Source organism: Ostrinia furnacalis, unplaced genomic scaffold, assembly GCF_004193835.3.
Source record: "Ostrinia furnacalis isolate ACB-3 unplaced genomic scaffold, ASM419383v2 OfSCF0710, whole genome shotgun sequence".
Lineage (NCBI taxonomy): Eukaryota > Metazoa > Arthropoda > Insecta > Lepidoptera > Crambidae > Ostrinia > Ostrinia furnacalis.
Window position 1 is genome coordinate 3,037,931 of NW_021130949.1, and position 72,089 is coordinate 3,110,019.

A 72,089-nucleotide genomic window follows, 5' to 3' on the forward strand; every position below is an offset into this window, starting at 1 on the left:
TACGACACGTAGGTGTACATATTTGACGTAACTTTACTTCTCAGTAATAATTAAAATATAATCAGTCCTTTATATTCCAACTTCTAAATAGTTAAAAATGTAAAGGTTTCCACAAATATTTACATGAACATAGTCAGGGAGAGGAAGTTTACCATATTTCTCAATATTCACGTGCCTTTTCCATCCACCGACAGGTATTTAACCCCGAAACTGTTATGGCAAAAGTCTACAGGGAAAAGCTCAATTTTTTATCGCTAGGTGGACTGACCTCTCGCTATATTGAGTTTCAAATTTGCACTAGTTTTTTATTTGTTCCCTGAGCTCATCTCATACCTGGCGTTCTTGCTTCCTGCATTTTTCATCCTGCATTAATTAATAACTGGAGAGCGGATAAAATATCATGTAAAGACATTTTTTAATTCCAATGCATCGATCTTTTCGAATGAGGGAATGATAGATAGATTAAAATAGGCCCACTTTAAAGAAAACAGATGAATAACGAATAGGTTACTTTATTTTTAGGTTCATACTAGCTGACCCGGCGAACTTCGTACCGCCTTAGCGTAGAGATTTTCTTAATATTTTTTTCCGTAAGAACCATCCTTGGACTTCCACAAACATTAAAAAAAAAGAATTATCGAAATCGGTTCAGCCGTTCACACGTGATGCCGTGACAACGCGAAACGGGTTTCATTTTTATATACTTATTATATAGATGAAGCAAACTACGAGTGTAATAAAAAAGACACACAGAGACAGGATAGCAAAACAAAACACTGACGGAATGACAATGATCAATGACGCGCAAGCCCTGTCGTCGTGCACATGATGTGCAAATGGTTAGGCTTCTTTTATTTTTTCTTAGACATTTACGCACTAATACCTACGCCAACATCTATTGCGTCAACTTTATTGTTTTGTTGATTGTTTTATTCTTAAAGAAGTAATGTTTTCCCTTTTAATTTTAATGATCCTATTTTATTATAATATTTACTTACTTTATTATAGACATTATCCTTCTTTTGTTTCAGTTAGTTAAAGCAGTGTCAATGTCAAAAGTTATAATTCATTCCTTTAATCCTTCGCCGCTCCTCAAAAACTCGTACAGCCAACATGATTAGTCTATTAAAATGTCGTGAAACAATCGAACTTTTTGGCTTCCCAATCGAGGTGTAGCGGAAGCTCCTTGCCCACCCTCAGGACTCGGCAAACCCGACAATCCCCGAGCGCGCTCCGAACGGAAACGCCGCGATCGCGAAGAACCGAACACAACAGTTGAGAACGAAAGATCGCACCATCACTACGTCTCGTTCATGCGAAAAGTTATTCTCTTCGTCACACTTTATTGTGACTGCAAGTGGAGTGAAACTTTAACTTAAAAAAGTTACATTGAGAACATTCAAAGCGTATTGTGTTCATAATTGTCGGATACCACCTCAATTACGTTCCGGTTTTGTTTGTTTGACAGCGTCGCCGATGCACTAATTGCTGTTTGTGGAGGTAAGCAAAGTTTATTTTAATGCACACTGTATTTGGATTCCATTGAAGTGCACGTCTTTTGTTTTTATTTTAAGCTGAGTATAAACTTCATCATCAATTTGTTTTTTTTTTTTTCTTGAAATGTTTACCTATAAATTCGAAGTAGCTTGAATTTTGTTGCGTTAAAAATATTCTTATCTTATTGATAATACTGAACAAGATCTCTAGAGTTTGTCCACGACAATTTCTTAACACGTTCGCCGACTGAGAATCGAGAGCCGTCATTCATTCCTTTTATCATTGTCGAACAGGCAATAAAAAGGCTACCTTTTGCGTGTTTATGTCTATCGCTCGGCTCATCCGACAAACCGGTTCCCGGCCAGATGATAGTTGTTATTTTTTACTTTTTTCCGAGCCAGTATCTGGGACCGTCACCGAGATATGACAGCAGGATCTAGCACCATCAAGATGGAGATAAAAGCATATTGACGATTGGTGTCTTTTAAGTTTTTATGTTGTCGTTGAAAATGTTAAAACGAAATGGGATATCGAGTAACCCACAGACAGTAACCCATTTTGTATGGATACAAGCAATATTTATTTATTCTACAATGAACAGGGCAGCACATCAGAATATTTACAATATTTACTGCAAAATAGCATTTATTGTAACTAGTAACATTCTACAGTTAAAACTATAATGTGCTGGTTGTCTGATCATTATTATTATTTTCGATAAATTCTTGTCAGGAATTAAAGATTCAAATAATGTCTAGATAGCCTTCTTAGTTTCATTGTTTTATGTTCACCATTTTGCCATTTAAACTTCCATGAAATCACAAGTTTTTAGATTGTTTCACGAAAAAATCATCATCTAACCAGGAACAGACTTGGTAACTCGAATCCAAAAGCATGCAAAATTGATCACGCATCTTAACACGTGATTAGACTAATTTATTCATTGAACGGATTATACACTATTACCGCATCACAGATTTTCATGCTCACGTGAGAATCGACTATTGAATTGATACAATATGATAAAGAAATGGGTTAATGAACCCGACATTTTCCATATTATTCAATGTTTCTCTTATGCGCACATTCATATTATAATTTCTTCATTCTGGTTTAAAAAGTAAAAGAAAATAACATAAAACTTATCTTTATATTAATATGTTAGTGTATTAGTAGTGTTTTATAAAATAACTAGCGGCCGCCCGCGACTTCGTACGCGTGAATCCCGTTTTTCCCGCTAATTCCCGTTCCCGTGGGAATTTCGGGAATTCCTTTCTTAGTGCACCTCTACGGTACCTAAGCTACGTCCCTTCCAAATTTCAAGTGCCTACGTTTAGCCGTTTAGGCTGTGCGTTGATCTGTCAGTCAGTCAGTCAGTTTCTTTCTTCTTCTTCTTTTATATATTTAGATAATGATTCATCCGATCCAATTATCCATTTGCATGTAACACGTAATACACTTCAACTCTTCTAATCTGAACAAGATTAATGACACGAAACTTGCATACTAAAATCGTCCATATTAATCTGATTCTACGAACCGTCGTCTCTATGAATTCATTACCGTCCTCCAGCGATCGGCTCTTTCAAATTAATTAAAATGCTGTCGTCCCGCCGATTGCCTTCCTCAGATAGGAAATTATGAAGCATCACCTCCCAGACAATATTGATAGACTCGGGCCGTTTATAGCCTACCCATAAATAAAGCCTGATCATTTCCGTACACCTTAACTTTATTGAAATGAAACTGCAATCTTCCAAATCCGTCCAACTATTCGTATCAAGGCTGTGTTTTGACGCCATTACTATTGAAATTTATTTAGCCATAATACCCGCTTTGGTAAAGTCAGTTTGAAAACTCGCGTTTTAGATGGTTTGATGGCATAATCAGAGGCCATAAAATTAAACGATGACAATCCTATGAAATATGTTATATGAATTCCTTTGCTCGAATTCTCGATATTTGTTTAAGCTAATAAGTATAGCTACTTATGTTTGTCACAATATTTACGCTACAAGTCGATGACCAATTACGTCCTGTGTAAACATAGATGGTGGTATATCTTTGAGCTGTCGTCTAGTGATAATAATATCATATCCTGTTGACCATTAGGCTTGTCCTGAAGAAATAAACAACAAATTACGTGATATCTCCAGCGCAGGAGTAGATAAGACAGTGCAATGTCCTGAAGATGCGCGCCTTCCTGAGATGTTACTTAGAGCATGCATGTGGGCACTTGATAAGAAATGAACTTTATGAACGAAAATTCACACTTGAGAAAATACCAACGATCGCTATGGTAAAGGTTTCTAAAGGATATTTTTGAGAGAGTGAGTAAATGATTTAGTTGAAGATAAATAATCACGATTGCAAGAAACCATTTGGTATAATAAGAAACATTATTTTCAGACAACTGAAATGGAATAGAAAACTTAACGTTTTATGGAAAACAAAGTCCGATCAATAATTAATTAAAGTAGCAGAGCATGAAATAAAAAAGACAATTGCACGCTAGCTTCAAAGCTCAATAATAAAGGGAAATAAAAGGTACAACAAATTGTATCCAAGCAACCTGCCGCCGGCTCCCCTCGCTTAGCTTGCAAACGAAATGTAAACTGCTTTGTCAGAATCAACAGTAAAAACCGTAGTCTGATTTGTAAATTTGCTTTACTGTACAAGCAATAAAAGCCAATGACCATATTTTTCGCTTCTGTTCTGCTACTTAATTGATTCAAATCTTAACGCATGTTAAATTAATTTGATAGTGAAACCATCCAATTATATTACCCACCAATTATATGAGAAACTAGCGGCCGCCCGCGACTTCGTACGCGTGGATCCCGTTTTACCCCCCTCATCTATATTACGCGGTTTAGATTTTTTCATACAAATGTTTTTTCCCGTTAACTCCCGTTCCCGTGGGAATTTTGCAANAACTCGAAATTCGTTTGATTGTGGTATACCCAAGAACAGGTGTTGATAGCACTAGCAACAATGTACCTACTCAAGAAAATCAATATTAGTTATTTTAGAACTGTATTTGGAACTAGATCACGTCCAACGCCTTAAAAATAGTAAGCCTGACCTAAAGACGTATTTTAAACGGAATCGGAATCGGTTCAAAATTTTGGTTCATTTGTGTTAGGGTTGATTGTCATTCCTTCGTTTCAAACAACATAGACTATCGCACGTGTATTCTTACGTTTGTCACTTTAAACACGGTAATACTATCATACAGTATTGTAACTTCATATAAACGGACGAAACGCGAGCTTTTCTTCGAAATTCAAATCTCGGTATGCGCTCGACATGCAAAAGTCGGGGGTGTCGCGAATGTGCCACAGTAATAAACTGAAGATGTGTTGTTTTGTAAACAGTAAGTGTTGTTTTTATAAAAAATAATTACAAGTACCTAATTATACAGTGTGTTAGGTAAATGGGCTTATAAGCCGACACTAGCCCATATTAACATTATTTAGTCAGTGATATCATATTTTTTTTTAATTTTCATACAAAATAAAATTTATAAAATCAGATTTGTATGAAAATTAAAATGATTAAAATGCTGATATAAAATTTCTGACTTCACCATACCATTTATATGCACACGTTAACATGGGCTAGTGTCTGCTTATAAACCCATTTACCCAACACTGTAAATCAAGCATTTTGTACGCCTCGGTCGAGGAGCATACATTTTACGGTCGCAAATTTATAAGATTTGTTACTAAATCTTGACACAATTTTTTTTTAGTTAATAGGTACATCTACTAATGACAAGACAACATGCATTTTATCCTACTTCATTCACAAAGTATTTTGTTTGTCAAAATAAAATAAAAAATTACAATCACAAATACACTCACAAAACTAGATAGAAATTCTAAGTAGGCAGATGTAGTGAAAATAGGGTCTGCAGGTGGGCAGCCCTATCGCATGTTGTCATAGGGTGACGTACCGCTCGGCTGTTGACATTTATTTCAAAAATATGGCCGAGTTGGAATACTGTATAGATAGTATTACCGTGCTTTAAACTACGATTACAAAAAATTACTTAATTGAAATCGATTCAAAATCTCGGAAACTGAATCAAAATCGAAACTACTTTCTTATCCGACCGTACCTGTGTCGGAAGTATTTAGACCAGAGGGAACGGCAACAGTACGGATACCTGCCGATGTGGGGGTGGCCAGTTATATAAATAATGCGCTAATTTCAACGGCCGAGCCATTTGCTAACCGGGTTGCAGTCAGAATCGAATTAGACAATAAATATACTCTGGACAGCAGTAATAAAGTTCAGATTGCAATCATTTCATTTGCAAGCCAGGTCGGTGGTTAGGACAGGAAAGGCATTTCAAACGTGTTCCCGAAATAATTTTTGTTTGTCAAGTGGCTGATTCTGATTACTCATACGATTCACTATACGGCTAAAATTATAACTGAAGATAATTTCTTCTTTCTTTTTGGTCCATTTAAGAATAAAGAAAGAGCATAATGGATTTTATCAGTATGAAGAAAATTTCACGGCATGAAAATCCATAAATACTTAGATGAATTAGTAACTTCTCTGTATCTGTATTTAACTTAGCCAACATTTTGTTAATATCAAAATTTAACCCAAGAGATTTTAATTAATCTTATCGAATTCAAACTTTGACACCGTGTATTTTTGCTTATTGATCAGATTTAGAAAACGATTTCCCGCGGTGTGATTCTTCGCTATTAACATAGAAACGTGCTCGTAGTGTCTCCAAAGTACGAGTAAGTGGAACGTACAATACTGTAGGTAGTTGGCATACGGCAGGCGTGACATTCGACAAGACCGGAATCCTGTCATGTCAAATTTATGCCGGTTGCAACACTGCCCCTTCGGCAGAACTGAATACGGAATAAGTTTGGTAATAAAATATGCTCTTTCTTTCTTTCAGCTGCTATTGTTGTATTTTTTGCATGTTATTATGTTCTTTGAAGGCTCTTTTGACTATTAAGGGTATAATTTCGATTTTCCTTTTTGCTGTGTAGTTGCTTTTTTAATTGAGTAGGTAAGTATCCCAAGTTCTTCAGCAATTTTATGTTGAATATCTACTAGTAGTTACACTAAGATTAAAATACTACGCCTAGCTACGATATGCCTTTTTTGTCTGTGATAAAAAAGCGCCTAGTCGTTGGTAGAAATTCCAATCTTTTAAGTCTAATGTAGTGAGCATTAATGTTTAAAATCAAAATATTATAACCACAAGTGTCAGCAGGTAAATCTGATTAAACTGTTGATAGACATGTTAAAGCTCAACTAATAAAACCCCGTCATTCATCACTGTTGTCACTATTTGGAAAAGTCTGTAGGCAATTACCGAGGATAGTAAAGGATAACGGGTTTTAACACTAAATTTTGCTACTATCAACTTAGAGTTTATATTCCCTTGTGACATCCCGAGGAGTTAAGGAGCAGTGAACTTTGTAAGTGTTCTCTTCAACACACCTGAGGTTAGACAAACCATTAGTTCCGACCGTTTATACTTCCAACTCGTAGACACATCACTATTGTCTAACACATTTTTTCCATTTCGGTTATGGTCTCACTTTTCAACCTTATTCCATTACATTAATTTCCTTATTCGTCCCACGATCAAGACGTTTCAAAATTCTGAAATCAAAAGTACTGAATGTAGAAATACTTAGACTAAAACAATATTAATGTAAGAGTGCTTTTAATAATGATAGTGTAAATGAAACATGTATTGGTTAAAGTGGACGCAAAATTGAGTTGTACGAAGTCAAAACAAACCTTTTTACATCACTCATTTACCACATCAACAAAAACCATCGGTGACGTAACTTTAATTATGGGAAGAAAAAATATCATAACTAAGTTTTTTAAGACTAGCATGGAAATCACGTTTAGAATTTTCGGCGAGTCATTGAAGCAATAACATGAAGATTGCATGGTAATTGGTTTTCGATCATGAGAGTGTAGCAGGTATGTACCTATAATAGGTATCAATTTGTTCGTCGCTCCTCGTCGATTGATTTTCGTAATAACCTAGGAGCCAAAGTAAACAGTGAATCGTGTACTAAATCTGAAAATGAAATCTTAATAGGTAACTATCAAATTCTCTATTTCAATGAATCACAAAAACAAATCAGAACATGTTCAAAAATAAATTTACGACTTTTCGGTTATTGCCAATGACTTTTTTCGATTTAAGTTTAAAATGAAATTATTACATCAAAAGCCAATTTTACTTTTATGAATCACTCAACAAGAACCTATCAATAGTGTTTGCTACTAATTTGATCGCAAGAAGTAAAAATATAACTTTAAAATGTTATATTTTGAACACCATTGTTTTCTATTTTTACTCTTACAATTTTGGTTATTTTAAGACAGCGGCCACATAATGGTCTCCTGTCATAAAGCCGTTACGGTGACTGTGACGGGTTGGTAATTAACGAATTAGTTCCACTATTTCATTAATTGCCTGGGATTTTTCTGTTGGATGATGTCTCTTTGAGGTTCTAAAGATATTCATTTCATTACGGATAGTTTTTTTTGACGAAGTATAATAAGTGACTATTACTTACTCAAACACTTTCTGGAGTGTTTGTATAGTTTTATTTACTGCATCATATTGCTGTATTATCATTATCCTTTACCGTCCGTAATTTTTTACCTTATTATTGGACTGTCCCGTTAAGGGATTATTTATTTCTCTTAGTTTTCCTTTGACATCAATTCGATCCTGAAGTACTGTTTGATGAAACATATAAGTTTTATAAAGCTTAATAGTTTTAGCGAACTGCTTCAGTGGACGTCGTTTGACGAAAATAACGAAAGAACCTGCTTCAAAAACCACTATAGTAGGTAGCACACTTGTCTTCTACACGTTTAGCAATTTGTGGTTTTTGTAAAGACCGACGCAGTTGTTGCGCTGAAGGTATTGTCAGTTAGATTAAGGGCGGGCAATAAAAACCGATGGCTTTTATTAACTAGCTTTTGTTACTACGACTAAAGTATTCTTATGTTTTGCCTACGCAATAGGGACAGAATCTTACAATAATTGATTTCTTATAAAACCTAGTTTGCTTTACTTATTATGACAATAGCTTTTCCCGCGATTTCACTCTTATCTACTGCTACTGTCTGTACATATTGTGTTTTTGAAATATTGTCAAATTATAGATTATTCACCTCAAATTCCAGTTTTAAATATCAAAACGACGTTTCTACATTTTAAGAGGTCATTCATCTTGCTCATGCAAACCTAAAATTAGAAGATGTGAATGAGCCAACCGCCACGTGCTAATGAACTAAAGCATTCCTCTTACCAGAAAAATACGATTACCTTCATAAATGTGAAACTTAATAGTTACCTAATAGGTATCTCAAAGACGTCTTAACGATCAAGAAGATCCTATTCTAAGAGAAGTGGGCCTAACTGATGGAAATTATGATGTTTGGTTTGTTTTGGACAATGGGAAGTAATGAGTATCTATAATTAAAACGGTGTCAGTTGTTGAACTGTTGTGATGATAATCGTGAAACCATTTTAAAAACAAGAATTTTGTGTCTAAAATCTCTGGCAACACTCCATTCATTTGTTTTTAGAAGAGAAATAGTTCATTTGCCTTCTTCGGGAAACCACACACAGCTACGATATTAAGATCTTCCAATGTTGATAAAATGACGCCTAAATCTAAGAAGAAACCGCCTAAGAAGTCGCCTTCTCAGCCTTTGTTTCAACGCTAACCCAATTACAAATTCAAGATTTTAGTCGCCGAAAGCACAGTTAATTAAAAAGCGGCTCTTCAGTTAGAGCTTTACATCTGTCAAGAAACCTAACGTACTTTAGGAACCCATTACTCTTCAGGTAGAGCCTGACCACTAAGAAACCTCAGGTACATAACCAACAAATTACTGTACCTATAGTCTAGCTCTGACACGTTGATGGTAGGGTTCAACAGAAGTCAGAGCTTCGTAGGTCGCGACAAATCACCGTCATTAGTCCCTGGCTAAGCATCATTAAGCTCTCGGGAACGAGGCTCTACATAGCTCCATACTCGTTGAGCACTGGCAGCAGACACTCCAACGTATAATAGCTAAACTTGTGGTAATTGCTCGAGTTGCATCGCCATTATTCCCGTAAAAAATGTGACATTGACGTGACCATGCTGTAATGGCACGCGGTTTTTGGAAATGTCAAATGCGTTGCAGCACGTGATGAAACTGCGCACGCACTATATAGTAAATTTATACTGATTTAGAACGGACTCAAATTGAAATACAAGTTCTCCAGACATAACATTTTGAAACACTCAAAGTGAGCTGTTATTTTAACGACTCAGACACAAATCAAGCAACTTGAATTATTTCAGAACATGGGAACAGTTGCTGTATTAATTGCGGCAAACAATAACATTCTTTGATCCAAATACGAAGTGATATTTTAATATAATGCTCGTATCACACTAATGTCTAAGGCAGACCTTGATGGGTCGAGGACCACGTTACTATTAGGTATTGTTTAAATTAATACGTACAGCGACATCAGATTAAACATTTTTGTTGAAAAATAGAACTTATTACAACAGATGCTATAGTGTTTAGTTTAATGTGCCGCAGTTAGTACACACATACCACCTGCAATGTTATTAGATTAAGGTAGGTCCTCCTAATAAGGTCCTACGTGTTTTTAAAACTCACTTATTGATGTAAATTTATGGGAATACATATTTTATTATTTCTCATTTTATTATTGTGTGAGCTTTAATATGCAGCTTTCAGGCTTATTTATTTGAATTTTTTTAGGTACGAGTATTTATAGTTTATTGAATTTTGCTAATCTAAGTGCATTAGGTACTCGATTTGAGGTAACTTACTAAACAATGTTACTTACACGTAGAAAAATAATGTCAAACTTTAATAAATTACAAAATTCCCAAAAGTTATTAACCAAATAAACCTAATGGAGGTTTTAACGTAAAGGTCACATTGAAAAACTTCACCTAATCGTATGAATAAAATATTAGATTACCTTTCACGGATTAGATCCTGCGTCACAAACTTTTTTACAAAACACATACTAAGGTAATTATTTACCTTCTAAATAAGCTACTGCGTATACATTTTAAAAGGGAATTTATGTCCCAAATATACGAAGGTTTCTTTTGTTACCAAAAGTCGAAGAAAGTAAGACATTTTGTTTAATATTTTACCTTTTAGATGACGGTTTTGCGAATGAATAATTTAACAATATCTGCTATCGTCTGACAATTTTGCTATTTAAATTAGCAATGATAATAATAAAAGAAATTAGAATAACTTATTAAAAATAAGTAAATCATTTATTACTTAATACAAATTTTATTGTTCAAGGCTCACCAGTGAGTTGCATGGCATCCAACGTGTTAACTTGGTACGACGTCGTTTGTAGACAAATGCATGGTCTGAAATCCATCTAAATAATATTCACTCTGAATATAATTATTATTAATGTTAATGTTTTTAATTTAAGTCCTAGTACAGGCTGCCAGCAGGTCATCTTACCCCGTAATTTTTAATTTTTGAATCAAGCCCTAAATCGTTGGAGCCATATTTGAGTCTTTTGAAACATAAAAAGACCATAGCCGCAATGCCTGTAGACAATGTAACATTGATTTTAATACCACAAAGTAGTCCATACATAATATGCTAGTAAACGAAGTTTTACCGAAATCCAATAAACGTTTCATCGTCTAACTAAAGATACTTTGTACCAATTGTATCTACGGGTCGCACAAAGCAGGTCAGCTTAAACCTAACAACTTTGAATCCTAGTCATCGTTAAAACCTAACATGATCAGGCTGCCTTAAATTAATTACGCTAGATTATTCAAGCTAGTCTCAGGCCAGTCTAGCGTTTAGAAAGCTAGGGCGGAAGGGAGGTGTGGCCGAGGGGACAGGTAATGCGATTTAACTCTGCACCTTCCGCAGAAGCAGGGTGACCTGCAACTTGATAAAGCATTTTAATGTCAACAGGTTAGCAGAGTTAGAAAGGTTAGTTACATTAATAATGAACGAATAGACGCTTTTTGAACTATTTAAACATTCAACCGGTTGAGGTATGAAATAAGTTAGTAGTTTGTGATCAAAAGGGATACAGTAAGTCACCCAAACTTAAGCCCTATACTGTAATGATCGAATATTTTAGTGTATATTGGTGTTTTAGATAGAACCTGCTACCCATTCAGCCCTACAAGCTCTTTTGGGTATTGGTAATAAAAATTCGTAAATGAAGAGGATAATATAATAAATCTTATTCTTCATGCTTTTGGCTCACAATAAAGTTTTAATGATGCTTAAAATAATGTTTGAAACCAAACTCGTTCGGGCGATAACACGGGCAGAAATAAATATACCTAACTACTGAGATAGCAAAAAATCATGGAGTCTGGCAAAAAAATTTCAAACCTGTGTGATGAATTTTCTTTACTTCTGCTATCTGGTATTAAATACATTAACATGTTTAGTGAATACGAACATACCCGCGTATTTTTACATGCAACCACCTATTAATATAAAGTGGTCTATTTTGCAGCATTCTGGTATAACCTGATACATCAATGTTTAAAATATAAAACTAGTTTTACTATCCTTGCAAGTTACTTTTAGTAAATCATTACTCAGAGCTGTCCCACGTAGGCAATTAAAAAATAAATTATTCCTATTATCTTACCAATTACCGGCAAATAAACAGAGCTTGTGATATGGTTACTAAATAACAGTTAATAAAGTTAAAATTTAGTTAATAACTTCACTACTTTATTTAAAAATGTTCATGCTTAAGTTGGGTTGCACCATCTTACTTTAACTTTGATAAACATTCAAATTCTGTCAAACTCTATACAAAAAGCGCTTGTTATCGTTATAGTTCCGGTCAAAGTTAGGTGGTGCAACTCAGCCCCACTAACATTTGTCTCCCGCAGGACAACTATGAAGATGTAGTAACGTAAACATGTAGGTAGTTGATGTGCTGAACCACCAGCCAACCAACCAATTGTTGTACCAGTTAAAGTCTTGGTACCACTTTACTGAAAACTGTTGTCATGAGTACTGACTTCNGTGACTTCTTTTATATTGTTTACGTTTATCACATAACTTTCTAGCTTTTTTATATTGCCTGTTATATCTTTAGTTACGAGTAGAACTCCAAAGACTTTGAAAGTTAAAGCTTGTGTAATAATTTACATTTACCATTTTAGAATACATCCGTCTACGGCTTTTTTTTAACAACTTCACAATAATTTCGTAGAGTGAACATTTTAGTTTTGAACTGGAATGTCTTTATTTGCTGTGTCATCCCATAAGAGGCGAGGTCGAATTACTAACAACAATATGAGTTACCATGAAAACGTGAGGTAATGTACATACCTTGAGCTTTATAACTTAAATTGTGTGTACTTCGTACTACTTCCTAGCGTTAAGTAGTTGCTTGCTTTTTTATTGTGAGTAGCTGGACTCGTTTAAATAAAACTGGGACCACCATAATGCTGGTTTTCATTTTCCATAAGTAGACACTACGAGACGTGTGCCTTATAAACAAAAGTATCACACTTAATATCTTGACGCCATCGTTACTATCAGGTCTTGTCTCCACTGCAGAAGAATACCTAGTCCCCTCTAATTTATTACAAGCAAATAAAGGATGGTTCGTTGATTTGGTAAATGTCGTGGGAACAGCGCAGAATCAGTCGTTAAGGTAATCATTGGTCCCGAGTCTTTTGTCCAGCTGTGGACGTCTTATGGTTGAATCAAACGAAGGGATTATTTTTAGGAGAAAAACAAGGTACCTTCAAAACATTGTGTGATTGCAACCTTCATGACTCCTTAGGTCACCGCGTCGTGCTTCAACACTCCTTGTGAGCTCTCTGTGACTAAAAAAGTAAAGAAACGGCAAACATCACAAAGTGCGACGTCTACATTCTGATTAGCGACGTGATGTCACATTGTCCGATTGTTTACAATCACTTCTTACGGATTCTACAAACAAAGCCCACGAAACGCTTACGTCGTGAGTATTACGAATTTACGAGGCACAAGTCATCGTTAAAATTAAATAATGCTAATGCTGAATTGGCTGCAAACGTAGCAACAATTTATTTTACTTTTGAAATAAATCGCAGAAATATATTTACATTAACACAAAACCTATTTATTTTTGAGATTTATGTTACTCTCCCATCCGAAGCGTGAAAATACTTGCCAAACCAAATAGCAATTTCCATTTCGGAGGATCAACGAAACCCTATGATGAGCATCCACAATTTCACCTGAATATTACAATCTCATTCTGGAATCGAATTTGTTCACGTGCGAGAAATCCCGCCTGACACCGATCTTAGAAGTTCACTTAGAGCGTTAAGCCTTCGATGGAATTTGAATACTGATTGCATTGCTGAGGGTGTGATGGTGATTTGTTGTTTCGGGTAGGAAAAGCAGTAATGGATGATGAAATACTCGATGTAACAGCGGCGAGTGCCGAAGTAATATTCGTCGGTGGTGACCACGAAGCGTCGCAATAACTTTAGTTCAGTGCCGCGTTCTCGAAGTGGCGAACGTATCGACGCTCTTCCGAATAGTCTCCTATCATTAAAAGGCGTTTGATAAGTTAACACTCGCGTAAATATTGGTCTAAAGTGGATGTTTATATTGATCGTGCACTTAGTAAGTTAAGTGTAGTGTCTTCGATATTTAAGGATAAAACTTGGAAGCCTGAAAACCTTCTTTGAACTTTGAAGGTACGTCTCGGTCAACTTTGATCTACTTTTTTCGTTCTAAGATTCTACCAAATAAAAGATCTGAAGCAATAGAATTTGTGTACAAAGAAAGAAAGAAAGAAACATCTTAAAACATTAGGTATTCGTAGTGAAGCAATGTCTGCTATGGAGAAACAGGTTTGGCCTCTCCTTAAGTTTTGTTATGCATTATTACTTGCTTTATCAAATTGATGGTAATATAACGCATAATTAATTATCAAATTAAACTGGTTATACTCAATAGTATTCTACTACCTACTTACCATTCAAATTTTTTGTCACATTAGTGAGTATAATAATTAGTGTTTGGTTTCACAACAGTAATTTCTGTTAACAATCCAATAAAATTTCTTCTTGCAAAGAATCATAAGTTTTACAAGGTCTTGAGATTTATTACTAACACAACGTTAACGCCTTGATAAATTCAAATATATTCAATAAATTTTGACTATATTTTAAGAATTACATAGTCGTAAATCTTATTGACAAGTGCCGTTCTTTTAATAATATCTGATGATGACGACACCATAAAACCTCGATGTCCCATCGAACCTGATGACAGTGAATCACTATGAGATCATTGCAATCTAAGTAGGTACGGTGTGTTAACCTAAACACTGTGTCATCTTTGGTAAAGTTGAAGACTATTAAAAAGCTATCGGTTTTTTACCCATTAATTTGTTTTTCTTTTATATCTGGACCACCGAGTATTGTACATTTGTTGATAAAAAAATCATACGTTTGGATACTTCAACTGAATAATTTCCCAATCGAAATTGTCATTTCTTGCAAATATGAAACGGTATACAATTTATCTTCCTTAAATGTCTCTTCAAATGCTTTTCTATCACAAAAACGGGAAATTATCCAAATGGAAGCTGTAACCGAAAAGATGTCTCAAAGATGAATGATGGATTGAAGAAGAAATTCTTATCCTCCAATACTGAAGTTATTTTGTGTTTTGGGGGATTTTTATATACCTTGGTACCTACAAGAAAGCCTTTTAATCTTATTTATAGTTTAGATGAAACATTACAAAGAAGAACAACATCAAAACACGTACGATAATTGCAAAGCTATAGAAGTCACGGGCAAAAGTTGTCTAAAAAATATAAAAGACCTTTAAAGGTCGACTCCGAACGCATCAGCATATTCCTTGCTATGAGTCATGATGTTGCTGTAGTAGCAATGGTTAACATAAATCAAAACAAAGGTACCGGAGATAAATTGCCATTCTCATTTCAAGTTACTGCTCGAAATTGCTTTACACTGTATGAACTATGTTGGAATGTTAACTTACATTCCATCAAATTACAACTTGTCATATTACAAGCTCTTGTTTATAGTGCAGTGCATGTATGTAATGGTATGTATGAGTCAAATCTTGCAAGATGAATTAGACCCAATTCCTGACAACCTATTGAGCTGAAATCTTTCATAATGTACCTAATTTGGATTACCGACATAATAATACACAATGATAATGATGTCATAGAGCTGGTCAGATGATGGAGCCGGGAGGTGGCCTTAAAAAAATAATTTTAATATCAATTTACATTTGGACAATTTGGAATACTTGACAATCGTCCGTTTTTTAATCACAAATACGACTTACTGCCACCTGTGAAAGGCTATCTTCGCCCAAGGGAGTTTGGCAATGCATCGTTGACCTTTCAGAAACCTGTACCAGACTTTTGAAGGCCCCGTGTTGTAACGCAAAGAAAGGCTCAACAGGATTTTATTGTTTCATTTCAGTGGAAGAGAATTTCCAATTCAAACTTCATTTTACAAAAATAAGACAATTAATTAGTATCTGACTAGAACTGAACTAACGGGAGACTAGACTTTTTGCTGCCTAAGTCTTAAATATAATAAATTTAATAAGGCAAAATATCTTGATAATGATCTTGACCTTGCGCCTCTTGGAGCATGACCGTCAAGCATCATGATAAATGATTAACAACATGTTATATTGTGTCTATATCAACACAGTGCTGCTACAAGTATTATTTTTCTCTAATACGTCACGTATCATGAACTCCAATTTTTTGGTCGAGTGACTAATCACTTTAGATTTCGAAACAAATCGACTCCAAATTTAGATTCTCATTGTAATCTAGCATCGTTTATACTATCAAACGCAAAGTTTACTATACTAAAAGCATACTTATCGTAACCCACTAAATCATCATTAAATTGCTCTCGGAATATCAGAAGTTCAGTGAACGGAGAAATTTATAATCGTATGTTATTTACTTCCAAGATCAAAGGAGAACCATTGTGTGTTATTACTAGTTTTTTATCTCGTTCCCTTCATTCTGTTGATGCTTCCCTATAAGTGGTTTTAGAAACAAATAAAAGAGAGCAAAATACGTGAGAAAGTAAATGCGTTACAAATGAATCATCTTCTTTGTAATCGAACGTCGTTACAGTAATTACCTCCGGTTATGTGCAAGGCGATTTCTAAGATAACGTCGCAACACTGCCTTTATCGTGTCTCCTACTGTTTTCATAAATCTTAATGGTTTATCGAGAATTCTCAGGGACGAGACGGTTTTATTGAACAACGCTAATTAGAATAGATTTACGACTGGTATCTACTTTCGAATTAAAAGAAATATCTTTAAATCTAAGTACTATTTCTTGTATTAAAGTAAACGAAACACTAGCTCTCTACAGATGTTTTCTAAAGCAACATTGAAAATTGGTCCCAGAGGAATAAAGCATTGTCTCTTTCTACAAAATAATAATAATCTATTTTGAAGAAAAAAAATAGGTAGAACCATCAAGATAATGCTTGACAGTAAGTTTAGGAAGTTGATACTGCATCATTTGACAGCATATAAAACATGAATACCCAAACATTGCACACAGATTAGCTAATACGAGTACTTAAATGTAATCTGACAGTCGACTTTCACTGAAAGCAATATGTCACGACGAATGCGGGAATCGCCACCATATCGAATCGCACAGATCACGGAGATCATTGCACTAGAAAGTAAAACGGATTTCCAAGTATTATTTTAAACACTTTTCCTATTGTTCTCGATAATAGTGTTTGGTACGTTAATAATAATTTATAGTATTATTTACTACTATAAAGGACAAACTCGTTTCATTCTTTTTTTCGGTTGCAAATCAAGGAGTAACTATGCAATGAATTAATACAAAAGCTATATTTTTTGGTTCGGATTCCACTCGAGGCAGTCTTCCTAATTTTATGATTTTTCAATTTCAAGTCAAGGAACCTGGCTGCACAAGAGTTGCAGAGGTGGGAAATAGTTCCTTCTAAATGATATTTCAGTGCTTAGGTTAATATTTATAAAATTTAGTTCCTCGCATGAAATGCATGTAATATTGTGATATTTATTTTTAATACACCCAAGAATCAATTAAATAAGTGTAACGGTAGATCGTCAATGGTCACGCCCACACGTCCAATAAAATGATTAAGTAAAATAGTGTAAATTATTCACATACTTTCATCATGACATAATCATTGTTGTTTACCGAGAAATGGTATTGTAATTGATACCAATTTAGTAGGTTAGGTGTCAGGTTTAATCTATGTCAGCTATTTAAGACTTTATGACCATAACGGTAAACAATAAATTATATTTTTATTCATAACTAGCTGACCCGGCGAACTTTGTTCCGCCTTAATGGCAATAAATAAGCAGACTTTTTTTTAATTTCGAACGGGATAAAAAGTATCCTATGTCCTTCTCCTGGCTCTAAACTACCTCCCTGACAATTTTCAGCTAAATCGGTTCAGCCGTTCTTGAGTTATAAGCGAAGTAACTAACACGACTTTCTTTTATATATATAGATGTGTTATTGTTTTAGGTAGTGATGCGAAAATAATGCTTGCTTTGTGATCGATAGAGATATAAAGAATAGTTTCGTTTTAATCAACTATGTTATAGTGTCGCATTGTCTTAAGTCGTTTTGTAATTTTAATTAATACCATGATTGAAACGTTAATTACTCATTGATCCACTTTATTATTACGTCTTAATCAGTTACTCAATCTGCTGACCGCATAACTAAATTCTTAAGTAGGACGATTAAACATTTGATCAACAATACAGTATTTCTGAGTCATCTTTAATGAACAAAATTCTTCTTTAAAAAGGCGACATGCTTGATTTAATTATAACATCACTTCCACTTACCTTTAAAAATGTCTTTAGTTGTAATAGAAATAAATGATTGTAAGGCTTGTATACTGATACGATTGCAATTTTTGAAACAATAACTAAAATAAAAGCATCTCTCCTATTTGTCGTCGTCATTGTTAGTTACAATGTGTTACAACTTTGTAACATTCTAAAAGTGACTGTTCTGTTATACCCTATACCAATCTTTTACAGCACATTTCGGTTTGACATCAGTTACAATCGAAAGCACATCAGTCTACACGTTTTCGTTGCCAAATTACTATTACAAACAGTGTCAACTTGATGTGCTACCTACCTATACCTTAAGGTTTATCTTTAATAGCTAGGTATTTCATTGTCATCCATGTAACTAGTATGGGTGCAGTGAACTTTGCTCGTGTTCATTCATCCCTCATTAGGTCCGAGCGGAACGGGATTATTTGAACTCCCACCTACTGTTTACACTGTCAACCTGTGTCAACACTTGTATTGGTTCAGTTTTGTTCCTCAATCCTCATACACTGTAATATGCTCTTGTATGGAAATTTAAAAAATGTAGGCATGAGTTTATAAGGAGTGATTAAAGTGAATTGGTTGAACCCAAAACATTTAAGCCCATGAAACATTTTCAAATAATTTGAATTAAAAACAATAATAAATAAACGGATAAAAAATAAGGACTAATCTGAATAATTGGACATTTGAGGGATGCATAAATCTATTTATGCTTTCCCTCGGGAATAAACTATTTTCGAACGCTTAGAACGCCCGAAGTTACGAAGACTAGTCAGTGGTTCGTAAGTGCGTATAACAATCACCATAAACATTGGCTAATTAAGTAACAAAGACATTACTTGACTACCTAAAAAGTTTTGTAACTCAGCCGGTACCTATGCAAATTGAAGCACATGATTACTTATACAATACATATTACTACGCAAGCTAAAAGCTAAAGTAGCTAAAGTCGTTAGGCGCTATTATTTACCTCATCCTTTCAAATTCCTCTTTTGTTTCATTATTTATTTGCGCCTTTTTGCCGTTCAGAATTCAAAGCAAAGTTCTCTTCTCTGACAGAGTTAAAACGAATATAATTAGGCGTACGTCTAAAGTCTTTTAAATCTTTTATCTTGTAAATGCCTTATTTGCCGTCAAGTTTCACAATCAGTGAGACAAAGCCACTTTTGAATATTTCATGTTTTTGTTCTAAACGGTATCCTCACCTCAGTGTTGTGTCCTAAGTATAAAGAATATAAATATTCATTCGGAAAAGCACTAACACCTGAGCAACTGTTCATAATGCTGAATTACATATCATTTGCATGAACGGATTCATCATTTCTATGTGTTGCATGCGTGTTCTCTATTACCATATTAGGCGTGAAATTACAATACTTGCCTACTTACTAAGGGTAATAATATAAATTCATAGAAAATATAGTGCGGCTCCGGTTGCAACGGATCGAAACGAAGTTTTTTCATTTTATGCATTTATTTCCTAAGTCACCGATAAGCACGCGATGTCAATATAACAATATTGAACCGAAACTTAAGAGAAACTAACTTTGAAACTTTATGTAACTTAAGAATTTTTGAATACGTAGAAGTAGAAGCTAGAAGATGAAATGAGTTTCACGATTTTATTTGTCGTCACGTCACAATCAAATTATGGTAGTCAAGTTATTTCTAAAACCTAGTCCTCTAAAAACTCTAAATGAATGAATAACGTCACTAGTAGGTACCTACGTCTAACATGCATCGATCAGTCTTGCATTGTTCATATTATTGAAGATTTAATGAGTAAACATGTGAAACCCGTTTCATAGCTGTAAGCGTATAAAAGCTTTCATCGAGCTATGTATGTATATTGCATCATCGCGACACAGATTCCTGTCCAGACGCCTCGTTTCTGCCCATACAAGATCCTAATTTATCATACAACTGTCCAAATAAGTACTACCAGCTGTTCAAATTATTCTACAAGCAAAGTTTTCATTTACTTCAACCAAAGGACAAAATCACAAAGTTAATAACGACCAAAATGGATGAAGTGTTTTCTTTTTCTTAAAACGGGCCTATAATATCAAAGACAGGAAATATTAAGCTTAATTACCTACCAGAAAATTGTGAAGATTTACGTCTAATTGATGTCTTTGACCTTTTGTTTATTTCTGTTTGAACTCGCTTTGAGAGGATGTAGTCCAGTCAATGAATGCCTTAACGACGGTGTAGAGAGAAATCCGTGGAACACAATTTCTGACCTCGGGACTTTATTTAGCCTAGTTAGGAGGTGAACATAGCAAAAGTCCCCGCCCTTAGCCCTTGAGCCAGCGGGGAGAGGGGGGGTTTAAAGGTACCACTTTTCGGTTTTTCGCTTAATCCTCGGAAACTATGCGTCCTAGTGACATGACTACTATGAACCAAAAAAAGCTTATTCAATTTGCTACAGGCGAGACCGTCAAGTTTTTCTATATCTTGTATAATTTTTGCGGCATCTGCTCTAGAAGGTCTGTAAAATTGGAAATTTTATTTTTGTCTTACATGTTCCTATCAGGAGAAAATCGACTAAATCAACATTGAGCAAACACTATAGACATGCGGGAGCATGTTAAGCCTAGTTCCAGGGAGGGGACTGCACCGTGCGTATATTTAGACGAACCAATTGGAGCCACTTTTGACTCTTCATCATTCAAAAACTACTGTGCATTAACACTTCAAATTTGGCTCATGTATTGAGACTTGCAAAATGTACATCAGCTTCAAATTTCATAAATATACCTCAAACGGTTATTTAGGTATTGACGTTCAAAAATCGACATTTCGAACACTAAAATCTATCTATCACCTGTGAAATGTTAAAATTTACTGTTTTTTTATTTGTTCCTTTGTATTTACATAACTAACTTTCTGGATGCCAAATTTGAACCTTCTAGGTCATCTGGAAGTGGTTAGAATTTGGTCTATAGGTCAGACATTTAGATTTTTGGGCGTCAATACTTAAAGAACCGTTTGAGGCATATTTATGAAATTTGAAGCTGATGTATATCTTGCAAGTCTCAACACATGAGTCAAATTTGAAGTGTTAATGCACAGTAGTTTTTGAGTGATGAGGAGTCAAAAGTGGCTCAAAGTTGTTCGTCTAAATATACGCACGGTGCAGTCCCCTCCCTGGAACTAGACTTAACATGCTCCCGCATGTCTAGAATGATTGCTCAATGTTGATTTAATCGATTTTCTCCTGATAGGAACATGTAAGACAAAAATAAAATTTCCAATATTGCAGACCTTCTAGAGCAGATGCCGCGAAAACTATACAATTTATAGAAAAACTTGACTATCTCATCTGTAGAAAATTGAATATGCTTTTTTTGGTTCATAGTAGTCATGTCACTAGGACGCATAGTTTTCGAGGATTAAGCGAAAAACCGAAAAGTGGCACCTTTAAACCCCCCTCACCCCGCCGGCTCAAGGGCCAAAGGCGGGGACTTTTGCTATGTTCACCCACCTCCTAACTAGTCTAAATAAAGTCCTGAAGTCAGAAATTGTGTTCTACAGTTTTCCATCTATAATGCTTTATTGACTGGACTAATGATAGGATTCGTCGTGAGAATTTCAAAAATAAAAGAGTCATATTTTGTCAATAATTGTCTGTCGTAAATATTCCCAAAAATTTTTTTATGATTTCTGACTTATTTTAGACCTAATGTGACATCGGTCATAAAGTTACATTTCTATTACAATCGATCGAACTATCTATTTTGTACTCTTATCTACCCCACGAAAGAAAAATAAGCTAGGGCAGAGTTTATAATTTGTTAAATATCCCTATAGGTATTCGCTCAACACACAGATTATATGAGAAGTTGATTTAATATTTCGACTGATCATGCTACGTAACGAGAGGTTATTGACACCTCGATACAAGTTTTGGGAATGGAATGAGCCTACTACAATGGGCCATCAAATATAATTAAGTTTGGCACCTAATCTTTTCGTCAGTGATTACGCGACAAGGGACTTGTACCTTTTAGAGTAAAGTGGATTTCCGAGTCATAGTAACGGAAGTCTTACTATCAGATATTACGTAATTAAAATAATGGAATGGTTTATGTTTTGTGTACAAAAGTTTTGCGTTTTTTTAACAGATTTAACAATAATTCGTAGTCTAATTCCGAAGTTTATAGATCATGTAAATGGCATGAGAGTACCAAAATCAAACAAACCGCAAAGAATTTTAATTGATAACATTAAATATCAATTTGGCAAATAGAAAACAGTTTTTGAGGTTAAATACGTAGGCCAGTATAAACCGTTAGCACAAAACCGCGTGTTCTAAAGTCTCTTGTCATTCAATGGCGGAGTGCAGTTCATTGAGGTTAAGGCACAATATGCCTCCATATTCCCTCTATAGGAACACTCGCAAAGGCAAGAAAGAACCTTGTTCCGGAGCGTGAAAGCGTCAGCGGGGTAAAGGGACCAGCTACAGAACAGTGATGTGTGTAGTATCGAGTGACGGAGATATGCAAGTATCGAGTGACAAATACTTTCCAGATTAAATTACCAAGAAATAAGCCGTTTTGTAGAAATCTAAATTTCCTCTTATGTAGGTAATTACAGCTTATCAGACTTTTCATTTTTGGTACAAAATAGGACCCATTACAACTGTATCATACCTCAATATTGAGTTGAGCTTGACATGCTTTCGTCGGTACCTACTTGATATACATAATTCTAGATTGTTCCCTAAGCAAAACACACACCATTCAGGGTTCAAAATAAACAGGTAGGTAATTAAGTTACTAGTTGGAAGCGTGACATAATAGCCTATTTGGACTCGCTTTAAACACACAGATGCCGTGGATAGAGGTAACTATAATAGAGGTAACTTAACACGTGTAACTGATATAAATATCGCGTGATTCGCGACAACCCTGAACCTCCAGCCACAAAACACCCGTGTGTCGGTAGATGCTATTGAAAATATCCGCCCTTATAAAGTGGTTGAGAATTCCTTGAAAAGCTTAAAGCAGCATTGCACCTTTTATTTATTCGGCTTCTCGATATTATATTGGACGAGGATTTAAGAAATGTTTACTCTTTCATGTCGAATAATACGTTTGAGTTAAATGCATTCAATATAGCTTACGTAACGATAATAATGATAGTGTATGTAATAAAGATTTTTTAAAAGGAGGATCACATTTCGATTTGTTTAAGAACCAAAATATTATGTATATTAATGCCACATGATGAATCAGAAATATGACTCACATAAATGTTAATAAGCAATTAATGATCCTCATATTTAATGTATATTTTTGTGTTTTTGCAGGTAATGCCGGCTTTGATAATCCCACACATTTAATGAGAAATCCACGTGAGTTAATTTTTTTATGTAATAAGTAAACGTTATAAATATCAGTTAAGGTAAACTCAATCACAGATTTTCCGGCCGGTTTGCTTTTTGTATGTCTCTGCTAATTTTAAATCGCAGTTAATTTAATGCTTAAGTAACCCTTTTCAAAACTAAGCAGCAGTTTCCGATGAAATAGCAGATAACCCTTGACTCATGCATTTGCCTGTACATCAGTAATAAATGGGTATTTAAGTTACCCATACAACTGTCTCCAGGAATTCGCAATTTATGTCTGAAGTTTAAGCCACGGAATAACTAATTGTGCGACTGTGCATAATATTAAATATTAAATGACTTTGCCACAATCTTTTTTTTTTAAATTAGCCCCATAGAAACATACTAATCATCCTAATAAAAATTACACGCGTATTGACCACTACTTGAAAGTGACGTTGAGTATAGAAATGTAATTTTAAATGTGTTGAAAACTTGATAACTTTTTATTAGTTTTTTTTTTTAATATCTGATCATCTTAATGAAATATTGTTTTTAATGCATCATTTATCTATTAACAGCGATCTAGGTCAGAATACTTATATCGGAGGAATCTACTATAACTATAAAAGTTAACAATGGCTCTGCTATCGAACTTACCACATGCCCCATCGGGCACTCGAAAGTCACGAAAAGTGGTTATTGGATAGATAACATTGTATTATTTAGGTTGTAATTATTTACGGACATTGCGCTATTTCGTTACTAACTGATTGTTGAACAACTTTGACTACTCTGGCTTACAATGTTGAACAACAATAGCACTGGTTTTCCTCAAGCCGTTTTAAAAAAAAATTAATAGTCTTAAAGCTTAACCAACGCATTTTTAGAGTAATCTTTCCAAAAAAATTACTCACTTTGTTTTAAAATTAGATATTTTGAGGTATTCTAAGTTCTCTTCAATATCAACAATGAGTCAACCTCTATTATCTATTCAGGCACATAATTATTTTTAATGTGAAGTGTCACAATAAATCTCGTAACAAAACGAAATTTCATTTCTGATGGGCCTATCAAACTTATCAGTAGGTCAGTAGTAAAACGAGTTAACATAAAATGTCACAGTTCAAGGTATTTGTTTATTCTTGAAATTATACGCCCCTTATTCGTTTTGGATGTAAATTTTACGGTCCATGATATTTTGTTCGTACGAATACTATGCGTGCCACATAGGGAAACGTACCTAAGCCGTTTCTAACTGCTTGAAAAGAAATAAAGCTCCGATCCACTACTAACAGTAGCAAAAGTACGAGAATTTCGCTTTTAATTCCTTTTGTGAGAAATGTCAGCCCGCGCAAGACTTAGTCAATATTATCACTTAAATCAATCAGTTGTTGAAATACATACCTAATACATAGTTAGTTGTAAGGCTTTTTGCGAGACAATCATATCAATCGATCGGAAATCTAACAGCTTGATTCTGTTTGATTCTGTTACAGTGCCAAGAAAGTTGAAAGTTACCTCACGTGTGCCATAATAACATATAATATCAGTCTGGAAATAATGTGATCGTGAATGAAAACGATTTTCACGAAGTCGTGGACTCAGCTAGGATACTTGTGATAGCGTCTTGGATAGTCAGGGACACAGCCAATAAAGCTTGTGGAGGCCAGAAGCGACAAGAATATAATGGCGCAGTTACACTATGTGAGAAATTATCGAACAGAAGTGCGAGCACGCACACCGAAGAATGGGCGACGCACTGCAAAACTAACTGAAATGCTTGTTTACACTATGTCTCGATCAATTTCCCGCATAGTGTAACTGCGCCATAACTCTCTATCGCCTCTCTCCCACTATATCGCCATCTTAAGCCCGTATCGTAAACCTAGTCCACAATGCGTCACGGCTAATCTTGGCCAAGTCGACGACACTCGACCTCACCTGACTCACGATTCCGCAAACGAACCCACAGGCGGCACGTCAAGTTCAACACTGCTGCTTCTTATTGTACTTGTTATAAGTCCTATTTTGGAACAGAAATGAATAATCTGTGCTGACTGTACGGCAATTAGACGATTAGGTTTAATCACGTATGATCCAGCTAATCCTATTGATTTTGCAATTAATTTGAACACGATTCCGTGTTATTTCTTTATTACTGCGAAATCGGATACGAGGATGTTTGATATAAATATTAGGATTAAAGCTTTTATTTGACTTCTTATACTTATTTAATTTTAATTGGGGTTTTAATAGCCTTTGGGTAATTTTTACATTGAACTACAGGGCTAAAGTTATGAACTGAATATCTAATGATGGAGAAAAATATATACTTTCGATTAAGTCTCATGGTAAGCATGTTTTAATATAGGTACCTACTCGTAAAAGTTACTGCGAGGCTCATTTTAGCTCGTGGAACCATAATTGGTCGCATGAGACCGCGGTAACAATTAATTTCTATTGTGTCTCGATTCGCTGATAAGGGTTAATAAAACCAAATGGACGTATTATGAAAGCTTCTATGAGACTATGTTAATAAAACCAAATGATGCCAAATAAAAACCATTTCAGGCAATATTTTAACCCGTGGCTTATCTACGTAAACTTCACGCCCATCGCGAGGCATAATAACTCGGTTGCTTTTAAAATAAGACTGAATGGACTTTTTCAACCGACTCTGCCTCGTTTTTTAATAAAAGCCAAATTTAGGTCAGACATGTAATAAGTCCGTCGACGGGATATTGAGAATATTTAATTTTGCACCTTTTATTGAAAACTAGCTTTTGTCAGCGGCTTTGTCCGTTTATATTCCGGGCTGATACAGAAACACTAACTTCTTTATTGCAATACGATAGCATAATATAATAATCCTGCTATCTATCTGAATTGATATGGGCGTAAGAAAAGTAGGTAGGTAAGAATTACCTACTTCTCCACATAGATTCACATTAATTGGAATATTTTATAAAAAAAAAGTGTTGTCCTTGCACAGTGCCTACCAAAGAAAGGAGGTCGAGAAATGACAAAGTTTATCAGTGAAATATCGGTTATCAGTCCAAATAATTCAGTTACTGAAATTCCATAGATAATCGATATATCTATGGAATTTCGAGTCGATCACTCACAATCTCCTATCTTTAGTGAGGGGGCAACTATTTATCGTTACTTATTTTGTCGATACAATATAGTTTACCAATGGTGTAGGAGATAATATTAAAAATATGTCAAGGTTTATTGCCTGATTAACTATTGACCTACTGAGATACGATGGTTAACCCATAAATCGTAAATTTCTCTTTGCACAGTGATAATAAAATCACGCCCGATATTTTAGCAATGTCAATATTTACTTGAGATCGATATTAATGGCGTGATAAAATCGATGTAGGTAGTAGGGTTAACGCAAACTAGTTTTTTTTTTCATTTTTGCGAAATAAATTTTGTCTAGTGATACATCGTGACTTAGGACATGACTTATTAAGTCAACAAAACCCCATTTTAAAACAGCGTACTGCAAAATATGAATGCTTGCAAATGTTCACAACAATCATAACTCAATTAATAGAAAACACTCAACAGGTAATGATTTGAAATATACATATACTAGGTATACAGGCTCTAAGGTTATTTATTCTAAAACTTTGTTTAATTTCAATATTTAGACCAAGTCCGTATTACCCTTCTTAGAACTCGATTCGATATCAATAATAAATTCAACAGTCTGCAGTGTATTTGATTTCTAAATATTAAAACTTACCCAATCCCAGGCTTGAGTTTGAACTTAAGTTAATTTACATAACACAGGTTTAATACTATAATGTCTTGAAGGACGAAGACTGTTGTGACAAAATACTCAATACCTTCTAGGCATTGTACCCGGATTAGCTGTTAAACCACGTAATTTGAGCAATGAAGCCAAACGTCTTAAGGAATTAAGGCAGCCTGTGTAGACTCAATAGCGAGTTAGATTTAGTAAAAAGACATTACCTCACAATAGAAGAAAAGTGTCAGAATAGTGTTGAACGAGTACCAATAAAAGTAGGGAACTAATAATCAATTCGTAGCTAATATAACCATTAAGTATTATCTCATTAAAATTGGAATTAAGTTCACAAATACACGCCTTCACGCATGTAGAGTGCGTCGCGAATTATTCGCATTACATTCATTTTAACAGGCAGCAGGAACAAATGAAAACACTTTAAATCTTAAATTTTTCCAATTATTTATTGCCTAATTATTCGTACCTGTATGCATAAAATACCATGTTACTTCTTACTTACCTATTATGGAATCCTATCAGTTACTAAAAATATGAATGTCTGGGTATATCTTATCCGCGTTGCTAGCAAAAGCAATAAGATATTTATGATGGAACTCCTAACAAGTTGGGACCGACTTTGATTAATGTTTGCGACAGCCATGCCTAAATAACGTCTCGCTAATTTCTGGATCGTGTTCTAGATGGTTATTTAATATAAATACTTTAACCAATAGCTATAGGTACTTAAACAATTCAAAATATGATGCTTAGGTTACACCACCTAACTTTAAAGGTAACTATGACGATAACCGGTGCTTTTTGTATGGAGTTTTCTGACGTTTGTCAAAGTTAAAGTAAGATGGTGCAACCGAGCCTTAGTTTGCCTTCATTTTGATACAATTTAATGCATTAGGGGGCGTCCATAAATTACGTGAGACGTTTAGGGGAGGGAGGGGGTCAAGAAAAATCTCACTAAATCTCATGTAGGGGAGAGGGGGGGTCTCGACAAATATCACGTAATTTTTTTCAGCAAGAAAAAGGGTCAAATTTAAAAAAGTGGGTTATTTTAAATTGAAAAAATAAATATATTTTAAAATGATAATGATAAATTATTATTTTTTTATTCTGAACCGATTAAACAATAAAGAAATTAAAAGAAACGGTTTTTTTAATATTAAATCCCAATCGAAGCTAACCCTTACATTGCAAATATGTATTTTAAGAAATCTCACGTGAGATTGTGGGGAGGGGGAGGGGGTCTGGAAAAATCTCACCAAATCTCACTAAGGGGGGCGGGGGGGTTGAAAAATTGCCAAAATTGTCTCACGTAATTAATGAACGCCCCCTTACGTGTGTGACATGTGGGTCTTTTGTTTTTCCGAGATTAAATCATCATGTTAAATTAAATACAAAACGTAATTAATTTACGTTTTTCCTCGAATACATTTTTTTTACAAATGTTACAATCTTACGTACGTGTTCCAAATATAGCTTGCCCTACCACTACTTACTATCTACTGAACTTGAGAATAAGTGGAATATGAAACTCAATTACCTTTACCAACCTTTTATTTATTACGGAAAGTCAATTTACGAGGTACGTAGGTAATCAGTACAAGCTAGGCAGGTATAACCCATGCACTCTTGTCATTTCAAGACTCATACTAAGTTAATAAATTTTCCGTTCAGGAAGGTACCTACATATTGCTTGTTTGCAAAAAGCGTTGACATTTGTATTTTTGTAGCTTCACCGAGGTCACGTCTCGCTTCCTAAATTTCCCCACCTCCGAGATTGTCACCTGACATTTTGTATCCGTGTTTTGATCTCGTTGGTATTCCGATACATCCCCGCGGCCGCGGCCTCAATACTCAATCACATTACGTTTCCTCAACCATTTCACTAGAAGGTTCGAAATTCGAATCAAATTCTAAATTCGAACGCAGACTTTGAACATTTTTGTTTTATTTTTCCTTTTTTTTTTTGCATGCACGGCTACCGGCCAGTGCGAAAATCTTTGGCGTTGTCATTACCTCTTTATTTTTCTCTAAACATTAAAATCTTCTTTGGTCATAATTATTTTGTGGACATAGAGTAGGTACAAACTTTTTAATTAAAAAACTTTAACATTGGATAGACTTCAGTGGAAAAGTTCCGACTTTTGTTAGCGGTAAGATGATAAAGATTGCTAGTTCAAAAAGGTAACGAAAGTTAAAAAGCAATTGTCGAGGGTAATTATTGTTCTCAGATGAATAATGATCTTTCGCCCAATTTCATATTTTAACAGTATCTTTGTAATTTTTAACACTATTCTTCATTTACGACGTGAATAAACACTGTAAACGTATTATTTTGACTCGATTAATTAAATTAAATATTTTCTTCTCACTTGGCTACATTTATATTACGTGCCTAACATGAACCAAGATAAATATTTTTTATGTAAAACCCCACAGAAGTTAAGTAGCACCGCGCAAAATCTAATCCAACATAATGGATTCCGCGTACGCATAGCATATAATTTGCTAAACAAATAGGATATTATGTAAGAACGCTGTTTGTCTTTGGGTCGGAATTAATCCACTTACGCTCCATTGTAATCGTAAATGGTCGCGACATAATAAATAGCTTTCACATGAATAACGGATCTCATTTACTTAGAACCATTTGTTTTGGTACGACGACAGCACAGCAAGCTATCCATTTTTGTTGTAAAGTCACCCTTATCACAACTGTATAAGATGCCGCAGTGTTGGCAATGCATTGTACAATGCAATATGTATGTCTGTATTTCTTTCGGGGACCGAGGCCCTGATTATGAAAGCACGTACACAGTTTTAAAATAAGAATTAAAATTAAATGCTTCAGTATTAACATAATTATGCACATTTAAAAAAGTTTTAAAAGTAAGTATTTTCTGCAAATAAGGCTTTAACACGTCCAAGAATAATTTTAACCCTACCGCTGCTTTGATAATTGTGATCGGTTTATTTCATCTCCGCTTATTAAGGCAGATGCCATGAATCCAAGATGGAAAACATTAATATTAAGTTAACTGGATAAATTCAAATTTTCTGTTTGTATGAGCTTGGAGCACGTACCGATATCAGCTCCACCCTAGTTGCGCCCTTGAACATAATTTGTATCGTAAGAAAATTCGACGCGACGCATATTATTGTTATAATTTTATCCCACACATATTTTTTTTGAGTTGCCCATGTAGTCCGACCCTGACTTGATCTGACGAAGCATTGTGCCTCCCTGGCCGTTTGGTCACAAGCCAAAATAAGGGATGAGCCTCATGAATAGTAATGTAAGGGGTGATAGTGCGATTGCTTATTTAGATAGTTTCGTCTGAAGAAATACTGAAGCGTGAATGTTTTGCTTCATGAAATAGAAGGTTTTTTGTGGATTCATCTTTATTATAATTGAACCGTCTTTTGTTTTTCTTCGTAAAAATATCACAACTACATAAACTACAATATACAGTTATAACTATACAGTTTTTTTTTTTTTTTTTTTAATCCACAACGAGGAAGTTGTATTTACACAGCTTTCTTGTATACTGCCTTATTAAGAGGCGTTAAATTGTTTCTCCACATGTAACATACCGTATTATACAGCAGCCATAAAAAGATACGCCGCTTCTATTTCGGAGAATCTACAATTTACGAGTTTACTTTTGTCCCTTCAACGCCAGTTTCTGACACCTCTCCGCTAATAAAAAAAATAAAGACCGGTAGACCCACTTCTTCCTTATAAGTGTTTGCAATGACACTGGTGAATGATGCAACTAGAGCCAAAAATAAGACGACAGCTAAACACTATGGCAATTTAATGAATTTCAACCAAAAGTTGTTAAATTGTACTCTGTATTGCTTTGGGTTTTTTCACTTTCAAAATAAACTTTTTGGGTAGATACATGTACTTAAACAAAAACTAAACTTGAAGTAATAAGCATGAAACATATTTCTTAGTGGATGTCACACCAATTCATTATTCTTGATATTCTGCATTTTTGTACTGCACAATTTTAAGATCCAACAAAGAAAAGCAAACTCTGTTTGTAACATGAAAAGCGATTCTTTGTTCTCCTGAATAAAGAGTGAAAATCACGTCTAGTGTTGCGCATGTCGTAACCTCACTCTGAATCTTTAGATAATCAAGCCTACTGAAACCCACGTTCACTGTGTTTTTCTCAGAAGAGATTTTTTAAATCGGACTTGTTACCATTCCGTTATGTAATGTTCGTATGGGAGTATAATTAAGCTGTAAGGCTAAGGTTCACTGCATTAGCTTAGCTGGAATTATTTATCGTTGCCAGTGATAACCGCCATTATAGTGACGAGATTGTGAGAACCACGCAGTTTGTGTTTTTATAGCTTTTATAATATGTGAAGAGATGGATAGCAGGGAGCTACAAACACTAAACTGTACTTATACTCGTAATTACAAAGTAACTGCTGTAATAAATCATGAAACACAACAACACGAAAGAATAAATTCCTACATCGGGGAACTTTTCCTCCATCTTGTAGGTAATAATTTTCCAGACTACAGAAAGCTAAAGCTTCATAAATTATAAACAAAGTGTATATCACATTTTCCTTATCTTAATATCCAAACAAAATAACTATTCCGTTCCCTAATAACACTAATTTATTATTTGTAAACACTTTTAATATTAATGATATAACACACATGTTACTAATTATCTTAAATACATAAATGTATCGTTCGTTCGTTTCAGTCGAATGACGCCCATAATAATGTATAATAAATAAAATAATTTAGAACAATGGAATAATCCAGGTAAAATATACGATATTCTTAGAATATCGTGGTATGTAACTAGATCTTTTATGTGCACTTACCAAGACTTATGTAACGAGAACAGGCCTCATCTACCATATTATTTTCATTATGGGATCGCAAGCTGTTATTACTTCTAAAACAATTATGACTCTACATTCCCACTCTAGCAGAGAGTTGATGGATTCTTGCAAGAGCTATTACGTCATATTAAAAATTATAACTGTTGTAATCTTATTAAAGTAGGATATTAGGACTTTTATGTTTGATATAATGTTAACCAAGAAATCTTTTTTAATCTATGAACAATGTACAATGGATCCGAAGCCGTAAAACATCTTTAAAAAAATTGTCGTGCCAGTGTCCGTGTACGAATGACAGATGAAAAGAAGTAATGAAAAGCGCGCGGAAATTTTAAGGCATGTAAATTCGTGCAAGTTTTCTAAATCTATCACATACCTAACATGATTAACTAACAGTTCAAATATGCCCAATTTTGATAAATGATGTTTTCACAGATACCGTAATAAACCTTGACTATTATTACTTGATGTTATAATAACATTACGTACAGGCCATTGAAAGAATAGTTAAAATAACAGCTGATTCAATAAGATACTCGCTATGACACGTAACAAAACAAACATCATCTTCAGATCATACACGCCACATTTAGTGGATTTACATACAAATGCAAACATTCATGTCGAGTGTACTGGTACAGTCAGAAACATAAACAGTACTCTATGTTCTAACTAGAACATTTCACCAGTGTGAATCCTCGTGCAGTCCTGCTCCAAATCGGTTTTAAATTTAAATTCAGCTACCAACAGCNCATTTCTGATGTGTAAACTAGTTTATGTTCTTAAGGAAGCTAAGTAGTGAAAATACGTAGGTACGTTTCACTTTGTAGAGTATTGTGTGGAATGGTCACTTCACATTCAACGCTAAGAAACATGAAATCGAAGTTATTTCGTCGACTGTACAATATCTTATGGAACGCCCATAACGCGAGTGAAGTCATTGCATTTCATGATTGCATTGCAAATATCAGAAGGACGTGATGACGTCACACAACGTGCTCGTTTTTGAGCAAACTCCGTTTTATACAAGCCCTTATGTTGATGTGAATAGAGTTGACATTGATAGAGAAATGTTGATGTAGAGTAAACTCGACCGCCAACGTCGATGCCCACGCGCATGATGACAGTTAATACTCATAAACTGAAGTGCTTACTACAATGTACTTTAAGAAGCTGTTTGTGATATTCAGAAGATTACAGGAGATTACAAATGAGCTTATTTTGTGTAACATTACGAATCCCCTTGAAACTTTGTTCCTTTATTAAATGATCGAACCTGCGACCTTTAGTAGGTAGGTCGTTGTGATCACACAGCAATTTTAAATAATTTACGCTAACTAAGTGAATACGTGTCCTAATAACCTGAATAATCTGAGGCCTTCGTTTATTTATTGATCATTGTCATTCAGAATTTACTATGCAATACCTATTTCATCGATTCTGATGCTGACAGCGGTGTAAAATTTACTTTATCTACTGAAACTGCAATTTAAATTATATTTTTTTTCCTAAAATACTCTTCGATATGTTAAGCACACTAAATTAATTCCCGTTTGTAACAATTTTCAAGTAGTTATGGTACAACATGCTAAACTATAGTAGGTACCTACATAATAATATGCCAGTCATGAATAGGATAGTAAATATCAAACCATAGATCAAACTCAAAAACAGTTCTTTAAATATTAGGCTGATTTATACTTGTTCAGTGATGATGAAGCGTGTAAATTTTTCGGCCAGTTCTATAAACAAGCGTTCTTTCCAAAATCAAAATACCTTTTCTTATTGCTTTGGGAATAAGAGCTAACACGGCCAACACTTAGCAATAGTACGAAGTGTTCCAAATTCAAAAACTCACTTGATTGGCTCCCTCGTCATTACTTTTCCTATTGCAATATTTAGCAGTCTTTTGTTTACCTACTCAAGCCAAAGATTCGTGGAGTTTGTTTGATTTATTTTCTGTTTTTTGAGTTTGTCGCTCGAACTCGTAAAGTCGGTGTATTGACATCACAGTGTGCACATGAATCATTTACGCCGTCCGTTTCCGATTGCGAGACCGCACTTTACCGTACCTGCATGAATTAAAGAACATGGTATTTGAATTCGTGTCTCCGTTAAATGGGTATACGTGGAAAAGTTCGCCAATCGAATTTAACTTTCTAGGTCTAATTTAGCAACTTCTGATAGATACAAAAATGTTTAGTGTTGTAAATGTCACGGAAGAGGTGAGTGTTCATTTTAGTATAACATTAGCAATTTTTAATTAGGATTTAATTGCTTAATTGAAACAACAATATGAAATAAGTACAATTATGAAGGCCTTATACACAAGGAAGCTAACTCCTAACAACCTGGTGGACAGTTGTTGTATAGGCAAAGAGTGAACAATATTATCAGGAAAACGTATGTTTAAAGGAAAATCGTAATTTTCTCAACTNCCCGCCATTCTGACGTTCACGAAATGCGACTCTTGTTACACAACAAAGTTAGATGGGAAAGTTGGAACAGTGGTTTTATAGAGCAGCATCAATAAAAGTGACTGCCGATGGTTATAACCTATTGTTCTAGCGCTATTAAGGCTATCCGATTTCTTCTCATACTGTTCATGATATGTAATTGCAAATCAATGTTGCATTTTCTTTCCTGATAACAGGAATTTAAGAATATCATTTATGATACCTAACCATCTCATCTCCAAAGTTTTGTTAATTGAATTCTCAGATGCTACACAAATAGTCCAATAAAACTTATTTATTTATGAAAATAGGCCTTTAAAAAGCACTTTTACACGTCCCAGTATTAACCCTACCACTGCTCGGGACAATAAATGGGTTAGTAATGAGAAGAAGCATCTCTATAATCACTTTGTGTACCTTCTTACCACTTTAGGACATTGTAAGCCTCCTGATTTTTCACCTACTCACTATTATCCTTCCAAGTCGGGTGCCTAGCCTATGCAATATTGACGGCCAACAAGGATCAAAAAGTGCAATGACTCATTCATTAAAAATCAATAAGTTGGAGATCTATTGCACAAATCTTAAAATCTTGTGGGACTAATGTACCCACAAGATTTCTGAAGATTTGTGATAGATCTCCAACTTATTATTCAGTGCTATCTGTCTAGTTGTAAATTTTACATTTACGACATACTTGCGAGCTGAATATTGATTTGTTTTATCTAAAATTAAGTAGCCTGTTTTTTTATTGTCAGCCATAAAGATCTTTATCTGAAAAAAAAAAACATTGCCTTTCTCTTGCTAATAAAATGTTTATGTTTGGAAAATATGCCCTATGTTCTTTGATATAAAGAAAGATTATTGGTATGTTATGTACTTTTCCAATTTTCTGTAGACATAAGCGTCAAGACGTTATTAATTCGAACAAGTGAGAGTGCATTGAAAAACTCCAGCTAAGGACATCGTTACCGCAATGAAAACAGATTAGGGTTGTCACCTGTCAATAAATAGGAAGATTTTAATTAGTTATTAGTATGTTCCATTGCCAATGCTAATTATTATGACCAACGTCTTTGCAACTCAGCAGGCAAAACCTGCTGAGCGAAAAGCCGTAGGTTGAAGTTCAAATTGAAGCAGTAGAATTAAAATAAGTATTTTAAATAATTTTAACACTTAACGTAGTTTATTACAGCCAAAACAGCTGTATAAACCAGAAACCAATAAAGCCTTATTTATTTATTTTAGTTTTCAATTTACGTTATGGTACTTAGTTTTAAATTTTCTGTTGAATCAATTGGTACACTACCGGCTAAGTTAGAGTTAGTCATGTTATCTCATTGGAATTGTATGTGCTTATTAATTAAACTCAGATTAAAAATCTAAAATATTTTATTTTCTTAACCCAAGCATATTTTACCTACAAAAGTGTTTAAAGTAGGTACTCACAACCCTGCTTTATTCACATATATTACGCGGGTATATATAGGTTTTCCTTTTTATCGACCGTTTAAAGACGTGTGAAAGCGGCTTGACGTAGACTCACTTCTAATTTGTTTGTGGCTAAGGTCATATTGTAGGCTGTTGTGGAAAATGCTTTAAATAGCATTGTTTTTTATTTTAAATGCCTGTCATTTGACCGCCATGGGAATCACGTCATCTGGAGACCTTTTGGAGACTTATGAATATTCAATACTTATTCAACACCATTCTAGTCTTATCATTGTTTATAATAGCAGTCAGAATTATAAACAGGCTTTATTTATGTAACAATCCTTATAATATTATTTACAAAATGTTATTCTAGGAAATCACTCTTCAGCTCTATAAAGGGATAATAAATAAATACTAAGTACCTATTTTTACTGTAAAACTTTTTTAAAATTGTATTCCACGCAAGCGAGGTCGAATACCAGAGCTAGTCGCAAACGATGTAAAATAATTCAACTCAAACATTTTCATAAACTCAGTCCAAACTTCATGGGACGCTTTGGGAATAATTTTCAGTGAATCTTAATAATTTATTCTTTGCGGTTTTATGTGGCTTTGAAAAGTTTCTAAAGCCGGGCTGACGTAAGCCAGCTAGTAAGTACCTGTCTGAAATAAGTTTTTTGTATAGTTTAATAGCACATCAGACTCAGTTTTGTTGCTTAATAGTACCTACCTTTTTTTTTACGGGGAAAAAATGCGTTGAATCGCATACCTACCTATTCCAACTACAAAAGAAGCCTAAGCTATCATAATGTTTAGATCGACGTGTTTCTTTTGGTAAAAAATATCTCTATAAATGAATCAATAGACATCTATATATGTGGGATTGTGAGATTGTTCAATTGAAAATTATAAGGGTTTTATTCGTTCTCCATTTTATTAAAATCGTCTTACAAAATCGTACATCTTTTTACAGACAGCTAACGTCATCTAAAACCAAATCTGACATCTCACCATAAAGAACATAATTAAAAATAAAAACTAAACCAAACTCCTTAATCCCACACGGCCTTCCTGATTATTCATCTGTCCCAGATGAAATACCTTCGTCTTCGGTGGCAATCCACGTCTTCATAAAATTAGGGTCTTCTGTATTTCCAATTCTCAAATCACCTTTCTCGTATGTTCTAGCTTTCTTTCTTTTCTTGTTATAAACTCTAACACTTCCATCTTGAATTGTCTCTACACATTCTCTCGCCTTTTCTCTTAACTCTCGTCTTGTCTCGTTCATTCTTTCTACGTTTTCCTCTACTATCATCTTAACAAGGTCATCATCTCCTTTATCATTCGGGTCAAATAGTCCTTCTTTTCCTCCCTCGTGATTCTCTCTTATAATTTCGTGACGCATCTTCTCCGGTAGTACAAATAATCCATCTTCATTTCTCTCTTTGGGCAACATGTCATTCTGGTAGGATTCTTTCAGCATCTGAATAGGTTCATCTTCATCTTGTGTCTTCAGTCGTGCAGTCTTTTCGGTAAGTACTAAACAGCTTAGGGCGTCGGCGTGTTTCATTCGTGGTGCAGGTAGTTGTTCAATCTGACAGTCATTACTCTTCTTTATTTCGTCTGTAGGCTTGCAGTCTTCCAACATTTTCTGAATTTTAGTCATGTGTCTAGAGTCGCCTATGTCGTATACTACAACTGTATTATCATCTTTTTCCACTGCTTCAATCTTAATCTTCTCTAACGGTACATCATCTTTTACTACTTTCAGAATAGTCAACGTCTTCTTCTGTTCATTATTGGGACAATCATCACGCTTGTGTCCAAAGTCATTGCATCTAAAGCATTTAATTCCCTTTTCACATGCAGAATATTGATGATCGAAAGCTCCACAGTTATAACATCTTCTCTTAGGATTCTCATCATTTCCCGATCTTCGATTACCATGACTTCCTTGGTAACTTGACGTCGTAGGTGTCGGTTTCGCTAACTTCTTCATAAACTCGCTGTATATCTCTAGTTTCTTCCTGAACTCCTTAATATCCGCGGCGCCATACAGTATAACTTTATTCGTCTCAACGTCTCTAATTCCATCTATAACGTACTCCATCAGAGCAGCATCTTCAACTTTCCCATGTAATGCTATNAAAGCCTACAAATAGTATGAATTCAAAGCAACCTTTCAACACGAACCAATTTTATTACCTACTTTTAGAACACCATGTCTAATGTAAAACTAAAAATACCTACTACTAGTAGTCTAGACCTATGAAAAGGATATACACATTTCCATAAAAAACCTTAAAGGTGTTCTAAAGGAATTAACGAGTTTTAAAACCTTTTTCTATCGTGAAGACTTTTGTGTCAGATCTAAATCCACACGAAGCCGCAGTGAGAAGTTAGTCATTTAATAAATCAGATCCAGTTAACCCACCCAATTAACTCTTCAAAGTTTAATCGGTACATTTAGATCACTCGGATGATCAGTTTAACTNCTCCGCTACAGGTAAAGACAATTTTAATTTTAACTAAAATGCTTATTTTACTTCGAAATCTTTTGTTTTTATTTGAAATCTAACTTGTCTTTATCAAAATTACAAATCTAGAGCCATTTTCAGTTTTGTTGTTAACGAAGCGTTGAATGGCGCGCTCGGAGAGGCTTAGTTCAAACGATCATTGCAAACGTTGCGATAGGGATAGAGACATGCGATTTTTGGTTTTACGAAGGTAATACGATAGAAAATAATACAAAGTAATAAAAACCACCAGTTATAGGGGCATTTTTTGGAGAAATTTATCAAATAACCAAAAAAACACGAATATTTAAGCAGATTTTTTTCAAAAATTATCATTTTTTATTATTTGTTGGCCTTTTAGTATCGCCTGTTATTTAGCATTATTACTGTTTTTATTTTATCAGGATATACCGCTTAGTTTAAAAGTTATTACGTTTTCTTTACAATAAGTAATTGGAAGAAAAAAAATACTATAAATTTTTTTAAAAAAATCTCAAAAAAAATTTGACCTCTTTTTTGTCGATAAAAATAGGTCTAGTTTTATCTATTTTCATATGTACACTTTAACGTGACTCACACTGTATAATAAAATATTAAGTAAATTAAATTATCATATTTAGGCATTTGCCAATTTAGAAAATGTCATAACAAGAAAATTACGATGTAGGTAATTCGTATTGAATTTCCAAATCAATTCCATTTTATTACTTTAATATTGGTATTAATTTAAGTTTTGCCACCAGGATAAAGGTCATTGCTTATTAGGGTCGCAATGAATATTAATTTGATACTTTTCAAGGCTCAACTTTGAAAATGTTTATAACAATTAGGCCACTTAAATCAAGTTTCAAAGTGTCGAAATGGCATGACAACTCCAATAAACACTCTTGAGCAAGTACACCTCTGACCGTATGTAGAAATTGTATTTGCAATGAGCATCGTAAAAGGAGACGTACTTGTTAAGAAACCAGTTAGAGTTAATGACTCGGTGTCCAATCGTTTAGACAGTTAAGCACTAGCAGCTGTGAAATAGCTCAGTATATGGTACCTTAAGTATTTGTTGATGTGAAGGTATATTTTTAAACCATGGGCCAGTTCAGTTGTTACAGAATTGGTCTATCTCGCCTCAAGAGTTCTAGGCCTCAATTTCCAGATAAATGCAAGCTTAAATGTGCTTTAATCAAGTTCTGAAATCCAGCGTAATACCTAATCCAAATTATAAATCATATTCTTAGAAGTCCCAATATTATCATACGTATCTTATACGAGTAGTTTTATTCATATTGTATTGATTACTAGATATTTTTCCTGTTACACAGCATTTTCCTTAGAGACTGTCGATGTCCTTTTCGTTGGGTAAAGTCTTATTATAATCAATGAGAAATATCAATCTGATTTGTTACCGTCTAGTTAGTTACACCTTGCCTGCATAAGATACAATATTTTTCCTTATGTTTATATTGGTTAAATAGAAAATTAACCTTTCGGCAAAATTACCCTAATATTACAAGCTTTTTATTACTTTCTTATTAATCTTATCAGTCAGTAATATGAAAATTACCAAGCTTATTATGTAGTTACTTACCTACATTATAAGCTATTGCGTGATACTAGTTCATACAGTTAAGACTAGCAAGCCCTGCAACTTTGTAACAGAAGAAATTGTTACTAGTTTTCCAGAGTTATCGTTCAAGCAAATCTTCAAAATTCTCGATCATCAGGGATCATGCTACAAGTTGTAGAATCCCTGATCCCTAAGAAACTTATAAGTTGTAGCCTAGAATTGACGTTCTTATCTTACGAAGCAAAATTAAATTTACTTCATGACTGAATAGTAATCGTACATCAATTTGTTTTATTTTAACATTATTTTTCANCTTTAACTTCACAACTAATCTTGAGGTTTCCACCTTGTAATTGTAACTCTGAGAAAGCCAGAGGTCGCAGGTACAAATCCCGCAAAGGGCTAAAGTTTCAGTTACTAGAACTAAAGTTCTTAAACAGATTTTATGTAATCCATCTATTACTAATACCGATGTCTCGAGTCTTAAGCTAAATAACTTAAAAGCTGTGACTATTGAAAAAATAGGTACAGTCGACAGTGCATTAGACTTTTAGACTATACATTTCTGTCACAAAATAAAATGTATCATATTAAGTTGCGTTAGTGTTAAGCTTGATATATGCCGTCATAAATATGTTATATGCACTCGTGTATTAGTGTAAAGAATACAAAATGTAATAATAAAAAATTTCAATAGTAATCCGATTGTTTTTACATAGCCAAAATTATTTGCACGCTTATAAAATGAAGATTACGCTCCTTATGTAAGATTTTCTCGCAAACAATACATAATTGTTTGTAAATAAAGGTTCCATGAAGCGTTACGCGACGAATTATAGAGTCGATTTCGCGAACAATCGAATTCAATCGTCTCGATTGTGTGTGATCTTGAAAAAATTCTAACGAGTTATTTATGTATCAAGGATAAATAACAATATTTTGATTGCTCCGTTGCGTCATTCTTGTTTTTTGCCGATTCTGGAATTGAAAATATTATTTTCGATATAATTTATGCGCCAGACGACATTGAATTTCAGAATCTAAAAGAACATTCTAGATTTTTTTTGAAATTGAGCTTTGAGCCCGCTGTTCTGAAATTTTCCCCAAACCGCTACTAGTACGAGTGCCTTCCGTAAGACGTTAGTCAATCTTGCTGGATTTACCCCCGCTTGACAAGACTGTCTTCATTCCAAAACTCGTCATGGGATCTTCGACATGACACTCCAGCTTGCTATAAAATATCAACTATCACAGGGAAAGGTTACTTTATAATTCTATTCTTTTCTACAAAGAAATTTCGACCACACCTCTTCATTTCCATAGACCGTTTTTTAACAGTTTCCAAAGGTTGAAATAACTTACCTATGTAAAGTAACTAATCCATAACACAATGATCTTATGTAACTAAATGTGTTCTAACACCCTAGACGCTGGCTCAAAATAGAGTAGCCTTCGATTGTTGCAAAAAATCATGAAACGGTTACACAACGGCACAAGCAAGGTTAGACATTGTTACGTGGTCTAAACGAAGCTGGTGTCGATTTTAACGATAGTAATCGATGATCGATGTTTTGACGGTTAAGTGAGCAAATAGAGTCGCATTACTATCAGTTTTTGTTTTGTACATATGTAGTCCAGCCGCACGTTTAAATTAAGATCAAATTTTAATCAACTAGGTATTTATTTAATCTAATTAATTGTGTACCTAGTAGTTATGTTTATGTAGCCATTGATTTAATATCCATTAGATGATGTAGAGTAATATCTGCATATTTTATTTTAATTATAGTATGTTTTTGTAAGTAGGTACTTAAACAACACGAAAATTGCTGTGTTTATTTTCGTAAACGAAATTCACAACTTCGTCAAACACTTCATTTATACACAGATAATATTAAATAAATAAAATGATCATTTTTGGGCATTTGATAATTTAAATAATGTCATAACAAGAAAATTACGATGTAAAATTCGTATTGAATTTCCAACTCAATTCCTTTTTATTGCTTTAACCGTGGTATTAAATTTTAGTTTTGCCACCAGGATAAAAGTCATTGCTTAATAGAGGGTCACAATGAATATTAATTTGATACTTTTTAAGGCTCGACTTTGAAAATGTTTTAAGAATTAGGCCACTTAAATCAAGTTTCAAAGTGTCGAAATGGCATGACAACTCCAATAAACACTCTTGAGCAAGTACACCTCTGACCGTATGTAGAAATTGTATTTGCAATGGGCATCGTAAAAGGAGACGTACTTGTTAAGAAACCAGTTAGAGTTAATGACTCGGTGTCCAATCGTTTAGACAGTTAAGCACTAGCAGCTGTGAAATAGCTCATTATATGGTACCTTAAGTATTTGTTGATGTGAAGGTATATTTTCAAACCATGGGCCAATTCAGTTCTTACAGAATTGGTCTATCTCGCCTCAGAGTTCTAGGCCTCAATTTCCAGATAATCCAACGTTATAATACCTAATCCAAATTATAAATCATATTCTTAGAAGTCCCAATATTATCATACGTACCTATCATATACGAGTAGTTTTATTCATATTGTATTGATTACTAACTTGTTGTCTTTTTCCTGTTAGATACACATTATTTTCCTTAGAGACTGTCGATGTCTTTTTCGTTGGGTAAAGTCTTATTATAATCAATGTATAATATCAATCTGATTTGTTACCTTCTAGTAACACCTGTCTATTTCAAAATTAGCTTGATTTTAATCAGTACTAGTTACGTACTTACTACCTAATGCGTGCTACTAATTCATACAGTACTAGCAAGCCCTGTAACTTTGTAACAGAAGAAGTCGTTACTTTTCCAGACATTTATCAAAATTCACGATCATCAGGGATCATGCTAAATGTAGAATCCCTGATCCCTTATAAACTAAGTTGTAGCCTAGAATTGACGTTCTTATCTTACGAAGCAAAATTAAATTTACTTCATGACTGAATAATCGAACATCAATTTGTTTTATTTTAACAATATTTTTCAATTGTTTCAGCAAGTTCAAGATGGCGTAAAACACGGCGAAGATGCGGTGGTTCAAGAAAGGCGAGCCGCCTCGGCTGCTCGCCGTCTCGCCGGAGACCGAACCGCGGTCTACGCGAAGATCCAGAATCGGTAAGCTAATCCATATTCATTCAATAATAAATGCATAGCCAGTGCCACAATATTTTAAGCAATTACGACCCTTATCACACCAGACAGCCAAAGCCCAAATCAAACCTCACTCTATCTACCGAACGTCATAATATTGTTAGCATGTCATGTAGTAGTAGGTAGTACCACAGAATAAATATGTAATAGTAGCTAGAACGCTTGCTTGCAAGGATCGGCTGTAATAACCGTCTATAAATGCAACTGGGAGTCGAAATGGTCTTTATAGAGGTACATTATCATCGTCATCATCAGTGCTACGTTTTTAGGGCATTGAAAGTTACAACTTTTTATTTATTAGTTGTCCCAGTTTCCCATACTAAAAATAATCATTTATGAGTCCATCAAACAGCACAATAAATTGTGCTTTACTGTTTTTATCCACATTAAATCTTTTCCAGATAACAGTACGCATTTTGAGACTACAAAATTTTACAATGTCATACTACAGAAATACATAAAATAAGTCATTTCCATGTCAAAGTTCTGCTTTAGATTTTTTCTGATTCAACTCTATCTCTCAAACGACCTCATCATGACTTTATATCTTCTTTTTTCTCTACATCAAAAGTTTCGGTAAGCACCGTGCACTATCCATTCTATTCTATTACCGTTCTATAAATGACAAATGAATGTCACTGACTTAGTTTCTCCTTCCCAAAGACCTTCGATGTACAAAACACGCAATTAATTTGCTTTTTAGCACTTATTGCTGTAAATGGCGCTTTCTAGTGAGACTTAATCGGCCAGTTTACTCCGTTCTTTACACCTAAAGCGCTGTGTGTTGGCGTCTAAATGCAGGCAGTAGATTTAAGGACGGTCACAAATACCACCCACAATACAATTGTGCAGTTGCAGTTCCCTTGGTAATGCTGTAATTTTAAAGGTAGCTGTAGGAGGTCTTTTTAAAGAGCAAGCTTTAAATTTTAGCTAAAGAGTGTTGATTTTAATGTAACTATAAATTCACACTCCGAGATTATTATCTGTATACTATACCATTTCAATCCTGAACTGACCTATTAGAGTAAAATACGCTCATTAAGTTAATGTAAATGAAGAGGCATCAATCAAGCAGATAAGAACTCTATGCATCGAGTTAGAGCTATTGTTATGTTTGTTTCTTTGCCACTTTTACACTTAGATATTGTAAAAACCATGAAATCACATTATAAATTGAACCGTGCAGATTAGGCTAATGTTTGGTTGCAAAAAATCTGAACGGAAAAATACAATTGTATGTATGACACACCTTAATTTATCAAGTTAAGTTAATAAACAAAGCGCGTTTCAGAACAGTTTTAAGTTTATGGCGACATAAGACATTATAGTCTTTTCAGGCGATACCGCAGGCAGAATCTAGTCTGTATAAGATTGAACTAGTGACCAGTGTTATCAATTCCAATAAATTAATGCAGATATATTGCGTGCAGTCAGATAACAAACACTCGTAAAATACGTTTGACACCGGGTTTCATAAAGTCAAAGTTGAGTTATGTGCATGCGGACTACTTATTCCGAGCGCCTAAAGTAAGAAATAAACGTGGCTTGTCAAAACAATTGCTTTCGCAAAACAACAGGCATTTGGTTATAAATGGGTGCTCTGAAATTAATTTTGTAGTAGGTACGCAATACCGAAAAATTAATTAATTGTTAGTTATTTTGTGTTTATTATAACCCTAAACATATTTTTCAACTGGACAGTACGTATGACTGTATAACTGGACTGACTAATTTGGAAATGAACAAAGTAGGTAGGTCAAATAAAATACGTTTTTAAACAAAATATTGCCATGTCTTGTAGACAAAACAATTATTGTTTCTTTGTCTACATTTAACTTACAAGATGTCACCATTTATTTGGAGAGAAAGACAATTCATGAAAATTGCAAAGCAACTGAGATATCTAGTACTAATGTAAGCCACAATAATAAGGTTTTTCTTGAAAATTAATTTCAAAATCCTATTTAAAAATATGTTTGCATTTGCAATCTTTTTGCGTAAAACAATAATTAAAATTCGCCAGATACTTAATTTCGCAAAGTTAAGTCCATGAGAACATACAACTAAGAAGTGTTGTCAGCGTAAGTACCTACCACTTTGTTGGTGCAAGAGCTTTCCGAAAGGCAATCTACGAAGATATTTTTACAAAACTTGACTTATGAATAGGATAATGACTGAACTTTTAAGACTGCATAATTATGTCGTATTTTTTAGATAATTAAAGTTAACGTCTCTGTAAATTAGTGGACGCTAAATATTGTGTATTAAGTATTTTGAAGTGATAGGTACATAATAGAATCTATCGTATGACCTAGCCCTATTCTAGAAGCTAATTTTTTTTAAAGAATCTTAGTAATTTATTTCTGCACAAATTACTATAATAGTCCCGTTAGCCCCTTGTACTAAGCTAAGCTTTAATTTCATAACATAATTATTACATGCCCTTAACGTTGATTTATTACTTCAATTTAAGATTTTGATAAGTACATTTTATTAAACAAGACATTAATACAATATCCTTTTAAATCCCACTTAAAAAGGCTTTATGACAGTCACATATAAAATAAATAAAGGTAAATTACAAGAACGCAACGGGGAGTTACCCAAATCCGTTTTCATTAAACCAAAGAACAAAAACGTTTAACTGTGACACAAAACGTTTTAAGCGACACATTTGGCTTGGACATTTAAAGTGGTCAAAGGAGCATGACGCCTACTTATACAGTTACCGACTTGCTCATCTGCTTACTATTCAATCGGCATGTAATATCTTCGCACGCACTCATTAGGCATGACAACATTTTGTCGTAGTTAATTGATAGGCTGTAACTTGCGTTTGCGTAACAAATACGCAACGTGCTTTTGTTTGCATAAGAAAGAAGTAACACCCGTTCGTCACAACAGTATGAAGTCTCAATAGCGCGTGGTCCAAAAATAGTTTAGGAAAATGAGGTTGCGTTTATAGGATAATAAGATGATCAACAACAGCTATGCACAGAAATATTTATTCAGTTAGTGTTTTTAAAATAGCCTACAAAATCACAATGTCTTATTGTCAACAGGAAAAAAAATGGTACTTAGCGACATATAAAATCTAACTTTGCTATTTTTAAAGCCCAAAAAAGGACTCACATCTTATTGAGATACATAATATGACATTGAAATTGCACGTCGTTTTTCTTACAAAGATTTTTTTACCAAAATGTGATTTTCTTTTTGAAATATTCAAGACATTGCCAAAGAAACAGGAAAGTCTTGTAGTTATACCGCATTGCTTAATATGACGTCATTGTGGTTTTCAATTCTGTTCTACGAATTAACCACAGTTACATACGTTTATGGTAATATACTTACTTTCCGTACGTCCTTTAAGGATATCGACACCGACTAGTGACGGGAAGTGTCGCTTGATGCAAAATAAGGAGATAATTACTTGACTAGATTTAATAAGGAAGAACATTACTTACACCTATTGACTATTTTATTACGTGCATAGATGTAAATAAATATGACATGACATAAGTAGTTACCTCACGCAATGACGTAAGTTCCTGTTAGTGCGTGAAAATTAGGGGTGCGTATTCCCAAGTTGCATTAATTTTTAAATAGGTTACATTGATAGTTTATTTTATTTATTTATTTATTTNCCATAAATGACAAATGAATGTCACTGACTTAGTTTCTCCTTCCCAAAGACCTTCGCTGTACAAAACACGCAATTAATTTGCTTTTTAGCACTTATTGCTGTAAATGGCGCTTTCTAGTGAGACTTAATCGGCCAGTTTACTCCGTTCTTTACACCTAAAGCGCTGTGTGTTGGCGTCTAAATGCAGGCAGTAGATTTAAAGACGGTTACAAATACTACCCACAATACAATTGTGCAGTTCCCTTGGTAATGCTGTAATTTTAAAGGTAGCTGTAGGAGGTCTTTCTAAAGAGTAAGCTTTAAATTTTAGTTAAAGAGTGTTGATTTTATGTAACTATAAATTCACACTCCGAGAATATTGCGCCTTGACGCATGTGTTATTCCATTTCAATCCTGAACTGACCTATTAGAGTAAACTACGCTCATTAAGTTAATGTAAATGAAGAAGCATCAATCAAGCAGATAAGAACTCTAAGCATAGAGTTAGAGCTATAATTGTTATGTTTGTTTCTTTACCACTTTTACACTCAGATGTTGTAAAAACCATTAAATCACAATATAAATTGTACCTTGCAGATAGGCTAATGTTTGGTCGCAAAAAAAGTGAACGGAAAAATACAATTTTGTATTATTAAGTTCAGGTAATAAACAAAGCGCGTTTCAGATCAGTTTTTAGTTTATGGCGTATAAGACTTTTAGTGACAGTATAGTCTTTTGAGGCAAAGCCGCAAGCAGTAGCTAGTCGGTATAAGGTTGAACTAGTGACCAGCGTTATCAATTCCAATAAATTAATGCAGATATATGGCGTACAGTCAGATAACAAACACTCGTAAAATACGTTTGACACCGGGACGCGTAAAGTCAAAGTTGAGTTATGTGCATGCGGACTACTTATTCCGAGCGCCTAAAGTAATAAATAAACGCGGCCTGTCAAAACAATTGCTTTCGCAAAACAACAGGCATTTGGTTATAAATGGGTGCGCTGAAATTAATTTTGTAGCTCGCAATAGCGAACAATTAATAAATTGTTAGTTATTTAGTGTTTATTATAACCCTAAGCATATTTTTCAACTGGACAGTATTAACTAATTTGGAAATGAAAAAAGTAGGTAGGTCAAATAAAATACGATTTTAAACAAAATTTTGAATTATCCTGTAGGTAGACAAAACAATTGTTTCTTTGTCTACATTGAACTTACAAGTTGTCACCATATTTTTTTTGGAGAGAAAGAATTCATGAAAATTGCAAAGCAACTGAGATACCATGTAAGCCAAGTTTTTGAAAAATAATTTCAAAATCCTATTTAAAAATATGTTTGCATTTGCAATCTTTTTGCGTAAAACAATAATTAAAATTCGCCAGATACTTAATTTCGCAAAGTTAAGTAGTTAAGTCCATGAGAATATGAAACTAAGAAGTGTTGTCAGCGTAAGTACCACTTTGTTAGTGCAAGAGCTTTCCGAAATACAATCTATGAAGATATTATTACAAAACTTGACTTATGAATAGTTTAATGACTGAACTTTTAAGACTGCATAATTATGTCGTATTTTTTAGATAGTTAAAGTTAACGTCTCTGTAACTTAGTGGACGCCAAATATTGTGTGTATTGTGTATTAAGTATTTTTCAAGTGATAGGTACATATAGAATCTATCGTATGACCTAGCCCTATTCTAGAAGCTAATTTTTTTTAAAGAATCTTAGTAATTTATTTCTGCACAAATTACTATTTTTTTTTTTTTTTTNACAAATTACTATAATAGTCCCGTTAGTCCCTTGTACTAAGCTAAGCTTTAATTTCATAACATAATTAGGTATTACATGTTCTTAACGTTGATTTGTTACTTCAATTTAAGGTTTTGATAGGTACATTTTGTTAAATAAGACATGAATAAAATATCCTTTTAAACCCCACTTAAGAAGGCATGGCTATCACATATCAAATAAATAAAGGCTGATTACAAGAACGCAATGGGGAGTTACCCAAATCCGTTTTCATTAAACCAAAGAACAAAAACGTTTTACTGTGACACAAAACGTTTTAAGCGACACATTTGGCTTGGACATATCAAGTGGTCGAGGGAGCATGACGCCTACTTATACAGTTACCGACTTGCTCATCTGCTTACTATTCAATCGGCATGTAATATCTTCGCACGCACTCATTAGGCATGACAACATTTTGTCGTAGTTAATTGATAGGCTGTAACTTGCGTTTGCGTAACAAATACGCAACGTGCTTTTGTTTGCATAAGAAAGAAGTAACACCCGTTCGTCACAATGCAACAGTATGAAGTCTCAATAGCGCGTGGTCCAAAAATAGTTTAGGAAAATGAGGTTATGTTGAGCCATGAGACATCATGACCTACCATTGACCAACCAATTACAAGATTTAATATAATTAAATTATTTATTAACTAATATAGGCATGTATATCGAATATAAAATCAACATCTACTTATGCATAGAAATATTTATTCAGTTAGTGTTTTTAAAATAGCCTACAAAATCACAATGACTTATTGTCAACTGGAAAAATTGTAGCGACGCATAAAATCTAACTTTGCTATTTTTAAAGCTCAAAAAAAGACTAATTTATTGTGACACGTATGACATTGAAATTGCACGTCGTTTTTCTTACCAAGATTTTTTTACCAAAATGTGATTTTCTTATTGTCAAAGAAACAGGAAAGTCTTGTAGTTATACCGCATTGCTTAATATGACGTCATTGTGGTTTTCAATTCTGTTCGACGAATTAACCACAGTTACATACGTTTATGGTAATGTACTTACTTTCCGTACGTCTTTTAAGGATATCGACACCGACTAGTGACGGGAAGTGTCGCTTGATGCAAAATAAGGAGATAATTACTTGACTAGATTCAATAAGGAAGAACATTACTTACATCTATTGACTATTTTATTACGTGCATAGATGTAAACAAACATGACATGACAGTAGTTACCTCACGCAATGACGTAAGTTCCTGGTAGTGCGTGAAAATTAGGGGTGCGTATTCCCAGTTGCACTAGTTTGAAAATAGGCTACTGTATTCATTTATTTCATGCAGTCTTAACTTTACAAATTGTCAATTTTTGGCAGAAACTTAACAACACATTTTCACTTTTTTTTTTCAGATCTGTCTCCAGTGCGCTACAGCAATCGAAAAAGTAGCAGCAGCTCGGTGGAAACAAACTTTTACAATCTCAGCGACCAAATCATTATCGTCGAGAAGTCCCCGCATCGGTGCCATAGAGGCGGCGAGACTCCGGTCACCCGCCGCATATCGCTACAAAACGGGCCCACCTCACCACAGGACGGCTATAATGAAACTCGTAAAAACCGCGGAGGCTCTTTGGAAAAAGAGTATACCGTATATCGCGAAAAGCGAAACCCGTTGCTTGACAAAGTAAAGAACACCAAGCTATCATGCTTCAAGTCTAATGGGCCATTACGACACGCGGAAGATGCTGCGTCAACCTCAGGAAGTGACTGCAGCGGATTTGGCCACGTCGAGGACGCAAACCATTGCCGCTACGCGGGCAATTACTCTGAGGCTCACATAGAATTCGAAAACCAAAACCCTTGGGTAAAAATGCCAAATTATGACGACGATGTTTTCTTCGCCAAAGGCATGACTAGTCCTATTGAAAACCAATGGAGGGAAGGCAAATCGTTTACTAATCGAGGTGCGAGATGTTATAGTTCGGGCTCTGAATGCGACCGTTACCACGCAATACCTAAAGTAGGAGCTAAGCTATCAAAATCCAGTGACCAAATTTTCAATGACGACTATGAACCTTATGACGATGCACCAGTGGCAATGAAATCTCATAACATGAGCAAGACTGATAAATATAAGAATAATAAACCCGACAAAGATACTATCGGCCCCAGTTCCTGCTTATCGGCTAAATTAAGAGCAATGTCAGATCGGTATTTAAAATCGTCGACTAATAAGTTCCTTTCAAAATTATACCGACCGAATGGCGAAAACGAGGACGAAGTAAATGGAAGCAACGATAACATTTTAAAATCCAGTGGTTCTAGTAAAAGCAGGAAGAAAAGAGGTGGGGTGAAAGCAAAACTACGTAGTTTTTCTTATGGAGCTTTGCCTGGCTTGGACGAGTTCCAAAAAACAAGCACATCCGTGTTCCATGATGACGTTTACCAAGTTTCATGTGATGATGAAAACGTTTTAATTCAAGACTGTGAAGATGCTGACTCTGGAATCCTAGTCAATGAATCTGCAGCATCTTCAATTTTTGACAGTGATAGAATCTCTTCCCGATGTGAAAGTTCTGCTTCACATATTAATCCTTTAGCGCCGTGTCATGGTAGGAGCGTTTCTGGTGATCAAAGCTACCCTAAACCGAGATCATCAGGGAGGTTGAGTAGAGAAAGAATAAGTGATCATCCTAAACCAAGACCACGACATACCCAAAGAGCTTTATCGTTAGATCGCAAAGAGATACTTAGGCGTATGCCAAAGAATAATAGTAATAGTGATTACGCAGAACCACAATACTTACAACTTACTGAAAAACAAAAGATGCGGCAGAGAGATGCTAGTTTGGGAGATACGGGAATCCCGCCAATACCACCTTGCAGGAAACCATCAAGAGGAGGAAAAGCAGATAAGGGGCAGTCTGAATTTAAAGTTGTTAGAATAATGAGAAGAAATCCATCGGACGAACTGGGAATATTCATCGCTAAAACAAAACTGTCTGATGAAGGTCACGTAGGCTACTTAGTTGCTCACGTCGTTCCTGGAGGTTTAGCTGAAAAGTAAGTATTTATTTATTTATTTATTGAATTCCTATTTTTGTAACTAACAATAAATTAATCAAGTCCTAACCAAGTAAAAGCTTATCTGTGCGGTAGGTGATAAAATTCTTTACTATCGATATTTATTGTTTAGGCACAAATTCTTGTCTTATCAGACAAACATTAGCCCTTATGTTTGTGGGTCAAAATGTGACTAGTGAGACTAAACTAAAGTAAATTTTTGAATCGTTTATTTGTTTACAAAAGTAAATAGGGATTTACCTATTTTATTACGCAAGTTGAATCATGGTTGACGTAAGTTTTTGCATTTTCCAGGGAAGGCACGTTGCGCATTGGGGACGAGTTGCTCAATGTGAACGGACGCCGACTCCGGGACCTGACGATGGCTGAGGCGAAAGACGCGTTGAAATCGGGATCATCAGAAATAGACATCGTCATCTGCAGACAGCGAGAAAAATCAGTGGAGTCCAGACAGAGAAACGTCATCCTCATGCGCGAGAGTTCGGTCGACTACGAGAACGCAATAATTTTAGGAAAGGAAAAACGTGTTGATAAATATGACGTCAGGATAGACCGTCGGCGGTCGCAGGATGAGTCGGCTTGTAATCGCAGCGCGCTATCTGCGGACGAGCCGGCCGACAGCGCGGCCAACTCGCATTCACATTTCCTCAAGGGCCAGAACGCGAGTTACAGCAGCATGAATAACAAACTGCTGCGGCGGCAAGTGGTGAGCTACGGCGGGGCTAATAAAGACGGACTGGCGCTCAGTTGCGCGGGTGATATCGTGGACGTGGACGTGCCGGACTGTGCCACGGATAGGTATAAGGACAGACAGGACTGTGACAGTGATATACAAACGCCGAATGCCGCGAATTTCTGCACATTGCCAAGACGGCCGCGGGCGCCGACGCACACTTACCACACGATCACGTTTGAGAAGGGACACGGGAAGAAACCGCTGGGATTCACTATTGTTGGTGGACGTGACTCTCCCCGGGGACCGCTCGGCATCTTCATAAAAAGCATCCTACCCCAGGGGCAAGCGATCGACGATGGCAGATTAAAAGCAGGTAATTAATCACACTGTCGTAAAATAAGTTAAGCAATTACCATCCATTTATAATGACTGCAAGTCTCTAAGGAATGCCATTGATAAGAATAAAGAATAGGAAACTATTGTGTTAGTTCAACAAAGAGCTTATAATGTTGCATCGGTACCGATAAGTATCCTCGATTTGTAGCAATAATAGTCATAAAACACGATAGTAATGTTTATTTAACTGCGTCTATTTAATGTTATTTATTTACAAATAGACCTGTTTATTTGACCCTTAATACTAATAGTACACGGACATAATAACTTGTACCTAATTACTGCACCTAAATGATATTATGCACTTCAGAAACCAAGTACCTACAGGTCCAACTACTTATTTACATATTTATGTTATTTCACGCATTTATTCTAAATTCAAAACAAAAGACTTTATTTACCTCACCGACGTTCACATTCAAATTATTTGACTATGTTTATACCTATTACTTGCCTGGTACCTAATATTATTTTACCTAGTTTAGAACACCTAACAATGTCGATTCTGTCCTAGGCTCTTAATAACTCATTTAGGTATTTCAGCCAAAATTCACGCGGGCAGAGCCGCGAGTAAAGGCTAATTAACAATAAATTAGTACTAATACTGCTAATACGTAATGTCCACTAATTGACGTTTCCACATACAATTATCCTCCTGCTTAATAGAAGTTTCTCATTGAGCATTTTATGTGCAGCGTATATTGTTTCCTGTAGATAAATTTACATTCATAGAATACTGATGTTTATGATCTGTTACTAGTCAAGTTTATAGCGAAAGCAAGTGTCTAACAATGGGCGATTTTGTTACCGCATTGTCAAAACGTGGATTGCTAATTTGATGCTTGTCTCCTGGACATTAGGTTGTATTAAGCTTGGTTAATTATGAATGACGTTTACCATATTCCAGGAGACGAACTGCTGATTTGATGCTTGTATCCCAGAAATTAGGTTCCAATTGGCTTGGCTAAACATGATTGTTTACCTCCTTCCAGGAGACGAAGTGCTGGCGGTGAACGGTCAGGCGTGCCATGAGTTAGCGCATGTGGAAGCGTTACAACTCTTCAAGTCTGTGAGAAGCGGGTCTATTGAATTGAGGGTCTGCAGGAGAGTGAAGAATTCCCAGTAAGTAATGTTGATCCATCTAAGGAGATCTTACTTGGCACAAGTTTGAAGTTAATCTTTGGGAGCAGCGGTCTATGTAGGTAGATACAGCATTGGACGTCATGTGGCTGAAATGATGATGATGAGTTGAAAAATACAGAGATTTGAGGTGGATGGCTTTTGTAACATAATTAGCAGTTCTGTACCGGATTCCAATGTCAGAACTTTGTGGGTTCGAGTCCTGCTGGAGACAAGTGTAACTATTGTATAACAAAACAACTCTCAAAACTGGATTGGAATCTCAGTCACAAATACTGTACTGTGATTGGTGTAAACAATGAAGTTCAATGAATTCAACCCATCAAACTTCAAAATAAGCAATTTAATCGAATTTTGATCTTTGCTCTGTAATAGGTAAGCAATAAAGTAGCCTAAATATTTAAAGACATTCAGTATAGAAGTAGGAATTAATTGAACAAAAAAATAATCATATTTTTTTTCTTTTTCAGGTCAACCAAAGCAAAATCCTGCACAGATCTTCTGAATGACGAGGAATAACTAGCGTTAAAAAAACGATTGCATGATTTTTAAACTTGCATGAAAAAATCTTCTATTCTATTGGATGTTATTTATTTTATTTCTACTCAATCTGAACTGTTTTTATAGTTATGAAATACTTCTGAAATGATTCTATCTAGCTTTAAGATTTCCGGGACAGTATGACATTCGATATCGTGATCGTTTCGCTAAATCTATATCGAATGTCATATTGTACAGAATGCACTGATTGTCCTGTTTCTAAGTTAGTAGGTGACTAATGTAAAAAAGATTTTATAGACATGATTGTCATTTCAACAACTAGAAGATAAAACTATTGGAATATTAATTGTATAATAATCATAGTAGATAAAAAAACTTCATCAATAGCACCTAAATAGGTATTTTAATGTTAATTGTAATCAGTTATTTAGCTATTGACGTGCCATTCGAGTTAATAATATTTTTTATTTCAAAATCTTTGTGAAAATACTGAAACTGTACCTGAATTTTTCTTTTCTTCATTTTCGTTTCGCTCATTAGTCCATACTTAAACTAAAATCCCAAAGATAAGAAATAGGTGTTTTAATACTTCTAATTTATCTGCTTTACTGAGATAATGTCAGTACATTATTCCAAATATCAAGTCTTATGAGAACAGATATTTGGTAAAATTGGTATAACTCAAGTACAGTCAGCGTCAAACATTAGTTCGTGACACTCAAAATGGTAAAAAAGTTCACAACACAACCTTAATCCAATGAGGGCTATCGTTTTATACTTAACAGTTGGCACCCCTGGCGATTGACAGGACCTTACTCTACAGTAGCGCCATCTTGATAAGTGCAAATGCGATAGTCCTCCTACCACTTTAGCACTCACCAGTTGGTGCCACTGTCTGCAAGTGACAGGACCTTACTCTACAGTGGCGCAAACTGGTGAGCGCTAAAACGATAGCCCTCATTGTAACAAAGAAGTGTTGTGAACTTTTTGGATACTTCGGGTGTCACGAACAATTTGAAGCTGACTGTTCGTTAACAACTAAAATACTTTTTGTTTGGAATAGTGTATGTTGCTTATAGTTTTTCATAGTTTCTTCTACTGTAATCTGTGATAAAATAGTCGACAAAGATGAGACTGATCTTCTAATTTATTTCAAACATGGCAGGTTTTATACCTTTTAAAGTCGTGTGTTTGTGGACTATTTTAACTAAAACACTATATTTTAATCATGTTATATTTGTGTATCTAATGTACTTGTAGTATCAAACTTCAAAAGTCTGGTTTCTAGTTTCTAGGTAGTTCAGCATGATTGTGTAGCATGTTTAGGAATAGTTTATGTGCAATAAGATTTTATGATAATGCTTTAAATGTAAAAAAATATTTTAGCAATGATCTGTCTACTGTGATAGTTCTTGTTGATTCGTTGCGACTTGATAAATCAAACGGGATGATGAAAAGTTTTATAGCATGTTAAAAAATGTTTTTAATATTCCATTACTTTCATTGACTGCTTGTGAATAATTTCACTAAAATGATCATGGTATTGCTATACATTTTTTTGAAGCTTACCTATGGACGTACTTATGTTTTTTATAAATTTTCTGTAGTGCTATTTTGTTGACACATTATTCTGAGGATGTAATTGATACTTCGCAGTCTGCATGAAAATCATATTGTAAGAACTATTTACACCATTGCTTAATGACCTTTTAGACATAATAATAACCACGTTTAATCGACGAATCAAGCTTACCACTGTGGCAACTTATGTAGGTAGTTCTAATAAAAACGATTTTGCAACTAATATAATGGCGACTCTACTATCGTATTAAAAAATGTGATTTCATTGCACTGAATTGTTTTGTTAAAAGGTGTAAGTGTAGAGACATTTTTAAACCATTATTTTGTCCCAGTGATGACGATTCTCATTTTGTTATTTTTGTCTCAAATCAATGGAATTTTAAAGTAGGAATACCAACAGTAGATTAAATACAAATTAAACTCGGTTTCACGAGTAAATTGTAATAAAGTGTAAAATCAATCGTATACCTACTTGTAGTTATTTCATTTATTTTTTAGTCTGCATTGTTTTAATTATTATACATATCATAAATTTATTGTAATCCTAAGTAGGCATATTGTAATGATATCTTTAATTGTTCAAAATTAAAATATTGGGAATTAATATTTTTTATTACTGTTACATAATTAAGACCTTCACAATAAAATTCCACATAAAAGCAGCACCCCCTTCACCTGAATGATGAGTAAAATTTATAAAAATCATAAAGGACAGTGCCAGGGTCTGGACCAAGTGCTGCCCAGAATCAACCCATAGTGCATTTTGTTCCTCATGGCAATACTAATGTGTAAACCGAAGCGCACTGAAATCTATCCCTGGAGTTAAGAGAAAAAAAAGAGTTTTGTTTTATTTACATACAAAATATCATCGATATATACGTACTACGTTAAACTTAACCATACTGCATCCGTACACCTTACTTTAGTGCGACTTTCTTTATAAGCGATCTAACGCTGTTGCAATAGTTTGGTTAGTTGACAGAAATCATTATTTCCAAAATGAAGCAAAAAGTTTTAGTTCTCTATCCTTGCGAAAAATCAATTTATTGGTGTATTACAATCGATTATTGAAGTTATTGTATGCTAAAACTTCTTGCTCCATTTTGGAAATAATTAATTTCGGTCAACTAACTAAACTACTGAAACAGCGCTTGATCGCTTATAAATAATGTCGAAGTCGTACTAAAGTAAGGTGTACGGATGCAGTATGGTTAAGTTCAACATAGCGAGTGTTATTTAATGCCAAAATCGCGAAATCTTATGCGTAGTAGGTATACATCGATGATATTTTGTATGTAAATAATTCAAAACAAAACTCTTTTTTTCTCTTAACTCCAGGGATAGATTTCAGTGCGCTCTGGTTTACAAATTAGTATTGGCCTGAGGAACAAAATGCACTATAGTTTCATTCTGGGCAGCACTTGGTCCAACTTCCATACATGGATTGGCACTGTCCTTTAAACGCTTTCATGTCTGGGCACAAAATAATTATAAAAATCTGCATTTTTGACCTATAAGAATGTATACAGGTGAGTGATCAATACTATTCTTATGCAACGCCATCTGCAGATTTTGTTTAACATCAACTTGTAGCGCGATGCCAGGCAGCGCTAGATTAAAACACATTTACGTGGCCTAGAAAAGAAATAGATGGTTTCAGAAATAAATAATAGATGTCTCTAGTTGCTAGTTCTACAATCCAAAAGCACCCGTTCTCCGAAAGGCTACATTTCAAGGAATTGTTATTCTGCAAATAATGAATTATTCGCAATATCGCTCTAATTGCGACTAAGTAAATTGTTTTTCAGCAATCCAACAAAAGGTTTGAAGTAAAAAAAGTAAAAAAAGATCCTAGGATAACTTCTGCCTTGTAAAATCGAATCGAATGTAATCTCTGTTGTTTAATGTGGCTTAGCAACTATGNTAACTATGTATTAGTGTTAATATTACTTACTAGAAGTAGTAACGAAAAGGATTTAATATGATCATCATTTAAAATATACGACTAGCGACGTTCTTACCAAAATATTCTTCTCACAATCTTTATTAGTTTAGCAAACACAATGACTATTTCCCACTCACCATAAATGTTCTTATCCTGAGTAAGTATCATGATACTTTTACCTTATAAAAACGTTAATTTTATCTTCGTTTCCTCACAATTTTCCGCGAACGGCATCTGATCTGTCGCTAATGTCGGTGTGAAACTTTCACTTTTGGTATTTTCAAATGAAACAATAGAATATGGCGTGTTATACAGGGTGATGAAAATATTAGGGTACTTAAATAAGCAATATTAACGAAAGGCGATATTGATCTAATTTTCAAATATTTGAAAAATAAAGAAGCATAATTTAATTAACTTTATCATCTCTCCAATCAAATCAGCGCTCTATTTTATTGATGACGTGGGTAAAATCTTATTTGGACGATTTTAACGTGGCTCTCATTTATAGTGGTCAATTTTCATCGGCCTTTTCATCAAAAATAAATTGTATTTATCCAAATCACCCTGTATTATCTCATAGATTATTACTTCGCTGTCGCTTCAAAGGGTCGGAACTGGAATGACGGAATAGCGTGACGGCACCAACAGGTTCCTGCATTTTTGATGACTTCACCAAACAAAAAGAGTGAAAGACTTTTCTTTAGTGACTTTTTTGATTTATGATTCCGATGTTTATCATTCACTTGGGTACAAAAAACATTGCATATTCATGGAAAAGAAAGAACCAACAAAGTACAAATCTTTGTTCTTTAACTTAAACACATTAGTAACAACTCAGGCAAACAAGATACGAATAGTAAGTGAGCATACTTAAGTAGATTATGGCATCCATTGTTGTCATTCTCAGCGAGACGAACTCAGCTCCTAATTTAAATTAATTGAACTTGAGTTATTACAAAAGGTTTTGACTTCCCCAAAAAATCCAGCTAGGACGAGTAATCTCTTGGTTTTGCCCAGACTTTTAACGAATTTAAGTTTTAACAACCCACTTGGAAAATAAACTCATTAAGTTCGATATCAAACGATGCGATGGCTGCACAAAATGTCGTTAACAAGTTACTATGAAGCGGTAATATGGAAAAGGCAGGTTACCATGCGAGTACTTCTGCTAATGTAAAACACATTGCTGAGCCTTATAGATTTTCTCCAAGAAACGCCATATTATGATGAGGTATTCCATACGTCAGGGGTACAGTGAAATGGAAATATAGCAACACTGTAGCAGCTATTTTAGTAGACGATGAAAATGTACACTGCTTTTCCATTAAAACTCTACACTGCTTTTCCATTTCATCTCAAAAGAGTCAGTACTTAGGTAAGTAGTAGCAGTTTTTTACGCATGGAATGAAGCACATTTAACAACTCAAAATTGCACGACTAACTTTTGTCATACATTTATTGGTGTGTACCAATGTTACAATTGAAATAGTCTGTAAGATATCCCTTTAAATATTTGAGATGCAGAGTACTAGAGTTCTTACTCTACGTTGTCATATCGTCATTTCGATCTTATTCCGTTAGGTGATAAAAGCGCGCCTTAAATTGCTTCTGACTGTGCTTCATACCTTTAGCTTATTTACGCGGGCACGCGTGTCGCCTATCTTCTTCTAGGAAGGCTCATATCGTTACTGCTGGAGCGTTATCAGCACGTTATAATGCAATAATAGTAGGTCATATTATGGTGTCAATTCTGCCATATTCCTTACATATTAGGGTAATAAAAGCGCACCTTTTAATGCTTCTGACTGTGCTTATTTACGCGAGCACGCGTGTCGCCTATCTCCTTCTAGGAAGGCTCATCTCGTTACCGCAGGAGGTTGCATAAGCGTTATCAGCATTAAGGAGCACCGTTATAATGCGATAAGCGAATTGGTGTCAACGATCTTTGCTCATCAGGACCATGTGGGGCGTTACATCTACCACATGATTTATTATCTTTATGGGCGCAATAGATTTTATAGCTTTATACAATTTAAGTCCGCTAATATAAAGTTAACCCATTTAGACCGATAATTATTTTTGTAAATAAAAATTGATTTTTCAGCAAAAACTTACAAAGGGAAGCCTAAAAATCATGAAAAAAATATTTAAAAAAATAATCCATAAATAGGGGGCCGTGGGGAGCCCGTACAATATAGGGTACAGTAGGTCCATAAGCAAGCAAAACATAGTTGTTGTTCAAAGAAGATTTTTATTTATTTTTGTATGATATAAAATAAAAATAAAATCATATAATCACTAGTATCACACATGGCATATCTTGTAAGACGTTTTCTGTGATACTAACCACATTTGGTTCTTTTTTCCTACCTTCTCCGAAGTGTGATTTCTTCTATTTAGTGAGGATATCTGAAGAAGACCTGGCTTCTTCTGATTTGTTACGTTCAGTGCTATCCATAATCGCATTTAGCAACACGACGATGGAAATTTAGCAAATTTATCAAAGAAAACTCTGAGGGTTATTATTTACATTGACACCATCTTTATCGCCTAAATCTTCGTTAGTCTGATCATCATTAGCGGTCATCTGACAAGACAGCAGTAGAAAAATACCAAAATTGCTTTATGTTTGCTGAAATTATCAAATTTTTCATGATTTGTGGCAATAAAGTGAAGCATCAATTGCCTCAAACAAATAAAAATAATAAAAATTAAATTATATTTTTTCGCACGATTTGCTCATGCATAGACCTACTGTACCTTATACGGTACACCTGTTTTAGACTGGAATAAACCGTATAAAAATAATCTCAATAATATTTTTTTTGTAGTCATGATATCTATTGTACTCTATTTTTAAAATAAAATTGATAAATAACATAATTTACCATGAATGATAAGAAATTATACCTTCTTAAGTACATTGTAAATATTTTTTTGTTTTCTGTCGAGGAATTTCATAAATATTTCCGAAACCACTTGTTAAAACATATTTTTAAATATTTTAATGTAAAATAATCACTTTCAGCTTACTGTCACAATCATTTTTACAAATTAATAACAGTTTGGTACTTCGAAATATTTTCAAAAAGATACCGTACCACATAGGGTACGGTAGGGCTAAATGGGTTAAAGTTAGTAAACTTACCCAAATGTATTATTTTTCAATTCCTAATTAGCATCATTTTAAACTTGATTAAAACCCGGAGAGTGCTCCGTGTGACTGCCTTAGTTTCCTACTTTAGGTATCTATCGGTTACATAAAGGGATTTTTTTGTAGACGTTATATTTATAACGGAAGTGTTTTTAATAAATTATTTGAAAGAAAACATCTTCAGTATTACAAATTAAATTGCAGTGGACTTACACTTTTATAAAAACTCTTGAGCAAATCAGGTTTCCTACTTTAAAATACTATTTCCTCTATACAATGTTGCAGTACTTAGACCTGGCCTTATCAAAACATGACAATTTAAACACGAACAAGACTGTTTAAAAGCCTCACTTAATACTAGTCAAGGTTCTTTAGGTTCCTCTAAGTTCTTAGAAACCTAAAAATAACAAAACATAGAGCGACATTAGAATGTCACCACATTCTAAAACAATTTGACAAACCTAGGCTACTAATGTATTTTGCTGGGAGCATGTGCTCACCATAAGATTACGCCTAGGCGTGCTCGCTAGCGAGTGCATAAAAAAAATCCATGAAGATTTTAGTTCTTGAAAGTAGCCGCTAGGGGCGCTGTACAATCTATTGTACATTATGTCATTTTTACGCAGTCTCTAGCAAGCACACCTAACGTAAACTCATGGTAAGCAAACTGATAAGACCCTAGATCATGAGCTTTCGATACCATTCGTAGCCTCGCTACAAGATCAGTCTGTGTAGTGTATACATAATGTTAGTGCCAGTCTGTTGCCATGGAATTCATGAAACCAGAGACCCAATGTGTCATCTGATACACACATCACCTGCTTAGTTCTGCTTGGCGGTAATTACCGCAACATATTTGCGGGGTACCTCAAAATATGTTGTGTGAAATAGGAAAATAGTTTTTGATGTAGCAATTTATATTATGAGAATTAAGGAGAAGCAGGAAGACTCGAACAAAAACTAAATTTTTTTGAAACAAGTAGATTTAGATATTTTATTTTAAACTCACGATCGTATGGCGTCAGGTCTATAGGATTGGTTCGTTCGTTCGTTTCAGCCAAATGACGTCCACTGCTGAACAAAGGCCTCCCCCAAGGATTTCCATAATGTCTATAGGGTTATGTTTTTGTAATTTACCTGATGATTTATGTATACTTATTTGCCCTTAGAGACAAATATTGGGCTGTTTCATTATTTTTAACGCTAATGCCAACTAGTCTAGTTCAATTTAATCTCATGTAAAAAAAAACATTATACCCGGAACGACATTTAATTACGGTGGTCAAAATTATAGTTTTGTATCCACCCTGTATAAGAGAGCACCTCTTATGTAGGATTTACCGTAATAGCTATCTCTATCTATAGTTAAGTTTTATATTATTTAACCGCATACAACTATGTCTCGATACTCAACTCAAATCTCTACAAAGATAATTACGGAACCAATTCCATCGCACGCCACAATATCTCCAGATCAAATCTAGGAACTAAATAGTTCTAATTCATCCCTTATTACATAAAATTATAGCAATTACAAGTGACTACTATTTCTAGTGAAGCGTCTTCAAGCTAAATGCCGTCGGTACAGTTTGTTGCGTAGCCGCTTTGGAATTACGAGGGCATTTTAATTCGCGCTGGTGAATTTCTGAGTTGTAATACCCCATTAGCTTAGTAACTGTAAGCAATACTGTTGTAAATAAAATTATGAATTATACACTTAAGAAAGTAGGATCATGTAGACTGGGTCGATAAAAGAAAAATGTGTCTACCTGGGTCTAATTAATGGAATCATAAAAAATATTTCAATTTACGTCTACGAACAAGGTGGATCGACCTCATAAAGGTAGCAGGAAGGCGCTAGATGCAGGCTGCTGCCAACCAGTCATCATGGATGTCATTGGAGGAGGCCTATGTTCAGCAGTGGACGTCCTATGGCTGAAATGGTGATGATGATTATGATGATTTCAATTCAATAAATATACAGCGTGTGGTTTTGTAAAACAACGCCCATCTCATTCTGTATCTACATAAGACAGTGGTGGGTACTTATTGCCAATAAAGATTATATCACGGTCGATAAAGTAGTTAAAGAAAAATGATTACACCAAAATCTGTTCCACTTGGAGAGAGACTAATAAATCACTCTATTAAAACCCTGTAATTCTCACAAAAACGTTCTAATAAACACCATAATAGCAATTTTCCCTGTTACTTCCTCAAAATACGCGCGCAAGTGTTACTCTTCGCGCACGCAGTTTGCTAATGACCCATAACCAACGCGCGACTCCCTGCCCGGGGATATCAATCACTGCTCGCGCGGAAAAAGCGCGTTATTAGAAACCTTAACTAACTTTTTGTCCTTTGTAGGAAGTAATGCGAATTCTAGACTATTGCCACGTTGTACCTACGCCCTGTTTGTCAATGTAATGAGTATACCAGTTTTGAAAATAATCTTAAGTCTGCAACATCTAAAGATGGTCATAGATTCTAAAATGTAACTACGAGTTACCTATCTAATTTTGATTTGGTTGGTTGGCATACGAATTACTTTTAGTCTAAAATCGGCTAAAGTTTTGAACTTTCTGGAGCTTTTAGTTTAATTGTGTACCTAGCGAATTTTCGTGGTAGGTGTTGATTACAAGCTGGTATAATAATTATTGATTATTGCAGTAATTTCTCTTTGAGGTTTAACACCGAATTTAATATTAACACTTTACTTCTTAGGCTGGGTTGCACCACCCAACTTTGACCGTAACTTTGATGATAACTGGTGCTTTATGTATGGATTTTGACAGTTTTTTGACGTTTGTCAAAGTTAAAGTAAAATGGACCCAGCCTAAAACTGTTTCAAGAATCCTGGAACCATTGAGTAACTAAAATACTTATTTATTTATTTGGGACTCCTTTTACAAATAACTCGTGTAATAAATTAAACTTCAGGGTTCTTAATACAATAAAGAAAGTAAAAGGTCATACCGTCTTAATAAAAAAGGGATAAGCCCTCGGCTCGAGCCAGGCAACTAAATGGACCTTTGAAGATGACCTCCCGACGACCGTGTAATTCGTGGTATTCAGCTTTGTAAGGACTCAATTTTGGCTCAACTCTCAAGAGAAATTACGTGGTCAATACGTTATTTGTCTTGACATTTTGGATATAGAGACAATTTATTTACGTGTAAGATCAATTTTCCGATAACATGCTTAGTTATTTGAAGTTGTGAGTTAGGTTACCGACCTCTTTGATTCTCGTGACATTCACTGAAAAATGGCCTGAAAAAATATGTTTGTGACTACGAAAATACTAGTAACATGGCGTTTCATAAGAGTTTAGTGATAAATTAAGTTAGTTCATCTGACTTCAAGTTAGTAATTTGTAAGTTGTTTTTTCCTTGATGAAAGTAGAGTTTATAAGTACCAAATATTCTTCAGCGAGAAAGTACACAACCATGTAAAAGAAAACAACAACATGTAAAAGTTTTATACCTACTCGTAGGTATACTTAAATTTTATGAAAATGAATTACCATTACGGAAAACTCCGCGTTGTTTATAATTCCGAAGCGATGACAAGAAGCGTAAAGTCTGATTTATGAGACAATATAAAACTTAAACTCTTGTTTCATATAAAATTACCTTCCATCCGAAAATGGGTCACGCAATTTTTTCCTCTTCCACGTAGAAAAGTTTTGAGAAAAGGCCCAATTTGGGGTCTTCCAGTCGTGCCGTATCTCTTGAGACCACTCACTGAGCAGACTCCGCGTATAATTTAATTTGCATGTAAAATATCCAGGTCAGACGATGAAGGTGGCCCATAAGCACATGGGGCCCTTTTCACGGTACATTATAAACACGCCACATTATAATCCCACTACTTGGCGTAGAAGTATGCATACTCACTTCGTAAGGATTCTAACTTCAGGATGACGTTTCCACAGAATAGTTAATAAGAACGTACGAGTACCTACTTTTAATTTTCTGCAGGCCAAAAGTCAGACAGGTTCTTAATTTTTTGCAGGCCAAAAGTCAGACAGGTTCATGCCACCCTAGCAGTAATACGAACGAGGCCTATCAGTGTCATCAAGTTTTATTATCATTTTTATAGGTTTTATTTTTGGTAATACCTATTGTCACTCCAAAGTCACAAGGACTCTACTAATACTTATTTGGTCTTAAAACGCACACTTTGATACTTCTATGCAACTACCGTTGTCTGTGCGAATCTCCCATGATTTACGTTGCTTCCGAGCGAAGAATTTTCGTCACACCGCGGACTCGCTATGAAATATTACGTCAGATAAGACTTACAAGCAAACTTTTAGGCTGACTATCCCAGCTTTTCAGCCCCGTCAGATACTGAAAGTAATTTACATTTACTTAAACAATTACGTTAATTAACATGAAGATGCTTATCTGAATTAAAATTATGTCTGTAAAAGAGCAAAGAAACCAAGATATATATTTTAACTTTCAACATTTATTTCAACATTGAATTCGTAGCATTTTGAGTGGCTCTTAAATCTTTTACTAAGTAAATTACTTGTCTTCTAAGTAAAGCTCTAAATAAAGCTGAGTTGTGTTGAAACACCAATAGTATTTTTTATGAAAGCTTTGCTACGAGTATTATCATCTTGAAAATCAGTGCTTGGAGAAATTGCCTATAAAGATACTAAAAATCAGAGTAACTATAGTATGTAGGTAAGATCTCTTTTACGATTACCTTCGAACTATAGGTACGTAAGTATTTACTGGAAGAGTAAGTACAGTCTCTATTAGTTATCTAAATGTAAACTATCTAATGTAAGAACTCAATTAAAAGTCGTTTGTAAACTAACCGGCCTTTGTTCGAAACTAAAATGTTAACTTAAATAGTTACAATAGTGTTGATATAAATGAATGTTGTTGTAACAAAAATACTTTATTATTACTAATTAAAATCTTACACGCAATTTACGCATGTATTTAACTGATTGTTAAGACTCTATCTGGTTGTTAAAATTCAATTTACATTACAATTCATCACAATACAAAATTACAAAGAAAATCCTTGAGTGCAAAACTATGTAAGTCCTACTAATACATCTGCTAACACTATAGAATCTTATATCATCGTAAAAGGTGCGATTTTGCAACAAAATTGTAAAGTCTTACGTGCTGACGACTGTAGGTACGTGTAATCAATGGGGTTATTCTGTAACCCATTTTCGAGTCGACAAATTGTGTTATCTTTTGCGTCTTAAGGAAGCGACGTTACGTAACACAAAAGGGTTACAGACAATGAACGAAATCTACATGGGTATATCTTGTAACCCATTTAATGGCAACGCATTTTCAGTTTCAAATGTAATTTAAGCTTAGTTTAACATAATATAAAATAATATTGTGTTCTATCTTCAAATAGGTAGACGTATCATCTTATCTTAGTTAATTGACAATCAATATTACAACAAATCTATGAGCGAGCACTATAACTGCTGACATTAATTTAGGTGTCACCAATTGTATTGCTATCAACCATCAACTTACCTATTCTTCGGATTTCGGGCGTTCTGCGTATTATCGCATGCGATATTCCAACTTCGTAAGCGTCCAAAATAGCTCCTCGTTTGTCTCGCAAGCCAAGCGACAACAAAGGGCCGATTTGTCTCCGAGCCTACAATGCAACCGGGTCGAGTGCGGAACCCTAATGGTCGGAGGCGCCATCACCAAATGTCGCAGTTCCACCTGCTCTATTATCCAACTCCATTGTTTGTCTCAGTCATTTAGACAAAGGGTTTAAGGAACTGTCTTAATTCCAAGAGTTTGCGGATTTTAAGAATTAATTGGACTGTAAATCTATTATGACTTTGTGTAAAGAGGGTGCACTTTAGAAGATACATTTTTGTGCTAAAATAGCTCTTAACGGTACATATAAAAAATCCATACCTAATATGTAGATTGATGTAAGTACCGAGTATATCATCATCTTACAGCTATCGCACGCTGCACCGGGTCGGAAAATTTTTACTGCATTTTTTATGATGCGCTGTACAAGAATCATACGAATCATGACCGCAGCTCTGCCGTAATTATTATTAATTTAGAGCAGTAATGCCCGCGTTTGATGGCAATGCTATATCCTGAGGTTTACGGGGCAAAACCGCAATGCAGAGAGATTCCCAATAAGAACTCTGTATAAATGAATGGAACTAAAATTGATGTAATGAAACAAAACTTTCCATAGATATAAACTCAATTTTAACATCTAAGAGAAAAGTCTAAAAATACCGATGCGCGTGTCCAAAATATCAATCATTTGTGGAATGAACAGTCCATAAAAATACTAGGTACCTACCTACCTACCTATTATTGTCAATCATTCATCACTTAAAACATGTTTCCTTCGAGGGATTCCAATCTAACAACCCGAAGTCGAAGTTAGGAGACTTTTTTTTAAATTACATTTTATTTCATCAAAAACAGGAAAAGGACAGTAAGTCACGGTACTAATGGCATATCTACGTAAACGGAATGGTACACGTTTCCTTTATTTCTCACGAACCTCTGGTATTTTCGTGAAAATGAATAGCCGTCCACCCCAGTTATAAATCAGAGCGAAGCAAACATTCCCAGAAAATATTTTTGCCAACACTAATGCGAGTGTCAGTGGAAGCGCGGAAATTACGACGGCCAGAGGAACATTAGCCGATATAATAAAGGGCATTTTGCCTTGAAGTTATGAAAGTTCAGCAACTCCTGCCAAGTGGGATGAAGTTCTGGAGATTTATTAAAGGCAGTGCGACACTTATGTCATTGTTGGACGTGTCGTCTTATTTAGTGATGTCGTTTTCTCGAGAACATAGTTTCGTGAAAGTTTTGCGGTTGTAGAGATGTTTTGCTTTTGTTGTCATTTTTGTCACGAATTCAATTGCATGTCTGAGCTTACATATTTATTTTTACATGCGTCCCTACATTTACATACCTACTTACATAATATTAGTTTGTGAGTGACATCTCTGGAACTGAAAATTTGGAACACTACACTTAATTTAATTGTCATATAAAGCTATTTTCTCTTTCTATATCAAAGGAATCAATTTCTAAGAAAATTAAATAAAAAATCTAGGAATTCAGTTTTCACCATCTTAGCCCATATACCTAGGTAAGACCTTAATTAAAAAACTGTGCCAAGTAAGTGACTTAATTCAAGAAGTCAGCCCATCGTCCAAGCCTACCACTTATGCCAAGTCACGCTGCTATGCGCTGCGCTGCCCCACTGACCTTGGCGTGGTAGCCGCCTTCCTACCGTCACGGCTTTCAAAAAGAGTACATGGAAATGACTGGCTTTTCTTTGATGTGATAGGTTGCGTAAACAACCTTAGGTTTGAGGGATAGGTGAGGTCAAATTTAACTTTCATACTTTTTATTTGCCGCATAATTTGTGGATAGATCAATCATAATGATTGGACCTGACAAAATATACCTGAAACCTTATCACAGCACTATCTACCAGGTATAGTCGTGAATCTAAATCACCCAAAGACTCAACATTATCAGACCAACATCACGTAACTTTTTACAACCACCCTAGTCTAAAAATAGACTTGGCAATGTTTACACTATTTTTGCAAAAGCTACTACTCGTAGTAGGTAGTAAACAGTAGATAAGCTCTCTTCACATAGAAAGCGATAATAGTAAAAAAGTCAAATAACAGAAATAAATTTTAATTGTTATGAAAAATGGTTGGTTGAAACTAAAATGAGTTATCAAGAGACAAAATTTGTCTAGAGAGAATAATTTAATTATGTTTTTACAAGAGCTAATTTTAATTTGATTTTTTCATTTTATATGTATAACAGGCGGTCACTGAAACGTTAAATTAAATAATAGTGTAGGTACACACAATTTTTTTTTGCAAATGGAACTAAAAACTACTTTCAGTGGAGTATCAACCTAAGGTCCATAAGTGGCACACGAAGAAACTCCCGATCCCGAATGCGGGTCACATCTTTATCAGCTAAAGTGGATTCGATCCTATTTCGCGAGCTCATGGGTAGATATGGCCTCATTGGCCGGATTAACAGGCGCCCATAATCGTTCGTATTCAATCGACCTTAAAAAGCACCAGTTTATAAGGTGAGAAAATAAACATGTTTTTGTACGTGGGCCTATGTTTTTATGAACTGTTTATCCACATTTAAGTGGTCTAGCTACTCGCATTAAAAGTGTTGGTTTCAAAAAAGAATAATCACAAAAGAACTTCAACTATAAAAATACTATCTTGTTTTTTAACTAGACGATTACTATTATCTCGTCGATAATAGTACGTGTATTTCAATTGGGTTAAGTAGCTCTTGCAATGAAATATACTGTCAAACAATTCTATTACAGATTTGAACTTTTTAGTAGATAGTACCTACCCTTAATTTAAACGTGTGTGGGATCGTTGAAATAACTAACCGAACGTTTGAGGTACAGATTTGATTTATACGCCGATATATTCCGAAATGTCAACGGATATCCACAGAGTAAATACGCTTCCTTCTCCGTATTTTGTCCCGCTATAGTTCCCTAAATAGAACCCGGAACTCCGATCACGGAAAACATATATTTACCCGGTTGACATCGTGATATGGAGCAGACTTGGTTCATACATATGAAAATTCTTACATATAAATTGACTTACATTCATGAGTAATGACATGTTATAACTCAATCTTGATTTCTGATGGACAACCATAACAGGTAGAGTACAAAATTCATCAGTAAAATCATTTGATTGTGTAAGCGTTTGCCTAATTCATAAACTGTTTCATAAGATTGTCTTCACGAATAATATAAATAAACTTGAAGAGCTGTCTCAAATTGATCGATGCTATGATATGGGTTGTTAGGGCCACAGCAGACATGCTACTTTTAGGCTGAGTTGCACTATCTTACTTTAACTTTAACAAACGTCAAAAATCTATTAAACTCCATACAAAAAACACCGGTTATCGTTATATTCACGGTCAAAGTTTGGTGGTGCAACTCAGCCTTGGCATCGGCGATCGGCGGTTTTGCTATTGTATCGATGCAGCATCGCTATTTCGCGACTTCATGCGTTTGGACGCGGCATGGTATCGCGCGTTTTAGCGACTGCCTTCGATGCGTCGAGATTCCGAAAAAGCGACTCAATTGCCGCGTTTGGCGTTCTTATGTGTGCGGTGTGGAATGTTTGATCGCTGCATTCAAATGCTCAAAAGCGGCTAAATCGCCGATCGCCTATGCCTAAGTAGCATGTGTGTTGTGGCTCTTAGATTCCATCGGAACGGCGTGGAACGGTGTCATAACAGAGAGCTATGCATTTCAACGAGCCGCATACGTAGCAATTACACCACATGCGCATTACTCAACTCATCCGCGACTTTACAGTAGCACATTGATATTTTTTAATTAACGGTTATGGAGCATGTATCCAGGAGTGCCGAGTTGACTTAGTTGAGCAACTTTAATTACCACAAAATATGCCTCTACCAAGACGAAGCGGCAGTATAAATACAGAAGACAGTAAAATCGTATATTAAAAATCTTATAAAGTAATGCCTACTGTGTCTTTAACCGATAAAAAATTAATAGAATGGCTCGTATACTGTCAATATTAATACTCATACCTCCTACCTGTTTTATACGCAAAACGAAATTATACGCAAAATAATTCATGAAACTACAAGTAATTTCATTCATCGAATCATTTGGCTTGAATTCGTTCATAAATCAATCAATCGAGTTTTGGCCGTTTAAAGTTTTTACCTAAAGGGAACTTTAATAAATACCGCTTCATCGTCCTAAGGTCAAGCCTACTCGTAGTTCTGCTTAATCATTTTCAACTTTCCAAGTAACGCGAACTTGTTTAAGCACTAACTTAATTATACCAATTGCGAATCGTAAAGTTTAATTCGTTGGTTGTGTACATCGGGGTAAATTATGTGTTTGCATTCCGACTCAGCCGTGCGTGCTACGGTGTCATCACTGCTACCATCTACCTCTATCGTAATGTCGTTCAGTAGGACATGTCAAGCTGTGGATATTAGCTATAGAATCGCAGTTGTTCCATTTACATTTTGAGCTATAAGATTCGAGCTATAGCTATTTAATTTTTCGGACGGGTACACCACTATTCTACTAGTTGAGTCAACAGCATACCAAACTATGCATTTTTTTTATGCATAACAAGGCAGGTATTTGACCACAATCGCACCATGCCATATCGGTATCGCCAGTATTCACAAACATTACTATGAGGTCTCACAGTGCGCGTTGACGCACAGAGTGACACACGAACCAATCACAGAGCTCTATTCAACGCTGTGCGTTCGATTTGCTGCTTCACTTAAACAAGCATCGTTTGTGCATATGGGCGTTTATACATTTTGTTGCGAAATAGCACCTATTTACAACAGTATACAGGGTGTCCCAAAATTTGCGCGTCACACTGACGCCAGAGGTAAATGAGCTTAAGAACAAGATTAAGTCCATTTTTTAAAATTAACTAATATGAGTATTTCAAAACTCGTCAAACTTTTTTATGGACATAAAAAAATTAAATTGGTCATATCTTAAATTTATGAAACTTTTCTGTGGACATATTAAGCTTGTTCGATGGGTCTTAGACTCAGCTAC

General features: G+C 34.8%; 1 protein-coding gene across 2 annotated transcripts; it reads left to right on the plus strand.

The window, feature by feature from the left end:
- The first annotated feature begins 1,255 nt into the window (after positions 1-1,255).
- Positions 1,256-55,395, plus strand: LOC114349823 (uncharacterized). 2 transcript variants are annotated; one of them, XM_028300382.1, is made up of 6 exons: positions 1,256-1,500; positions 43,442-43,560; positions 50,384-52,034; positions 52,350-53,104; positions 54,120-54,249; positions 54,738-55,395. In XM_028300382.1, the coding sequence occupies exons 2-6, from the start codon at positions 43,473-43,475 to the stop codon at positions 54,784-54,786; spliced, it is 2,673 nt and encodes an 890-aa protein (XP_028156183.1). In that variant the 5' UTR covers positions 1,256-1,500; positions 43,442-43,472; the 3' UTR covers positions 54,787-55,395. The 2 variants fall into 2 exon arrangements, with proteins under 2 accessions (XP_028156183.1, XP_028156184.1); XM_028300383.1 differs by lacking the exon at positions 1,256-1,500 and adding an exon at positions 14,076-14,273.
- Positions 55,396-72,089: the final 16,694 nt, after the last annotated feature.

Excerpts from the sequence above, each read along its gene's own strand:
- LOC114349823 (XM_028300382.1), top strand. The coding sequence starts at position 43,473 with ATGCGGTGGTTCAAGAAAGGCGAGCCGCCTCGGCTGCTCGCCGTCTCG. Across the intron at positions 53,105-54,119 it reads CGATGGCAGATTAAAAGCAG|GAGACGAAGTGCTGGCGGTG; the intron begins GTAATTAATCAC and ends ACCTCCTTCCAG. Across the intron at positions 54,250-54,737 it reads AGGAGAGTGAAGAATTCCCA|GTCAACCAAAGCAAAATCCT; the intron begins GTAAGTAATGTT and ends TTTCTTTTTCAG.